Raw genomic sequence first — 72089 nt, 5'->3', positions numbered from 1 at the left:
TCCATTAAAATTTTTATGAAAGCACATTATCCATCAAAATATTTTAATTAAAAGTCCTCAGAAAAACACTTAGAGCAAATTCAGGTTTTTCCTTCTTCTTTTTTCTAGTGGGGTGGTCAGGAAGAAAGTAGGTCAGAAACATTGGGAGATGAAGGCCAACACATCTCACACCAGCCTCAGAAGTGCCAACTGCAATTAACATCTTGCAAACCACATAGCTCACACTGTGTTGGGCAAGTGATTTTTCTACTGCTGAACTTTCATATTACAAATTTGTGGGGAGTTTAGGTGTAAATGTTCCCTAAAATGCTTTATTTTTACTTTTCAAGGAGTTTCTGGGCATCTGTCTAGTGTCTGACCCTGTTCCCAAGGACCGTGAGATAGATGATCTTGGACCTGGAAAGAAGCAGGGGCCACTGGGGCTTCCTGGGAGCCAAGTCATGACATTCAACTTCAAGGAATGTGGCACAAACGTGTCATTTTTGTTGTTTGTGTATGTGTTTGTATGAGTTATTTACCAGTTTGTAAGAAGGGCAAACTTAAAACTCACCATTCAGAAAATTAAGATCGTGACGTCCAGTCCCACCACTTCATGGCAAATAGATGGGAAACAATGGAAACAGTGAGAGACTTTATTTTCTTGGGCTCCAAAATCACTGCAGATGGTGACTGCAGCCATGAAATTAAAAGACGCTTGCTCTTTGGAAGGAAAGTTATGACCAACCTAGACAGCATATTAAAAAGCAGAGACATTACTTTACTTTGCCAACAAAGGTCTGTCTAGTCAAAGCTATGGTTTTTCCAGTAGTCATGTATAGATGTGAGAGTTGGACCATAAAGAAAGCTGAGCACCAAAGAATTGATGCTTTTGAACTGTGGTGTTGGAGAAGACTCTTGAGTAGTCCCTTGGACTGCAAGGAGATCAAACCAGTCAATCCTAAAGGAAATCAGTCCTGAATATTCATTGGAAGGACTGATGCTGAAGCTGAAACTCCAATACTTTGGCCACCTGATGGGAAGAACTGACTCCTGGAAAAGACCCTGATGCTGGGAAAGACTGAAGGCGGGAGGAGAAGGGGACGACAGAGGATGAAATGGTTGGATGGCATCACCGACTTGATGGACATGAGTTTGAGCAAGCTCTGGGAGTTGGTGATGGACAGGGAAGCCTGGCGTGCTGCAGTCCATGGGGTCGCAAAGAGTCGGACATGACTGAGTGACTGAACTGAACTGAAGAATGGCATAATACCTATTTTCTAAACTCTATCTTCACCAGGGCTTCTTAACCTGGAGTTCATTCAGGGGGCTTAAGGACTTATCCTTTTCTTCTCACTATCCTCTAACTGAAATTTAGCATCGATTTCAATTATGAATATAGGCAGTGAACCATGGTGATATGAGGCATTGATCTGTAACTTTATCACCAATGGAACAGATATTTTCCAGCATGTTATCATGTTGCCATATCATTTATGCTCATCACTTGGGAATTATGAGAGTTAACAGAACTACTTCTAGACTTCAGTTTTTAATGTGCTAATAAACAAACACAAATATTATTATACCACAGATTGATTTTAACTACTTTTATACCTGTATTTCAATATAATTGGTTAGATTTATAGTACTATGTATTTTATTTTTTGCACTAAAAACATTCTGAGAAGGGACTCAATGGCTTTACTAGATGCAAAGGGATCCAAGGCACAAATATCAGAATCTTTGGTCTATAGAAGGACTCAGCTTCCTCAAATAAAATACTGTAGATGCAGCTGTGGTAGACACCAGTGTGTTTGAAACTCTGTAAAGTCACTGAGCCCCATCTTCAAACAATAGCTCAAGAAGAAGGCCAATATACACAACAGATCAAAGCATGGCTGCCCTGTTTGAAAAGTCCTTAGCCCAAAGCCCCATCTTTGTGGCCTGTCATTTTGAAGACAAGCCTGGGCAATGTTAGAAACTGGAAGCCCATGATAGACTGTGCCGACAGCCTCAGATGGAGTCAGAAAGAGCAGCAGAGAAGTTGGAGGGAAAAAAAATAACAGAGGTGGAGGCAGGCCACTGTAGAAAGCTGACTAACAAAAGACAGAGGGAAAGACGGAGTCAAATTATCATGCCAGTGGCTAGAAGGGTATCTTTGATATATGGGAGACAGCTAGCCCTCCTTCCAGTTTTGGCGTTAGCTGTAGAAGTCCAATAATTGTATCATGAGAAGCCTGCTTGCTTGCTAGAGTCAAAGGAAAATGCATGAAAGTATGGTCATACTGCATGAGAGCAGACAAAAAAAAAAAAATGGGGCATTCTCTCAGACCCACAGCAGAGGTTCGGGGGAGGATTCTTGGGGGAAATGACCACTGAAAAGACGCTCGTTGTAGGACAACCTCTCCAAGCCTAGTGGGTGCTGTTGGTGTCCCTTGCAGATCTCCTTTACTGGTCGGTGCCCGAGTCTTCCAGCTGCAGTGAGTGTTGGGGACCCTGTCTGCAAAGAGTTGCTCTTGGCCCAACAGTAGCTTCTCCCGCCCCCAACCTCCTAGGAAAAAAAGTAGGGGTGACAATGCTGACGCCTTATTGGTACGGTGCCATTTGTACTCCAGAGCTTTCCACTGCATCAGGCTAAAGCTGGTCTCCAGTTGAGACCACATTGACCCCTTCCTATCATGTCCCTTCTCCCCAGAGCACTCTCGCCAAAACCACATGAACAAGAATCCCTGCCTCAGGTTTTGCATCCGGGGAACCCACACTAGGATTCATCACCTCCCTCCCTCCCTCCCTCCATCTCTCTCTCAACTCCTAAGGTTGGTTTTATTGAAGATAGGAGCACAAAACAAGAGGCATCATGACACAGACCCTGGGTTTCACTGGCTTCACAATATTGCCCTGGATTTTGGGACAGGGGTTCATTTCTTTTTGTACAATCAGTACTTTTGCCTAAAAGCTTGTCAGTTGCCTTGAAAAGCAAGTCTTTCCTACGCATGTCACAGATTTCCTCAGTATCTGACCTTATTAATGTGAAGTACACACAGAATCTTTCCTTATGAGCTCTCCATCCTTAAAGCAAGTAACTCCTACCTCTCAACTGCTGTAACTATTTTAAAAGATGATGGATCTGTTAGAAAAGATAATCATTAAGTGTTTCTAAGAGCATTAAAAATCAACTTCCTCAACTCTTGAACACTCAGTGTCTTTAAGTGACTATGGGTTTTTTTGATTCCACTTCTAGCATGCAGAAGAAGAACAAAATGTGCCAGGATGTTGAGAGGCTGATTCAGAGAGGGGTTAGTGTGGAGACTGGAGTCAGGCTGCCTAAGCATCACTCTTGCTCCATAAATGACTAGTTCTGTGACCCTGAGCTATTAACTTAATTTCTTGGTGTCTCAGTTGCTACATTTATAAAATGGGGAAAATACTAGTACTACTTATTAGATTGCACAGTGGAATAAGTGATGTCACTAAAACACTTAACACACTCAATACAGAAGACATTAGTTATGTTTTAGTCATATTATGTGTACATTCTTTCCCACTTTACTCATGGCTTATGGATTAAATCATAGTCAAAGTTGCCAAATCCCTTTATCTCACAAAGTTGACTATTTTACTTTCGTTAGGCTTCTTTTATTACCTTCAACTTATGTTTTAAGTAAGAATGTGAATAATTCACATTTGAGATTTTTTTGGTTTAGTGGAACAAACTCAAATACAAAGATGTGATGGGTCCTTGTATATTAAGTGTTCATCAAGAAAAAAACAATGAAACAAATTGAGATCATATATTAGAGGTAATTGTGCATATCCTGATTTAGAAAAACATTCCATAAGTATTATGGTTATTTGTATTTTGAAACTAACATCTTTTTATAGATATTGTGTATTTTAATCCAATGAGGGGTAACGAAAGAACATATGTAGCATTTTATACTTACCAAAGAATTTTAATTTGGAAACCAGAAGTGAAAAATTGATAAAGCTGGGAAATAGCTGCTTTAGTAGAGGAATGAAAATGTGAACTGAATGTTATCATATAGAGGAACAATAGTCTATGTAGGGCTGACTAGTTTTCTTCAGAGTGGTCTACAGAAGGAATGGGCCTAGAGGGATGCCCTGTGACCCACAGTGGTACTGTTACAGGTGTGTAGATGCTGACTGAGAATCTGATACGGATGCTACTGTATTAGTTTGCTAGGGCTGCCATAGCAAAGCACCACAAATTGGATGGCTTAGGCACCAGGAACAAGTTTCATGGGAGACAATTTTTTCACAGACTGTGCTGAGGGGGATGGTTTTGGGATAATTCAAGTGCATTACATTTATTGTGTACTTTATTTCTATTATTATTACATCAGTTTCACCTCAGCTCATCAAGCATCAGATTCCAGAGGCTGGGGACCCCTGGCTTAAACAGAAATTTATTATCTCATAGCTCTAGAGGCTAGAAGTGTCCAGATCATGGTGTGGGCAGAGTTGGTTCTGGGGGAGAATCTGTTCTATGCCTCTCCTCTAGCTTCTGGTGGTTTGCTGGCAAAATGTGGTTTTCCTGGGCTTGTAGATACATTCCCAGGATGCATTTTCACATGACCTTCATATTCACCTGGCGTTTTCCCTGTATGCATGTCTGTGCCCACATCTCCCCTTTGTATAAGAACACCAGTCATATTGGGTTAGAGGCCCACCCAACTCCATTATGACCTCACTTCTTCACTGATTACTTCTACAACGACCCTATTTCCAAATAAGGTCACATTCCGAAGTGCTGGGGGTTAGTACTTCAACATACTTTGGGGGATGTAATTCCCTCAACGAATTTTGGGGGACACACAGTATATCCATAACATCTACTAATGGGAAAACTGCCAATTGTGGGTTTAAAGCCTGGCTATGCTCAGAAGTAGAGGGCTAGTGGGTAAATACTTCTCTTCAGATTAAATGTGGACATAAAATATATTCAGAATCACCAAGAATCTTTTGATCACTTTTCTCTAATCAAACAGGATTCTTCCTTTTTTTGGCCTATTTTCCAGAATCTTCTGTTAATGTATGTTTCACTCTAAGGCCTTTCTTGGCCTAGGCTGCTTCTCCACTTCTATTTTGGGACAATATCAGCCTTCAACAACAGGTGACCTAACACTTTCAAAATGACTCAATGAATGGTGACTAGAAGAAACTATTAGAAGAGAAATTAGGGACTTGGGGGGGGGGAGGTGATGTGTCCAACTGGCAATAACGAAGACTGAATATAAAGTATGACTATCTTTTAGGTTTTCAAAACTAATGCTTGCCTAGTTCTTATTTCTTCAGAGCCTCAGAAGTGATTTCCTAAGGTTTAGTTCAAATAAACCAAAGGCTTTTTTTCTTCTTAAAACCTTATTCAAATGTTAAAAGGTAGCAAACCCAGGGACTCCCCCGGTAGTCCAGTGGTTAGGATACTGCGCTTCCCCTGCAGGGGGCATGGGTTTGATTTCCAGTCAGGGAACTAAGGTTCTGCATGCCACTCATCACGGCCAATACCAAAACCAAACAAAAAAAAAAGATAGTAAATCTGTTGGTTTTCGATGGAGTGATGATTTTGAGAGTATATATGAAATAATACTTGGCAGGATAGAAGCGAGTTCATGCTGCCATCTTGGTCAGGTCCCACGGCTGTGGCTGCAGGTTTTTGATGATCACAAATGCCAATGTGGGATTAATCCAAGCAAATTAAAATCTTAGTTTCTCCAAGGGTTTTTCACTGCTGGATATTTATTATATTCAAAGATTAAATGATAGCTGAAACCAACCTTGGGTCTAATGCAGCTGTCCCAGAGTTATATTTCAGTGTTTGTGTGGGCTACATTCATAATACATTTTGTAAGAGCTTAATATAAATTCTTGGAACTCAGATAATACCTCTATGTCTATTAAAAGAAGTTAGAACTTTGGGATTTAAGATGAGGTTGCTTGGCAATAATAAAACAGAATAAAGCAAGCCACCTTAACACAAAGCAATGATTTCTTATACAAAGCAGACTGTCACAACTGAAGGGAAAAAAGCTTCCCTTTTTAAAAGACTAGAAAGGCACAAGTTACCAAACTGCAGAATACACTTTTTCAGTAATAAAAGCTAAATTATTTTTCTAATAATTCAGTAAAATACAAAATAATAAAAATTATAATTTGTGTTAATCATGTTATATAACATACATTATATTTATATAGTAATATAACAGTTGAGAATACACCATCATGCTTTTCACATGATTTTAAAGTATTTTTTGAATGAGGGTGGCTATACATGAAAATAGTTATTCTCCACAGGGAAAAGGAAGATGACTCAGGAGAACTGAGTGACCCAAGGAACACTTGAATAACACTATATATCAGAAGATGGCATACTTCTGCTGTAAAGGACAGATAGCAAGTTTGAACTGTGTCATTTCTATGAAAACAACTCCACTCTGCCTTTGTAGGGGAAAAGCAGCCATCGACAATATATAATGAACAGGTGTGGCTGCGGTCCAATAAAACTTTATTTATAAACATAGGCAGCAGGGCATAGTTTGCTAATTGCTGCTATGTATCAATCACTAGTGAGATCATTTTCATCAAGTAATAAACAGTGAAAATCATACCATAGAATTCAGTGCTTTATAATCTTTCAAATAATTCTATACATATTTTTTCATTTGGATCACACCAGATTTCAACCCTTCTCCCAGCCCTGACGAGGAAAGCGCTCATTGCATGGGAGTCTCTATCAGCTGTGAGTCCCTTGAGGACATGTTTCATATCTCATTCTCTGGTGCCTGGCAATGTATGTTGAATCAACTTAGTGCATTTTCTGTCACCTCAGTGCACACTCTGTGTTTGTCTGCCTACTTCATTTTCCCTGTCTCAATGATGCCCTTTACCTTTCCAAACAGCTGTTTCTTTGACCCTTGTACACTTTTGTAATCTTCCATATTTAAGCTGGAACATATTTATACATGTTTCTAAGGACGTTTCAGTTAACCTAAAGCATTAGGGTGGAGCCAAAGGCTTTTCCTCCTCGTATCTGCACCTGCTTGTGCAGATGAACCTAACCAAGCATCCATCACTACACACACATAAAAAGGAAATAAGGACTATTCATTTGGGCACAGTAGACAGAGAAGGAAAAGACAGAGTCCCTTATTCTCCTATTTCCTTGACCTTGAAAGCAAGGCAGGATGCTTTTTTGGTCTGACCACACCTCTGAGATGCAAGAGGTGGGCAGGATGAGATGTTAGTGATCATTTTTGGATAAGTTGTGACTGCTGTGAGCTCCCAGTTCAAGTCATTTATTTCTAAGCAGGACATATTTCAGCTTGATAAATTGGATCTCAAAAGCATGATCTAAAAGAGAAGATACGTACTGCAGCAATTTCCCTAGGTACCTCTCTAGGCCTTTCTATTTTTTGCCTTTGTAGTAAATTGAAAAACATGGTCACGCTATATTGCACTGTCTCCAAATAAAAGGTAGTTTTAGGGCTTAGAATTTTCCTCTGAGTGCACACTGTTTTCACTGTGGTTAATTTATAATGGGGTCATAATTGTAATTTTGATTATTTTCTTTGGCCCTTGAGTTATTTAGAAGAGTATTTTATTTTTTTTTTTTGACTGTACCACACAGCTTGCAGGATCTTAGATCCCAAATCAGGGATTGAACCTGCACCCTACACAGTGAAAACACGGAGTCCTAACAGTTGGACTGCCAGGGAATTCCTTAAAAGAGTATTTTACTATTTATCTTCCTAACAGTTCTATTTCTTTCTTTGTATTGTTAATTTATAGCTTTTCAGCATTTAGGTCAGAGATTGTAGAATATGTAATTTCTAAATTTGGAGATTTAAGGTTTTCTTTGTCTCATAGGGCCTTAAGCACTTCTGTAAATATTTTGTGACAGTAAGAAATGGATGCTGAATTAAAAATTTATGTGTGTGTGTGTGTATATATATACACATATGATATATTATACATATACATCATGTGTTATATGTCATACATATATATCATGTATTATATATTATACATGTATAATCACATATGTATGTACATCTATACAATCAAGTTTAAACACTGTAATATTACAACCTTTTATATCCATTTTAAAGTAGGTGGTTTTCCAAATTCCAAAGAGGTGTTTTGTCAAAGCTTTCTTTTTCTTGTATTTATAATACTCTCGGCTCTCTATATTTTGACAAAAAGTTGTCAGTACCTACAGGTTCATGATTGATATATTTTGGTGGCTTGTATTTGTATTAAAACATGCTCTTAATTTCTTAGAAATACTTTTAAAATTCTTATGTATAATAAATGAATGAGAGAGGAAATAAAAACTGAAGAAACATATTAGGAGCTTATTAGCAATAAAACTAATATATATTCAGATGAAAATTTATCCTGGTTTCACCTGAAATTTTTGACCCAAAACCTTAATTTGACCTCAAGAGCTGCCTCCCAGTCCTACTACATTTCCAAGAAATACCCTCTCCCTGTCTGAGAGGGCTATTTTAAACCTTCTCAAAACTCCAAAACTTCTTCCTTACATTTTACTGTCAGCTGCCAATCATGCTTCTTGTTTCACTGAAAAATTATTCTCAATCAGAAGAGCACATCCTTCCCCTCCCCATGGCAAGTGGCCCATCCTGCTCACCTCTGCGCCCACAGGCTTCTCCTGCTCTGGTCGCACCCGTCAGCTGCCCCTGCTCCCACGCTGTCTCCGTAAATCGGATCCCCACCACTCGCGGCTGCTCTGGCTTAGTGCCCTGGTGACAAGTGTCCCCTCTCTTTCCTGCCTCATCAATGTTTCCCCCTCTGTGGGGTCATTCCAGTCTCAGCCCTGAAATATGTTAAATATTCTTAAAATAAGAGTTCTTCCTGTGACCACTTCCAGCCACTAGCCTCATTTTTCTGCCACCTGAAAAGTTAGCTATCCTGTCCATCTTGCCTTCCTCATCCCCTGTGCTGTCTCTGAGTTCAAGCAAGCGTTTGCTGCCACCTGCTCTGCTTTCTCAAGTTTACCACGTTGCCAAAACTATTGGTTAACTCTTGGTTTCTCAGCAGTGTTTTGACCTGGTTGCTCCCTCCTGCCTTCTGGAACACTTCTTTCATTTGGGTTCTTGGACCTGTTTATCTCCCTCTTTTTAAAAGAGTTGTGGTAAAACACACAGAACAAAATTGACCTTCCTGACCATTTATACAGACACAGTTCAGTGGCATTAAGTCCATTCACATTGTTGAGCTACCATCACCACAAAAGAGTCCACAGAACTCTTTTCATCTTGCAACAGGGAAACTCTGTGAAACACTATGAAACACTAGCTGTCCCTGTCCCACTCCATCCTGAGTTTCTCCTTGACTTCTAAATGTTGTGTTCCAGAGCTCAGCCTTTTGACCTCATCTCTGCTCTAGTTACACTCCCTCTCTAGGAGGACTCATCTGAACCCTGGTTTTAAATACTATCTCCACAATGTTGTCTAGTCGCTCAGTCGTGTCCGATTCTTTGTGACCCCATGACTGTAGCCCGCCAGGCTCCTCTGTCCATGGGATTTTCCAGGCAAGAATATTGGAGTGGGTTGCCATTTCCTTCTCCAGGGGATCTTCCCAACCCAGGGATCAAACCCACATCTCCTGCACTGGCAGGCAGATTATTTACCACTGAGCCACCTGCAAAGCCCATCATTTTTACAACAGTGACACCCCAAATTGGGATCACAGCCAGGACTTCTTCAATAAGTGGTGCTGGGAAAACTGGACAGCTGCATGTAAAAGAATGAAATTAGAACATACTCTCTAACACCATACACAAAAATAAATTCAAAATGGATTAAAGACTTAAATGTAAAGCCAGATACTACAAAACTCTTGGAGGGAAACAGGCAGAACATTCTTTGACATAAATTGCAGCAATATCTTTTTTGGATCCATCTCCTAGAACAGTGAAAATAAAAACAAAAATAAACAAATGGGACCTAATCAAACTTATAAGCTTTTGCACAGCAAAGGAAATCATAAACAAAATGAAAAGACAACCTATAGAGTGGGAGAAAATATTTGCAAATAAAGCAACTGACAAAGGATTAATCTCCAAAATAAACAATAGTTCATACAGCTCAATATAAAAAACAAACAACCCAATTGAAAAATGGGCAGAAGACCTAAATAGACATTTCTCCAAAGAAGAAATACAGATGGCCAATAGGCACATGAAAAGATGCTCAACATCACTAATTATTAAAGAAATGCAAATCAAAACTACAATGAGGTACCACCTCACACTAGTCAGAATGGTCATCATTAAAAAGTCTACAAATAACAAATGCTGGAGAGGGTGTGGAGAAAAGGGAACCCTCCTACACTGTTGGTGGGAATGTAAGTTGGTACAGCCATTATGGAAAACAGTATGGAGGTTCCTGCAGAAAACTAAAAATAGAATTACCATATGATTCAGCAATCCCATTCTTGGGCAAATATACAAACAAAACTATAGTTCAAAAATATACACATATAGGGTTATCATTACCATCTTTCTAAATTCCATATATATGCATTAGTATACTGTTATCAGTCTTTATCTTTCTGGCTTACTTCACTCTGTATAATGGGCTCCAGTTTCATCCATCTCATTAGAACTGATTCAAATGAATTCTTTTTAATGGCTGAGTAATATTCGGGCCTGGTGCACTGGGAAGACCCAGAGGAATCGGGTGGAGAGGGAGGTGGGAGGGGGATCGGGATGGGGAATACATGTAAATCCATGGCTGATTCATGTCAATGTATGACAAAAAACCACTACAATATTGTAAAGTAATTAGCCTCCAACTAATAAAAATAAATGGAAAAAAAATAACTGGACCATAAAAAAAAATATACACATACCCCAATGTTCATAGCAGTGCTATTCACAATAGCCAAGACATGGAAACAACCTAAATGTCCATCAACAGATGAATGGATAAAGATGTGGTACATATATACAATGGAATGCTTTTCAGTCATTAAAAAGAACAAAATATAAAGTAATTAAAAATAAAAAATACAAAAAGAATGAAATAATGCCATTTGTAGCAACATGGATGGGCCAGAGATTATCAAACTGCGTGAAGTAAGCCATACAGAAAGACAAATACCATATGATATCACTCATATGTGGAATATAAAATATGACACAAAGGTACCTGTCTATGAAACAGAGACAGAATCATGGCATAGAGAAGAGACTGGTGGTGGCAAGAGGAAGGGGTTTAGTGGAGGGATGGAGTAAGAGATTGGGGTTAGCAGATGTAAGCTTTTATATACAGAATGGATAAACAATAGGTCCTACTGTATAGCACAGAGAACTATACTCAATATCCTATGATAAACCATAATGGAAAAGAATATTTAAAAAAGAATGTATATATATATATAATTGAATCACTTTGCTGTACAGCAGTAATTAACACAACACTGTAACAGCTACATTTGAATTAAGAAAAAGGAATGATTTGGCCTCAAATGTCAGCAGTTCCAGGTTGAGAACCCCTGATATTGATGCATCTCAGAAGTGTGTGTATGTGTGTTAATGTTCTGGGGGCAGCCCAGTGGGTAAACATCAGGGCTCCCTGTCCTCTGGTAAGATAACTCTGAGGTGTGTTCTATATAGTTTCTTGCAGGGTCCCCAGAAGGACTCAACTTCAGTTGCCCACTAAGGCAAATTGCCCACTATGGCATCCTTCATTGGCTTTTACAAAAGTCTTTCCATCTCACTCTCCCCACTCCCTTGTTCCTGTTCCTAAGAATTGCTTCCCAAATTAACTACCTGCCCACAAGTTCTCTGTGGGTCTGCTTTTAATAATTGTACCTAAACCTGATTCCCCACCTAAATTAGGTTTTTCTACCTTGCGTTCATCCATCCCCTTTGTAATAATTTTGTATTTAATATCAGTCTCCTTCACAGACTGTGAACTCTGTGTGGATGGGTTCTATGCATGTTTCATGTATTTTCATGGCTTAGTGCAGTTTGAGGTGCATGGTAGATGCTCAAAAATATTTGCTGTTAGGCTGAATGAATACATGAGTGAATTTAGGCTTTCTTCCTTTGAACTAGGAGCCTCTTTTATATGTTCTTTTCCCCTTACTTTGAATGACTTAATGAGACAGCTGTGAAAACCTCCAAGAAGGATGGGAGGTCAGGCTGTGGGTGACTTGATGGCAATATTTCTAAGGTTAATAAAGAGCTATTTTGTCTGATTCTTCAGACCTGGGATTAGGATCTTAAATAGTATGAGAATATTCTCAATAGTTTTAAAAATCAAAGACTCATGGTCTACAAAGTAATAAAGAGGATTATCTCAAGACTTGCAGAAAATAAACAAGTTGGAAATAATGAGAGTTAATCACAGGAAAAGAAAAAAATACCATTGGTGCATCACCTACTATGTGCCTAGCCTGTGCTCTATTTCCACTAGCTCACTTCATTTTGCAGATGAAGAAATTAGAATTCCGAGGGGGAAATGACAGAGCCCAAATTTGAACCTCAGCTGGCCGCTGTCCAAGGTATTATTTTCTGTTACAGCCCAGGGGGTGGAGGGTGTGGGTCCAGAGACTGCGTAGATACGGAGCAAGTGTGGTGGTGCGGCAGCCATTGGGCATAGTTTGGACATGATGCCCTTTTGGGTTCCTTACAGCATTAGGAATGTCTTACTGCAGTGATTGCTGGCTCTCCATCTGGCCTTCTTTGCTTGCTCATCAGTTTCATCTCAGAGGTAGTAGGCATTTCCCCATAATTTCCTTTCCTCTCATTACTTCTCATTAGCTAAGGCTCCACTGAGTAGATACTGAGTCCTTGACATTTACTATAATTCATCTAATAAGCTACTGGTTGGATGATGCATGGTTATCTTACGTACTCAAGAAAGAAAAAGCCCTGCTAATAAACATCATTATAAGGTGCCATAAATTTTAACAAGTGCCAATTTCAGAGATGTTAAAATGTGAAAGAAGTGCATCTTAGAATCCATGAACTCAAATTCCCATGAACACAGACTCAGTTATCCTCAGCACAGGAGCAATCTTCCTAACTTTCCCCTCAATGATCATCAACACACACTTAGTGAGTATCTGCTAGGGAGAAGGCTTGGAGTCAGGTGGTTTGAAGGAAATACAAGATATCTGGAACCAGAGCCCCAATTATAATCACAGTTTTAAAGTACAACCTGAAATTTTGTGAAATCCTCCCACGCAGAGACAGAGGTCCATGTCTCCTTCCCCTGATCTGTACGGGGTTGTGACTGCTTCAGCCAGCAGTGCAGCAGGAGTGAGGCTACGTGACTTCCAAGGCTAGGTAATAAAAGGCCACGCAGCTTCTGTTCTTTTCCCTGGATTACCTGTTCTTGGAACCCTAAACCTCCAGGTTAAGAAGCCAACTAACCTGACGCTACCATCCTGCGGAGGCTATATGTGGATATTCCGGTTGACAGTCCCAACTAAGCCAGCCTTCCAGCCATCCTTGACAAAGGGCATCCAAGTGGGTCCCCCGGCCCCAGCTGGCCCAACTTCCAGAACGAGGGCAATTATTCCTTTTAAAAATCAAACAATCCTAAGTTATGTGTCACTAACACGTCCATGTTTCTGTAGCTTTACATAGTAAATATTTCTCTCTCACTCATGTCATAATCTGGTGTGCGCCTGGTGATCCTTTCTCATCCTGTAGTGATGACATCTAGGACCAGTAGCTTTTAAGGTTGCTATGGAGGAGGAAGAAACCTTCCTGGATGGCACAAGATGTTTTAAAAGGCGAGGCCTGGAATGGCTCACAGCACTGCTTCTCAAACTATCCGAGGACCAAGTTTTTAAAAAAGTTTAACCCATCATGGACCAATACTTTCACAAAAATGAACAATTAGAAAAAGGAAATGCTGCTTGGATGCGGTGGCAATGTCAAATTGCTGTCAAAGTCCCTGATTGCTTACTTTTAAATTTCTGTATTCACTCACTGCAAAGTGGTAACATACAGTTTGCAAATGGGCACTGCTGCATGGACCACAGTTTGAGGAGCACTGATTTACAGTAATTGGGCCTACATCCTACTGGCCAGAACGTGGCCACATGACCCTGGTGCAACTGTGAGCAAGCCTGGACAATATCATGTGCTATGTGCCAGGAAGAGGAGACACTGGCTGAACTCACAGCATTGCCTCTGTGACCTGCTTTGAGTTAGAGTTTTACTCTCTTTCCCTCTAGGAGGATCCAAATGTTTACAAATGTATTGTCTCATTTGTGTTTATGGTTCTCATTTAAAAGTAAAAGCTTTGCAGGGCAGGAGGGAAAGGGGCTAGGAAATCGTCCTGCATAGTATGTGGTATCACTGTGATTCTCCCCAGTTTTACAGATCCTGACCATGGCTAAAATTCGAGCTGGGTAAAAATTGTGTTCAAGGGCACACAGGCAGCAATGATGTTTCTGTAACATTCCAGATCTCTGGTGCATATGCCAGGTGGCTACTGTTTCTGCTTCAGACTCTACAGGAGGACCATCCCCCCTCTATTATATGTCACCAAAGGGACTAGAGTTACCTCATTTTTTAAAAAAAGCAAGCTTATAGAGGTTTTGTATGACAATGCAGGAAAATGTTAAGTCTAAATACTTTTGTAAACTGCCAAAACCCTGCAAAAATTGTCCATTTCAACACTCATTAGAAAATGACTAACAAGAAACAGAAGTGCTCAACATTGCAATCATATAACTTTATAAGATTGTTCCAAATAAATTAGGCTTTTTAGAGACAAAATGCCAGTGTAGTTCAGAACAACTTTGATGAGGCCTATGTTCCATAATGGACTGCTGGGTTGGGGCACATAATAACCAAGCTCAGCCCAGATGCCCTCCGGTCCTCTTTCCCAATTTGTTACTTGCTCTTGGCTTCAGTGGGCATTTGCTTCCATCATCCTAGCTCTGCTTTGGAGGCCTGCCCTAGGGCTTCTGGAGCAGCTGGTAAGGAGAGCCAGGGGCTTCCCCGATGGCTCAGTGGTAAAGAATCTGCCTGCAATGCAGGAGACACAGGAGACATGGGTTTGATCCCTGGGTCAGGAAGATCCCCTGGAGAAGGAAATGGCAACCCACTCCAGTATCCTTGCCTGGAGAATCCCATGGACAGAGGAGCCTGGCATGCTACAGTCCATGGAGTCGCAAGGAGTCAGACATGACTGAGCACACACACACAAGGAGAGCCAGTTTGTGTGGGAATGTGTGTGTCCGGGCAGCCCTTCCCCAATGATGGACAGGTGCAAGAATATGACAGCCCCACTCCTTCTCCTGGATTAGAGCAAAGCTTTAAGGTGGAACTTATACTCCAGATTTCCCTGAAGGATCAGACAGAAGACACCTTCTGTGGGGCTTGAGATCACTCCTCTGTTCCCCAGTTTTCCTGGGAACACTTTTTCTTTTTAAAGATTTTTTTTTTTTATGTGGACCATTTTTAAAGTCTTTATTGAATTTGTTATAATATTGTTTCTGTTTTATGTTTTGGTTTTTTTTTGGCCACGAGGCATATGGGATCTTAGCTCCCGACCAGGGATGGAACCCTCACCCCTGCATTGGGTGGCCAAGTCTTAACCACCGGACTGCCAGGGAAGTCCTGAAACACCTAGTCAGTAAATAACTTGTACATTAACCCTGATTTCAAGATCTGCTTCTGGGGGAAGCCCAACGGGAGATGTGTGTTCTTTAGTACAGTCACCATGTTGATGGATGGCTGTCTCTGAGGTAGTGAGGTTTCCAAACCCATCTGGACCCTGCACACTGCTAAGCAGTACTTTCAGCTTTTTGTTCATTACACCTGGTATCTATCCTCTGTAAGACCTTTGGAAAGTTGGGGCTGCCATCAGATGGCCTCCTTTCTCCCCATTCCTCCTCCATCCAAGAGCACAGACCCTCTTACAAACTTCTCAGTCTCAGCCTTCCCCTTCAGTGCCTCCTCAGTGGGAAGAACATCTGTTCCCACCTCTAGAGGCAAGATTTCATCTCTTTGCTTGGCAATGACCTCCTTTTGACCTTTGTCAACCTCTGCACCTTGGCTTCTAAACATGTTTAAATATTGCTCAGACTGAAATACGATACAGCTGAAAAAAATTCTCTCCATATTGGAAGTCTCCAAAATCAGCCGCTATCCTTTTTCTCTGTTCTTCATCAAGGGTCCAGAAGAGATGAGTCCACTTGCTGCCTCAACCCTCCATGCTACAACCTGCAGTGATCTGGTTTTTGAAGCAGCCCCCTCAATCCATTGAAGCACTTCTCTCTGAGTCAAGAATGGCTTTCAATTCTTCATGCCCCATCTTAAGAGCTTGCTATGTGCCAGGCCCTGTGTCGAGCTCTTTGGATGTGGATCTCATTATTGAGGCTGCTACCTTCACTCCTCACCCACTGACCACATTCCTTCCCGCCTCATGATCCAAGTCTGAAACTTGGATTCCTCTTCTCCATCCTCGCACATCCAATCCATAAGCAAGGACACATTTGACTGTACTACCAAAATGCACTTTGAACCTCTCTTCTTGTCTTTATCTCCATCACCAACACCTTTTTCCAGGCCACCATCATCTCTAGCCTTTTAAATATTCTCCCCTCTTCCTTGCTTATTCTATTACAGTTTATTCTCCACATAGCAGTCATATGAGCTCATCAAAGCTCAAACCAAACAACTCCACTGTTTAAAACTTTCCAATGGGGCTTCCCTGGTGGTCCAGTGGTTAAGAATCCACCTTCCAATGCAGGGGATGTGGGTTTGATCCCTGGTTGGGGAACTAAGATCCCACATGCCGCAGGGCAACTAAGCCTGCACAGCATAATTTGAGAGCCCGTGCAACGCAGTAAGAAAAACCCACATACTGCAATGAAGACCCAGTACAGCCAAAACAAAAACAAAAACAGAAAAACAGAACTTTCCAAGGATTTCTACTACACTAAGAAACCAGCACCTCTTGCCAAAATGGCCTACAAAGGCCCTGCCGGCCTCTGCCTCTTTCTCACCTCATGTCATGCCACTCTTCTCCATGTTTAGGCGGCATTGTTTTACTGCGAGTTCTGGAAACATCCTTTCCCACCTCAGGGCCTTTGCACATTCAGTTTCCTCTGCCTAAAGTGTTCTTTTCTCACCCTATCAATCTCAGTTCTTATTACAGAGCCGCCACTCACCCTCTGCCCCAGTTTCTCTTCTTCAGTCTTTTGTTGGTTTTCATATTACTTAGCAGGAGTTATCTTGTTTACTTGTTTCCTCAGCTTTGTCCACCAGCCACTCCCTCTTGTAAGCTCTGAAGGCGGGAACATATGCTTATTCACTGTTTTCTGCCCAGGGCTGGTGGGGATAGGACAGTGTTCGTGTTTAGTAGAAGCATAGGACATGCGGCACAAACATTCCTTCTCTGTTATTTCCGAGGCCCACCTGCACCTCGTGCCTTTCCCGCATGCTGTCGTGCAACTAAGCGTGAGCACCAAAGAAGCACTTTGCACTTCCTGTCACAATATGAAGCTTTCCCAGTGAACCCCCTTGTCTTGATTTGGGTTGCCTCAAATCTAGACGTGGAGACAAAGACTTGGACTTGTCTATTTGGTGATCTGTTTGGGTGGTGATCCCAGAGAATGTAAGTGAGGGAGCGGAGAAGTGACAGAGGGAAAGGAAAAAGCCAATAAGAGCATAATAATGAGTGAGTCGGTTGCTGCTGTGGGCAATGGGGGCTCAGTCCTGCTGGGGACCTCTGGAAACTAGACCACATTTCACCATCATTCCACCCGAGGATGGGGAGGTGGGGCATTTATCACCAACTGGCGTCTCCGTTGGCTGAGGTTAGTCCCTAGGGATGTCTGCTCCCCGGCAATTCTGGGTCACGGCTGTAGCACACACAGGCAACCTGCCGTGGAGATGGAGAGCGCTCCAATGCAGAGAAGCAGAGAGATCCCGGCTTTTGAGGTGTGAAGTTGACAGTGTACTGAGGACTGTCTACGGCTGCAGAGCTCAGGTGGGTAGAGCAATACTGAGAAAGACATCAACGGCGTCTGCCACGCCTGCTCATGGCTTACACTAGTTCACTTTGCGTTTCTGTCGCTTACGAGTCAAGAAGCCCCGATTATGCAGCTTACCTCAGTTCTTCCCACAGAGGCAGCCACATCCATGTTGAGTCAGCCTTGTGTACAAGGCACTGCTGCCAGGAGTGCTTTCCATCACATAACATCACAACAGGAGGAGCTACTGAGGGGTCACTGGGGGCAAAATGTATGGGATGACTGCAGGGCAAGGTGTCAAAAACGGCTCATTGTTGTTCATTCATGGAGTGACGCCACCTAGCGTCTGGGGAAGAGCTCTGAACGCAGAGGAACATCCAAACATCTGGGGAAATATTAAGGTGCCTACCCTAATCTCAGGAAGTCCAGGCTTCCCTGAAATCTCAGTTGGTAAAGAATCCGCCTGCAATGTGGGAGACCCCGGTTTGATTCCTGGGTCGGGAAGATCCCCTGGAGAAGGGATAGGCTACCCACTCCAGCATTCTTGGACTTCCCTTGTGGCTCAGCTGGTAAAGAATCAGCCTGCAATGTGGGAGACCTGGGTTCGATCCCTGAGTTGGGAAGATCCCCTAGAGAAGGGAAAGGCTACCCACTCCAGTATCCTGGCCTGGAGAATTCCATGGACTGTATAGTCCATGGGGTCACAAAGAGTTGGACATAACTGAGCGACTTTCACTTTCACCCTAATCTCTTCCCCAGTGTATAAAGAATTCACTTTTGGTGCCACAAAACCTCAAAGTACGATGTCTAAACTGACTTTTGAAGACACAGTTCTTTTAAACAGCACATGAACAGAAGTTAATTGGTGAGCCCCAAACTGAGATGATCCACAATGATCTGCTGACTTCCTTAGCTACTGGAAAGTTGATTTTCTCTTTACTGACCTGAAATCAAGTATTTGGAATACATTCAGCTGCAGGGAACAGGCATACAACTTTAGGGGTTCATACAGACTGGAGCTTCTTCATCTTATGTAATGAGAGGACAGGCAGTAGATGGTTGTGGGTTGATGTGCTATCACGGACTCAGACATCCCTCACTTATAAATGGATGAATGATAAGTGAGTCACTGTTTAATCCTTCTACTGAAGGGAAGTTCTGTATAAAGGTAATTTTATTTTTATTATTATGTTTAAAAATTTTTGGCTGCACCCTGTGGCATGTGGGACCTTAGTTCCCAACCAGGGATTGAACCCACTAACCCCTGCATTGGAAGGTGGAGTCTTAACCACTGGACTGCCAGAGAAGTTCCAAGGTAATTTTAGAGACTAGAGAAGTAAAAACAAAAAAAGAAAAAGAAAGAAAAGAAAAGAAGTGCTAAAAATAATGAGCATATTTTTTTTTAGGATTTTGCAGTGTTCTCTTTAAAAAGTGTCCTGTCTGATGCCCGGTCCTGGCCTTTATCATACGTAAAATAGATATTTTCTCTTTTGTTTTGTTCTGTTGCCTCACATGCTGTAGGGCTATAGTCATTGCCATGGGTAGAGGCAGTTGAGCAGAGCGAGACTCTGGGCCTTGGAAGCACACGAGTTGGTCAGTCTGTGACCATTTTTGACCTACAAAAAGGACAGTGTCTTACAGTTCATTGTAATCAGACTGAGTGCTGATTACGAAGTAACTTTCTCAGCTCCTCGGTGACCAAGCGAGGACTCAAACACTGCTTGGCGCTTGTGCTGCCTCTTTCCAATTTTTTATTCAATACTCCCGGTCTTCTGGCCTCTGGGTAATAAAGCTAAAGATAGAAACTTTTCCTACTTCTCAAACTTGCCTGTGCCCCCTCAGAATTTGTGAGAAAACGCAGCTAGCATCTTCTGGAAGATGAAGAGGGCAGCAAGATTCCAGAGCCACCTTCCGGCTGACATTTGAGCCCTGCTTTCAGCACGGTCAAGCCTTTTGGAGGCAGTGTATGGCTTGTATCAAACTCTATATTTAGGAAGAACAACTGTGAACTATGACAGGAATTCTCTTTAACACTTATCCTTAAACTGAGTTCCCCTCCAGCCCCGAGCCAGGAGCAGCTCTCAGTACCGGGTGAAGCACAGATCGCTTGAGCTATTTCAGCCACATGAAAAGCATCGGAACCGAGATCACAGCTCAGAGGACACCCGGCGTCCCTTCCACTCTCTGAGGAGCCTTGTATCCTTGTACCTGGCTGCCTGGGACTTTCCTCAGGCAGGAAACAAGTACATAAAGCAGGTAAGCAGGAGGACTCATCTTGGGCAACCGGGTTTTCTGAAAGAAATTCCCTGGCTACCTAACTTGAAGTGGCTACTTCTAACTTTGTAGGTTTGTAACTAGAGGGTGTAGCTTCCTTGTAAATTCACTGTCCATTGGTGATGTTGCTGCTTCTGTTTTCTAAATTGTTTGGAGTGTGGGGAGGTTGAAAGAATATTGAACTAAAGTAGTTTTCATTGATAGTGACTTGAAGAAAATTTCCACGGTCCAGCTAAGATGACTCTGACCCTGAATTATGTCATTTTGTCATTCATTATGTCATTATGTCATTTTGATTCTTAGGGCCAGGGTTGCAGTCGATCAGCTGCAGACCCGACTCAAGCTGTAAGCCTAGAAATAATCAGGAGAACTGAGGGCAGAGAAAAACTTCGGTTTACCTGAACACAAATCATTGCCAGAGCTGTTAACACATTACAAGTTTAAAACGCTTTTCTCTTCTCCCTAAGTGCCAGGTTTGACCTTAGTGATAAAGTTGTAGCAACTTACTGAACTGTTAATACTCCAGACCCGTCTTTTTGAAAGCCCCCCTTGGATCACAGTGTTCCCCAGACCCAGCAGAGGAGAGGGCAGCAACCTTGTCTCTCTGTGTGGGCACCAGAGGCTGATAACGTGGCACGCGGACTGCCTCTTCCCTCTCGGCACATCTCATGCAGAGTTGAATAAAGAGTTAGTTTGAACAGCTGAACATCTTTCTGCACCCTTCTTGGGATTTATTTTTAGCTGCAGGACAGAAGATAATTCCCTGTGAGACTGAGCTGTAGCCACTTAATTGACCTTTAAAAAGAACAAACAAAGCCCCCTCTCTCCATATATCGATTTATTTTCCTCTGACTCCCTTCTTCTTAAATTAGTGCTATTAATGTTGACAAATATTTAGAACATGGAAGAGTCTTATTTAGAAGTCAGATATTAGATGCTGTCCAATCAAATAGCAGCAGAGGAATACTGTTCATGACTCAGCGTATAGACCATTAAAGATCCCCACAGACTTGCACAAGCGCCAGGAAAATTCAACCGTGCTAAGCTGGCAAGCATTTCCATTATAATATAGGCTTTGTAAAAGTCCATACACTCTTGGTCAAACTGTCTGTGTTCTCCAACTGAAGCCAGAACTAGGAGACGCAGTAATAGAGGTACTCTAAAGAGTATCTCCTTGGATGCAAAGCTGTGGTCCCGATGTGAGTGGAGCTGTACATCTGAGGCATAGCTTTCTTTTTGGGGGCCCAGGATGAAGCATGCAGAAACAGAAGGAAGGTGCATTCTACACCCTGCATCCCTAATGCAGGTGAATGCAGCGCCGAACACTGTCTATTTTTATTCATCAGTGTGCTTTGCCCTGATTTCTCTGAGAATAATGAGGACAGCAGGATGGGCTGCAGAACTGATTTACACGAACATTTTCTAGCCTGTTTGCAAGGAATGAGAGCTGGGATCTGACCAACTTTCTAGAGATATCTCTCTCCCAGACTGACATATATGTTGAGAAGGAATCTGTATGCAAATAAGGTTATACCAAAGCTATATTGGAGACAAGGCCCGAGGAATATCCATCCATTAGGCTGAGGGGTCCACAACATACAACGAATCCAGTTTAGCAAAAAACAAAATCATTCTAATAAAAAAAAAAAATCCATGCAGTACAAATGCAATCATTCATTGCCTTATTTTTTTCACATTTCAACTTGGTATTGTAATAACATAAAGAAGTTCCTAATCCCCACATTTCAAATTAACATACATTTTTAAAAGTTCTCAAGTCTTAATAGTTAAACTTTAATTGTACACCTATAGAGAATGCTATAGAATGAGATATTTAAATTCCTGTGAGAATTATTGCTTTGCGTGACTTCTAATAGCTTTTGAGGAATAGAAACATTAAATATTAAACTACATAGCTTTTCTTTTTGAAATTGAGCTTTGTGTCCTAGATCCAAAAATTTAAAATCCTTCATTGACTTTTTTTTCCCATTTATTTTTTATTAGTTGGAGGCTAATTACTTTACAATATTGTAGTGGGACTTTTTTATACTGCAGAAAAGAGAGCAATCTATCTGAAACCTATCACAGAGCAAAATGCATTCCTGATTGTTTGACTTGTGATAGCTCTTTAATTTTTTTAACCATATTGAAAATAATTCTACCTAGACCCTTATGCATGGTGGCTATACCTGTATATTACCAAAACATTCAGGTAGAACTTAAAAAAAAAAAACAAAACATTGTTTTCAGGTATGTGATTCCAAAGACCATATAGTTAGATGTACTATTTACGAGAGTTTAAAAAATTATGTAATGATTTAACTTCATATAATAGAGCCTAACACTTTGAAGACTTTTTCAGAGTTCTCAGATCTTTTATTTCTAAAGTATTGTGGGGCATCACTATCGCAATTCTTACTCTGTATTAAAACTGTATAGCAGTAAAGAACTAAAAGTCTCCAGCTAAAAGTAATGGCAATAAAACAATAAATACTTGCATCATGCTTTGTATACTTCACAAGGCATTGTCAGGGTCCTTATGTCATTTTGATTCTTACCACAACCTGTGAAGCAGGTAAAATTTAAAGAAGAGGAAATGGGCCTCAAGATGGTGACTGACATAGTCCAGGTGACGTTGGACTTGTGGCAAATGCAGACACTGCTGTGTTCAATTACTCACCAGTAACCCACACACTTACACCAGTCAACTGAGGAAACGCTAATTAACCCAGTTTACAGTTTTGGGTTTAAAAAGCAGCATGTTTTTAATTCACTGAATTTCAAACTACCACTTCACCCTGTCATATTTAATAGACTAAGCTAAAACAATACAAGCACAGAGCTGGGCTGTTCCCTGCTCCCCGAGCCCCAGTAGCCCACGACCACTAGTCACTGGGCTCAAAGTCAGGTCTTCAACAGAAAGAAAGCAAAGGTCCTTTCAGAAGGAAGCACTGCTACACCTCGGGGATCTGACACCGTCATGTAAGTCCTAAGTGCTTCCGGAGAGTGTTTCATTAAAAGCAAAGAAAACAGAGGTGAAGCTTCTTTGCGAGGTGCCGGGTTTACGGAGTCCAGGCTCGGGACGCACCGAGCAGGGAGATGCGGGACGCACCGAGCAGGGAGATGCGGCCCCCAGGTCTCTGGGTGGAACAGACATGTGCCCAGCGAGCAGAGAGCATCGCAGTAATAGGAACGAAGTATGGGCCGTTCCTCCTCTGGTGTTTGACAGAGGGGAGGCGCTCCCCATGGACTGACTGCGCAGCCCTGGCAACAACTCCGTTCAGATCAAAAGTTCAGTTTCAAGCAGAAAGCTTCTGAGGCCCCAGACAAAGGTGTTTTATTCCCACAACCTCTTTGCTTTGCCGTTCTGGGCAGGAGGGCAGGAGGGCAGGGAAGGAGATGATAGCGCCTTTCAAGTTTCTGATTGCCTATCGGGAGCATCAGGGGCGAGGCATCTCAGCATTTCTCCTCCTGAATGATTTATCCAGTGCTCTAGTGTTCCCTCTCCCTGAGGCCTGAGGAAGGAGAGTCTCTAAGTAACTGGAAACTGAGACTGAAAGAATATATGGCCAGTGAAAGGGGTGATCGCCCAGTTGAATCATGAGTTAAATTCAAATTTATCACTCCCGAGAATCTGAATGCCACCACCTCTAACAGTTTCTTACTTGTTTTTTTAGGGATAAGACCGCGTCAATATGTCGAAACAGCCAGTTTCCAATGTCAGAGCCATCCAGGTGAGTAGACACATTTATGTGTTCGCATCAGCAACTTCCAGGCTGTTTGCTTAATAAATCAGACTTTCTGTGATCGTTCACCCACCTGATGATCACAGTTCATCCAACTTCAAAGAGAGAAGAAAGACTTGTATAAGGTACAATTCAGGAAGAAAAAAAGCTGGTAATATACAGCTGAGAAGGGAGAAGCTGTTTCTGTGTAAATAATTGTAAGGGACTCAGAGTTGATGAATGAGAATTAAATGGCCTTCTACAAAAATGTAGTACACATGTTTTTGATGTTTTTTGATGTGTAACTTTTTGATATGCTCATTGATAGAAATTTTAAAATTCCATTTTCATTTTTAGATCCAATTGAGTTTGTTGATTCATCTGTTTAGAATATATGGTTCTTGAAAAACGTCCTTTTCTTGTCAAGTGTTCTTCCCAAGTCTTGGGTGTTTATCTTTTAAAGTCTGTATTCTATTATGTCTCCTCATGCCCTCCCAGCAAACAAATTCTTCGGTTGTTTCAACAGACTTAAGTGTTACCTACAATAAGGGGAGGGGGAAGCAGGCATTTTGGAGCACAAACACAATTACAGAGAAAGCTTTTAGTATTTGTTTTGATTCAATACTAAATTTGTTATTTCTCTTAAGAGCTCAGTGTTTAACTCTCAAATGGCTCCCACCCTGAGATGCTGGGCACAGTGCTTTATTATAAAATTCCATCTTTTCTTTCCATCAAAATGGAGCTATCTGTACTTTCCCTAATGGAACTTTTAAACTTTTTTTTCCTGGACTTTCATGAATACTGCAGAGCATATGGCAGCTCCTGAATACTTGGGGTCTGATGCACCATCACACATACACCTATTCATAAGCAACTGACTGTATGTTGAAGGGACATGTACGTGATCAGGTTGTGAGGTGAAGGATCCTAATACACACAGGTGGTGGAAGTGGGTGGAGGGATGTATCTTTATCTGTCATGATAATGCATAGCCTTAAGTGGAGGGGGTTCTTAAGTGGCAAGATGTATAATAGCCTAAGAAAATCTGTCATAGGACAAACCACCCAGGAAGGGCCTTTCAGCCAGGACTCAACTTTGCATTGCCATGTTTGCCCTCTGGTGTACACCTAATGAGTCTCTGATGTACCTGACACTGGTAGTGGACTTCATTTTGCCTCCCAGGCCTATAGGCATCCTTGAGCCTTTGAACCGTCTGTGTTACCCAGTGTGTATAGCTCTTAGTGGTACAGGCTGTGAAGCCAGAGATTACTGGAGCTTGAATCCTTGATCCATTTCATACTGTTTCCACATCTGTAAAAAGGGAACAGCACTTACCTCCTAGGCTGCACACAGAAGATGCTTAAAACAGTACAGTAAGCCCTCATGAAGGGTCAAACTGTTATTATAATAATCATTCAGGAATGCTCTATGCTCTATGTTAAAGTGACAAAAAAATTATACCATTAATCACTGCATTCTAAGCTCTTGAAGTGCTAAACATAAAATTTCCTTTTTATTTTGTAGACCATAAAAACATAGTCTCTCAGTCTGCCTTTTCTTCTCTTCCTTTTACAGTTGAAAATGTGTTGATTTTTCTTCCTTAGTGCTTCCTGGCCTCCCTCAACTCTACAATGAAAACTCATCAGTATTCTGTCTATTAATTTTGACCTTGATATATTTTTAGGTCTGTAATATTTAAAAAAAACTCCCATTGACTGTTCATAATAGCTGTTGTTATACTGAATTTTTTAAAAACCCATCTAGGATACATGTATGTGTATGGCTGAGTCCCTTCGCTGTTCACCTGAAACTATCACAACACTGTTAATCAGCTATACTCCAATACAAAATGTTTTTGGTGTTAAAAAAATAAAAATAAAATTAAAAAAATCCATCTACTCTACCAACAAAGTCAATACAGTACTTCCTTATGGATGTGGTAACACCTCTTTCAATGTATTTTATGGCAGACAGAAAGCCTAATTTAATGCCGCTTCAAATGAAATTTTATTTCTTGTGGTTAAATAGGATCTGCACTACCTGATATTTTCCTATCATCTCACATTAACCTAAAGTAGCATCTATTAAATAAAATATGAAAATGGTTACACAGTACAAAATGCTTTATTGTAGGAACATTATCTAGGGTATGGTCTTGTGCAGAACAAATAGAAACCTCAACTGATGAGGGAGTGCCCTCGTTGTATAAATACTAAAGATCCTAAATATTCTATTCAACAGACTCTAGCCACTTCTTTTTATTAGGATCTTATTTCTAATCCAGTTCAGCTGCCATATTCTGGGCTCATGCTTTGTTCCAGTCACCATACTAAGTGTCAGCTATGCAAAGATGAATTGAAACCTGATCCTGGAGTTTGAGGGGCTCATGGTCTCCAGGACTATGTGACTGGGCAACTTATTTCATCCTTTTTGTGCCTCGGTTTCCTCATCTGTCAAGTGGGGAATTCATCACATGTGAGCTCATAGGGTTGTTGTGAGGGTTAAATGAATCCATATGTGTAAATGCCTAGGTCAATCCATGGCTTACTGTAACTGCTCAATAAATATTAGACATTATTATCATTCATCATCATTGTAATCATGTGGTTCCCAATGTATGTCTTTTAGAAGAGTTGTTTTATGGGATGTTGTTAATTAAAGAGTTCCATGAAAAAGTGTTTGGAAACACTGCATTAAGCAAAGTTGAATAGGATCCTTACTGCAGGATTTCTCAGAATCCATAACTTGCTAATGACTTTGTAATTTCCAAGAAGGCGGTGATATATGCAATACTTTTTAAACATACTGGACCTTTAAAATAAGTATCTTGTAGGATAGTATTTTTCAGTGCAAACTTCTAGAAGTAATGGCTAGATCTCTATTTTGTCTGGATTGAGCAAATTGAAGCCACTGTCAACCATACGTCTAGCAGTCAGGCATAGGTAATTGAATTACTGTACCTATGTGCTTTAGACAACATGAAACCAAAAGTTTACAGATCTCTACCTGGCCATTCACTCACTCTGTGTCCTTAGTTCATCCTTAGTTTATCCTTCTGTAAAATAAGGACAATCATACTACTGAACAGGATTGTTATAGTGAATACACAAAATAATGTACAGCAAGTGCCTGGTTTACAGCACACAAAGTCCTTAAGAGATGGCTCTTCTAATTATCCAAGTAATGCATGGAATGCCCTTGCTTTTCTCTTCAGCTGCTTCCATCTCCTCCCCGCCCCAGAGTAAGAGGGAGGCCAGATGAGACCCACCCTTAGAGGACATGGATAGTTGTCTTTCACATTCACACTGAAGAAGAGACTGCCTTTGAATTATAAGAAGATTCTATATAAGTCTACATTTCTTTTCAATTGTATTAATGAAATCTCACTTATGCCAGGGGCATAAAAATATCCTGAAGAAATCAGTTAATCCTTCCATAGCCTGGAGAGGGCCTTAGTCTTCCAAGCAGCTGATAAGGTTCTGGACTGGATGTTGGCCCACCTCTTCTGTAAAGGACCAAATAGTGAATGCTTCAAGATTTACAGATCACTGGGTCTCTGTAGCACTACTCAACTCTACTGGGACAGCACAAAGGCAGCCATAGACAACATACAAGTGAATGGGGGTGGCTGTGTGTCAGTGAAAATTTATTTCCAAAAACAGGTGGCAGGATGGATTTGGCTCATGGGCTGTCGTTTGCTGACCCTGGTTCTGTTACTGTAGTCTGCTTCTTAAACCCCACTGTTGATGGGAGTGGAGGTGCAACCAAGGTAACCTCAGCACACTAGGCACAGTGGGTCTGATACCTTCAGATGAAAGAATCTGACGTGACAGGTGGTGGGGCCAGCTAGAGCTGCCAGGAAACCTAACCCCATCAGCGATCTGTTCACTGAGTCTAATGAGACCAAGTGACAATGACCACTGGCAGCACCTGCCTGTCCTTCCCCTGCCTCCTGAACACACCCCCTTTGGAAGGTATCATGGGGCCTCCCCGGGGCCCCAGCCCACTGAGGGTCAATGTTCTCTGGGTCATCAATGGCCGTTTTTCTCCATTGATGATCAAAGTGAGTGGAGTATTATTGTCCTTTCCCACGAGATCTGAGAGTTTCATGGTTGAACGGAAAAGAGTCTTATGTCCTAGTCATAGCTGTGCTCTGTGACTTCATGCCCCCATGATCCTTATGAGCTGCAAAGGGCATGGGGGCTGGGTGGGAATGATGCTGCATTAAATGACCTGTAAGCCTCTGTCCAGCCTCTAACAGTCTACAAACTTTTTACTTTGGTCGAATTTACTTATATCCCTTTGTTGTATGCCAGTCTGCCTTAAACCAGTTTGGAAGTCACACTTACAGGCTAATCATTACTACATAAAAACATTGAAAAACCTATTAGCTTAAAATAGCAATAACTATTACCTTTCACAATTTGATCTTGACTGTTACAGATACCATAAAGGATAACATTACAGATATTTCAATTATTAAAAGGACAGTATGGAGGTTCCTCAAAAAACTAAAAATAGAACTACCATATGATTTATGAACTTCTTGAGACTAATTTCTAAGGTTTATTATTAGGATGATAATAATAGCCACAGTTTCTTCCGGGTTTACTATGTACTTGGCACAATGCAATGGGATTTCCATGGTTTATAATGAAAGGTTTGGAGAAGCAAAAGAACTCACTCAGGATCACACAGCAGGTGAGTAGAAGAGTCAGGAGCTGAACCCCACTTGCTTGATCCCAAAGCCTGTGTCAGGAACCACCCTGCAAAACTGTCCAGTCTCACTGCTTACCATCTCCACCTCGGCACACGGAATAAGGGTGGAGGAGTGGGAGCAGACCATCTGAAGGGTAATCATACTGACCAAGGCTACTTGAGAGAGAATTACCATTTTATAGATGCTGAATCCTCCCTTTTAAAGCCTTCAACTGACATGCAGAATGGCTGTCAGCATTTCAGCAGAAGCAGCTAGCAGTTTAGACTGATTAAAGTCACCTTACATGTAAGTTGGCTAGGAGTGAAAAGTACAAAGTACGGTGACTCAGTGACAAACGTGGTCTGGAAATACAAATGACCATGGCCACTGAATCCCACCGCTCTGCTTAATTGATTTAATCAAGCTGCTTGTGAAACTAGACCTAACTTCTTTATCATACATTTTAGAGGAATGATTGCATGAGTCTTGCATCATTAGTTAGTGTGTGGCCTCTTACCATGGGAAGTTTCCATTGTCACCCAATCCATGTGTAGAACAGAATATCTTGATGCCCCTAGTTTAAGTACTTCTTTTCTTTCCCCATCCATTACCATTGCTCTTCCACTCTCCATTGCCCAGGGCATAAGGGCTCCATGGAATAAGAAAACAGCCCGACAAATATAATTACAGACAGGTGTTAGGGACTCTAATCCCATTTACAATTTTCAGTTTAGAAAAAGATTTCAGGTATATGACAGTCCTTGGTACAAAGGAAGAGACTATCATCACCCATGGTTTGTCAGTTAATCAAATACATTTAGGAAAGCTAAAAATAATAATGATGATACATATCTTTCTTTACTATTTTATTTAAATTTGTAAAAGAGAAAAATGAATTTTCTTTTACCACATTTTTCTTTTGACCTTGGATCTACTGTTTCTTTCTTAAGTAAACCACTGTAATCCATTGTTTATGATTTCCAATGCTGGTTTCTTTGAAGTGCAGCCAGAACTTGAAATGGAGCAATTTGACTCTAGAGCTACTTCCAGCTGGTGATCTTTGCTGCTCTGCCCAGGGTTCCATATTGGCGACATGAGGCAAGCAGCCATATACTGACTAAAAGATGTCATTTTTTGAGGTTGACATTCACAAGTACATCAGAAACAACCTACCTCCAACAAATTGTACACATTATCTTAATAGCTGTACAGTACATTCTTGAAATCTGCTTTTCCCTGGATGACAAGACTACGGTTGAGTCACTCAGGAAATTATTGAAGAGAACAAAAAGTGTTGAGAACAGAGGGGGGAAAAAAACCTTTCAATATGAAACATCATGGGTGAAGAAGTGGGGCTGAGTGGGAGTTTCTCAAAATGGTGTTGAGTGGGAAAGTTTTGTGTATTCTGAATCCATTTCACATTTTAAGAATCCCTACAGACATAGAAGTTATGTATTCCAGTGATATAGAATTTTATTTTAAAACAGGTTGAATATATTTTAGTTGGTGTGTGTGTGTGTGTGTGTGTGTGTGTGTGTCTGTCTGTCTGTCTGTCTTCCTAATCTGGGCTAATATATTAAATAAGAAATCTTAGTTTTTAGTTAGATATAGGAAAAACACATCTCTTTCTGAAAATCTTCTGTGAAGATGCTAGAAATCTCAAAATGCCATACCCTGCTTCATTCAGAGAAAGACTAGGATGTAAGAATAGGAAAGCGCAGGAAGAAATACTGCAAAATGCAACCCTGTAGGGGTTCTTCTACACGCGGGATGGGAGAAAGGCATGGGGGATGTTATAGATTCTGGAAGGAGCTGCTGGAAACTTCTAAAAATAAAAGATAGAACCCATAGGGAGTCATCTGAAACAAATATGCAATGGGAGGAAACTCCAAAAGCCTGAACACTAAAAAGAGAAATGGAATGGGGACCAAAAGGAGGGGGAGATCAGAGGACAATGGCTCCGGAAAGCAAAGTGGAGTGGGATTGTCAGTACTCAGTGGCTGGCAGCGATCAGAACCCAACCCATTGGGTAAAGATGTCATTGCATTGTAAGTCACACAGGAGTGGCTTTGGAGGGAATATTGTTTCCAGAATTCTCGGGCTCAAAGCCCAGAGCCAAGCAGGAGAACAATACAAATAATTAAGGGACTGGTGGAATTAACTTACAGGGAATTCTTTCTGCTTTTCTTTACCTGGTGAGATCAAGTGTAGTATTCATTTCACATCAGATAGGTCTATTATCAGGGAACTGTATCCTGTTCTGGCAAAAGATGATCTAGTAGATTTTTTCCATTCCCAACTTTGAGGATGTAACAAATTATGTATAGCTTGGGAAAGTGATGCACTGGGTCTGCTGCGTCAGAGGCATATTTAAAAATATCTAAGACGAATGCATCTCAAGGACAGAAAAAATGCTAGAGAATGTGTTACAAAAGAAAAATAAAAGCCCACTTCCTTTACACTTATGAAGAATCTATATAAAGAAGGAAGTCCAACCTTATATATATCAACCCAAGGTCATTGATTTCTATGTTTATTTACTCTTTCATAAAAATGTAGCTCATATTCCAAACTCATTTTGAGTAGTAAATACGATGCTCAATTTGCAGATGGAAAAATCAAGTCATTGAGAAGGTATTTTGTTTGTGTTCAAACAGAGCAGGACACTGAAAGAAACGAGAACATGACACAATTCTCCCACCAATGGAATAAAAACAGAGAGCTAGAGGTCTATACATTTCTATGAAATTAAAATTATAAGGAATTTTCCTATGGCTCTAGTTTAGCCTATAATTTGTCACTCAGATATCACCGCCCTACAATTATATTAATGAATCATCTCTAATCATTTACAAAGCACTCTGCCGACATTCCCTTTGTGTGTATGTTAACAACTGGATACTTGTCATGTTCATAGGCTGCTGTGGATCTCTGTCAATATTTCCTGTTAAAAAACCCATTTAGGTTCCTGTTTTTTTGAGTGACGCCTTAAAGATGAAAAAGCATCAAGCCAGTTAATTAATGGCTCATTTTTCAGTGTTCTTTTGACACCTATTCTAGAATTATCCATTTGTGTGCCCCTTTTCCAAGGTCATTCTCAAGGTGTGATTTTGCAATTTTAGAGCAGGTTTAGAGAAAGTGAGAGTGGTTAGAGTTAACTTTAGTCAAGTGAAAAGAGCTCTTTGGAGAGGAGTTTGATAGAGTGAAAAAGTCTGTCCCTAAGGTCAGGGAATGTGGATCTGGAATCTTGGCTTTTCCTTGAACTGTTTGAGTGACACTGAGTATGTCAACTAACCTCTGTGAGGCTCAGTTTCTTTGTGAATAAAATGAAGATGACAGCCTGAACCTCAGAAGTTTGTGGTAAGGATGAAAGTGTGGCGACAACCTAGGTTGAATCTTGGGGTTTGGGGTGAACATGGCAGTTGGTGGGGGTGGGGGGAGAGGCAGTCACTGTTCCACAATATCACCACCAGGTTAAGGTGAAAGTTAGTCCCAACCCAACTCTGCCACTTTGTTAACACACATTTGTTAGCAAACAAGCAGAAACCATCTACAGAGTCTGTCTGTGAGCTGGATGAAGCCTCACCTCTAGTCCCTTTAAGTGCTCTGGGTGACTGCCAGTTTGCATAAAAGATTCCTGTGGGGATTCTGTTGCCCCAGGCTGGCAGCTGTAAGCTGGAATTCCTCATTATCAATGACTGGAGACAGGCCCGTCTGGGGATCACTCTTCTGAGCTCTGAATCTAAAGATGCAAGCTATAGGCATCAGATTCTTACATTGTGTTCAGCAGTGTGGGAAAGTTCTCGCAAATATTTCAACCACTCTACATATCTTAACCTCCTCCACCTTCATCAAGAGAAGCCATTTCTAACATTCATTTCATTATCTCACCTATTTTTTCTGCAAACATTAAAGTCTCAGGCATTGGTAGAGATGAGGCTAACAGAAAACACTTGAAGCAGCAGCCTGGAGAATGCGGTCTTAGTGATATTTTATCACCTAACCACCCCAGGAAGATGAACTCCCAGTTAGAGCAATGGAGTTCCCTACAACTGCAGTTTAAACCAATCTGTGTATATAAAATATCACACTGTCTATGCTAAAGTGGTTAAAAGTAAATTACAGACATCTTAACCATGGCAGAGTGAACACTTTAAACGTACATCAATACTCATCCACTTAGGGATGATCTCTTTCAATGGTTGTCAGACTGGGCCCCAAGTTCCTTGGAACTGCTTATGGCCCAGGGCTTGGGGGAAGGAGGTGGGATCTGGGCGCCCCATCACCTTGGCCAGAGCAGGTCCATCTCCACTGAGTCTGCATTTTAGATAGTCTCACCATGTTTTTCTTAAAAGAAGGATTCCATGGACAAGAGGTTTGAAAAGTGGCTCAGACAGTAAAGCATCTGCCTACAATGCGAGAGACCCAGGTTCAATCCCTGGGTCAGGGAAGATCTCCTGAGAAAGGAAATGGCAACCCACTCCAGTATTCTTGCCTGGAAAATCCCATGGACAGAGGAGCCTGGTAGGCTACAGTCCACGGGGTCGCAAAGAGTCGGACACAACTGAACGACTTCACTTTCTTTCACTATCAATGAAGCCTAATATTCATATTAAACAAATATGAAAGATATGACTCAGAGCAGTTGTCACTTTTCCAAGCAGAGAGTAGCTGTAGCCACTCCTAGCAGTGAGCTCTTTTTTACTACCATAGGCCACCCATGGACCATGGAGAGGCCACATGCATTGCTAAAATCAATCTTTGAGCAAGAAAAGGTGGCATTTCCTGACCATGAGCTTTACTAAATACATTATCCTGGATGATTTTTACATGTTCCGTTACTGAAAACCACAACCTACCGTAGAGTATACACACTTGATTAAACGGGTTAGCTTACTAATCTTATATTGCAGAAACAATATGCTAACTTGAACTTCCTATTAGGAAGATGCCCTCTGTAGATGCTTAATAAATGGGTAAGGATGGTGGTGATCTAATTAAACTTTTAGCCAGTTAACTTTTTTCCAAATAACCCCTATATCAACTTTTCCCCTCTTTCACCCAAACTGTAGTAATGGAAAGTTATTGATTCAATATATATCATCCTCAGTGAGTCTTGTTTACATTGTTTTGATCTTATTTCAGGACCCTAATGATATTTCAACCAATCTAAGACACTGTCTATTGTAAAACACCAGTATTTTATGTCTTGCTAAGACATAAAACCAATGCACCTATTAAAAATTAAGATACCATTGCCTGTAAGGCACTCTGATTTCAGAGATATTAAAAGAGGTGCATTTTGGAATTCATGAAGTATGCTACCATATTTGCCACCATATAAGACATACTTTCCCCCTTGTCTTATGCTCCCCCTCCTCCCTCTTAAGGCCACCTGATGCTTCCAGTAATCAGAGAAATAGCATAGAAGGCTCAGCCTTAGTATTTGCAAAATGCTTCCCTCTAAAATTGTGTTGTGATTATATTTGGACATATTTGATACATACTGACCCCAAATACTTCTTGGAATATTTTTGCCCTAGGAAAGGTGATGGACCTCCCTGGATACGTACCACAAACACTTTTCATCTGTTTCTTTTCTGTGGGATCAGCCTTATTCTAGTAGGGAAGAAAGTTGTAAAGCCTCTATGTGGAAAAGTCACACAGAACAAGATATAGATCCTCCATGTTGCATGAACATGGACACTGGATACTTTCTGTGTCTTGAGTTAAACATTTCCCTGGCAACAGAACTCATATCAGGCAGTTTCAAATACCACACTTCCTAATGATTCCGTTTGCTGTGGTACCAAAATTGTCTAAATTGAGTCATAAGGTAACAAAATATTTTGCTCCCTTTGCTCAGGCATCATTTTCATTCATAACATCAAAGTGCAACTTCAATTTTTCAAGCCCACATATCCAATTACTCATAAGGCAACACTTTTATCTCAAGTGGAAAAAAATACATTCTGCCTTAAAGAAAAGTCTTAATGCTTGTTTTATATGAGTGATACTCCTGGGTAAAGATGTTTTTGGTCTACATTAAACATTCTTGCCTTTTGATAACAGATGAAATATGCACAAAATTCAAATTTACATAGTCTTTTTCCCAAGTCTGAATTACTGAGTCATTTATTTTCCTTACATAATTTAATGTTTAGCATATTTAGTGTGTTCTAGAAGGTATTTTATTTTTACTAATGGATGGAAATTAGTATGTCATCTTGAAGGAGAAGAATCTATGAATTGTGATACCAATGAACTTGACTTTCCAGCACTTTCCTCATGCACTGATCCACACAGTGGTGTGTCAGGGAGAAGGTAAAAGAATGTCAATTACAGAGACCTAAGGAAGTGTGAGAATAGCCATAGGACATTATGGGAAGGAGGAGGTGGTTTAGGAGGTGTCATTGCCCTCCTCCTGTGGTAAATCTGAAGGCAGCTGAAGGAGGACTAAGGTGTGGGATGGTTTGTGTAAATGCCATTGCCTCCTCTCCTAGAATTATGTGTTCCTTCCTCATCCCAGAGAGCAGAAAATATTAAGTATCACAGGAGGGCAACAGCCAGAACAAACTGTCTTCCAATTCTTTCAGCCAGTAGGGAGCTATGAAATCACTGCACAGACCTAAGGATGAGTACCACAAATGTGGAATAAATGGAAGTCAAATTATCCTTTGCATATTTTTGTACTGTCATTATAGCAATTTTCTGGAGGTGAAAAGCTTTAAAGATATACTTTTCAGATTTGTTTTGCCTGACAATAATTACCATCTCAGAATGTTATTGCCATTTCTTACTTCTCTTAAGCAAAATCTTCCCTGCTTTCTCTTTTAGGCAAATATCAATATTCCAATGGGAGCCTTTCGGCCAGGAGCTGGGCAACCCCCCAGAAGAAAAGAATGTACTCCGGAAATGGAGGAGGTGAGGAAAACTGAGGTGGCAACTCAGTACCATCTTTCTCCTCCAATATCCCGACTAGACAGGGCCCAGGGGCAAGGCGAGGGCCAGCCTTCCAGGAGGAGGAGGGCACAAGTGGATGTGGGTCAAGGAGTCATCACATAGAACACACATTTCTTTGGCTTTCTTGCTCAGTCCGCCACTGAAACACTTCCCTTCAGCTGACTCTAAGTGCCTGGCCCAGGTACTTGAAGATGCTGAGTTTGGCATCTAGTTTATTTATTCATTGTGTATGTCAGCTTGTGTGTCTGCTTGTGTGTGTGTGTGTGTGTGTGTGTGTGTGTGTGTGTGTGTATGTGTATATGTAGGGGGAAGTGGAACCTCTCAGATGCTCTTGGTTCAGTAGTAGTCGCGAGCTTGGTAAGTTTTCACTCCAAAGCTTTTATTGAATTGAGCAGGATACACTTAGTACAGCTTCTGATGAGCGATGAACCCCGGTGGGAATGCAGGTAATAAGCACATTAAATTACTTGTGGATTCAAACAGAAAGCCCCAATCCCTGGATACTTCCTTTGAAAAAAGAAATTTGCAAAGGAGTCTATCAATTTCTGTATTTACCGCCTCCAATTCTTTACCTTTCCTCCAAATTCAAATACCCAGTCTTCTAAAATGGAGGCTAAAATTCATCATGGGTACAAATAATAGAGAATAGTTCCCCATCCAAATGTTTATATCTTTCCTCTATTATGACTTTACTGATGAAACTTGGAAGGTCTGAGTCTGAAAAAACAGTTAAGGTCTTGGAGCAATAAATAAAGTCACAGAGCACTGCAAACTGTATTTTGTTTTTTAAAAAATGAAAAGACTTCTTTAAACTTTTGTAGGTGACCTTTTTAGTATTTGGTCCAAAAGAATCAGCATTTCAAAATTTCCTAATAAAACTTTGGTTATCCTGCATCTAACCTTTTTCTTTCTCATAAATAATTACTGATGTGGTCCTAAATTAGTGGTTCCAGCCCCCTATAAAGAGAAAGATAATTTTTGAAAGGAGATAGAATATTTGAGTGACATCACTAAGTTCTGGAATTTCAGTCACCTTTGATGAGTAACATTTTGAACATAAAAGCTGAAAAAATCCAGCCCTACTCTGATTTAATGGTAGATAATTTTGAGTTCTGCTGCTGCTAATCTGGCCACCAGTTAGCTTATGATCATGAACTCTCCTTTTGAACCTCTGTTTGCAAAATACGATCCCCCACATTTCTCCAAGGGTCTCTGTGAGGAAAGAGTCAGTGATATAATGGACATGGCATAACCTAGCAGGTATTCAGTAAATGACTGTTCACTGACTGACTGAATTATCCAATTTTTATGAAGGACTCCTGGGCCTATTATTTTGCATGTTGTAAGAAAATAGCCCAGGGAGGTGGAAGGGAGGGCAGAAAGGCATTCTTGCCACATCTCCATTCATCTGTTTTTCTTAATTTCTTAATTAATTCGGTTTTCTTCCTGTGCTTCCTCCTAAGCTGTGTCTGTCACTGTGTCCGGCGATCAGCTGCAAGGTAGCTTGACTCTCTTTTCTCACTAAATTGACTGACATGACTGCTGTTTTGGAGGCGTGCCCCTCATCTCCCTCTGTGGTAGACATGGCCCTCACTTCTTTACATCTGGTACTCTCTCCACGAGTGTCCCGGTTAGGAAATCTGCTTTTACCCTTGCCCTGTTTCCAGTCTGATGGTTCCAGCACATTCCGAAATAGCTAAAGCCTGATAATAGCCTGGGTTTGAAACCTATTTTATGACCACATAAACAAATGGCCAACTGACATGCTTTGTGGGATAGAGGGAGCGAGGTATCCACCGAGATCCGGAGACCCCAGGAATGTTTCCTGATTGAGCTACATCTTTTTCGTGGGGCTCATGGATCAGGAGGCTGGCGAAGGGTGGTATCCCTTACTGTAAGAGCTTGTGGGATCTTTGGGAGGGGCGGTATCTGGGCTGAACATTGGAGTAAGGGTCTCATGAAAACAGTATTGCAGGGGAACAGTTAGGTGCTTGGCTTGGCTACAAGGCCCGAGCCACCTTTTGTCACATAGTTTGAATGGGATAATGGAATCTGAATTCAACTAACCTGTACAGCCCTGCTTTTCTACTACTATCCAGTTTAAAACCTTGGAGTTGCTCACTTTCTAAGATTTAGGATTCATTGTCTAGCTTTGCATTAAGATAACTACTGTCTAAAGTCAAGGGCATAATATACTATCCCTGAACAGAACAGGCCACCTCGGTCACAGCCAGGAACTCCCCCATTTCAATTCTGCCACCACCTCAGATGTAAAGAAGAGGAGGGACCCTAGCAGGAAGCCAGGATGGCGCATGTGACAAGGCCTGTGAGCACTGGCTGGGCCTCCCACCCACCTACGGTCTCTGTGAGCCCTTGTTCTGCTTGCAGAGCTGGAGTGTGCTCTCCATCTGCTCGGCCCAGCCAGAGCTTGGCGTGTGCCTGACACAGAAGCTTTACAACCAGATCTTAAAAAGCTGGGCTGGTCTTTTGCCTAAGACAATGCAGCTGCTTGATTAAAGTGATCTGAAGGATACTGACAAGCCCCTACTCTGTCTCCCAAATCTTACTTTTGACTCAAATTCCATCATTATCAAGCCACAAAGTAGCACATTGGGATTTTCTGTTCATTATTTCCCCCTCCACCTGGTCTCTTTACACGATGCAAACACACTATTGAATTCTGGTCTCACTACTTTCTAGCTGTGAGGCCATGGGCAAGTTTCTTACCCCTCCCCCCAGTCTTGTGCCTCAGTTTCCTCAACTGCAGAGCAGGGATAATAATGGTTGTGGATTGAAGACTGACGTGAGGATTCAATGTGTTAGTAGTGCGCTTGCCGTTATTATTCAGTCTTCAGTGGTTGAGCATAATGAGCACATCCGGCTGTAGTGTTGTACAGAAGATAATTTAGGGGAAAATTCAGTGAGGGCACCTGGCAGTAAAGAGGAAGAGGAAGGTGAGATAGCTGGAAGATGGTTCATCATTTTGCTCGATTTTACAAATACTCTGTCACCCCCAAAAGGGACATTTCTGTTTGACAATAGCCATTCCTGAAACTGGGACTGGCATGGAGGTTGATAAGCTGTCTCTCAAGTTTTATCTAAAACCAAAGAATATCTTCCATGTTCTTTATCAATTCAAATATCTACTTACAAAAGAAAAGAGAGCGTACTCAGCCAAATGGCGCCATCTGGACCCTGCCTGTTCATGCCTTAATGTATTATAATTCTTATGATAACAAATTCATAGAAAAAAATGGAATCTGACTTGCATTATTTTTTAAAAGATGAGAGAAGATTCAACTTCCACTACTAACCCCTTCCTGAGTCAGTGTCTTAAAACCTACTTCTTAAATATATCCACTTATAACTTTCCATTATTTGTGACCCTACCAAATCAAGAGCTAAAAGTTTTACCTTGATAAATAAAAATCACAGTGCACTGAGGTTTTAATAAATTTACAGGAAAATGCCTAATGTCCAATATTTTCATCCTTTAACTGTGTATGTTCACAGAATAAATCTTTGCACCCAGACACATAACTGTACACATCGGCTTTAGGTGTTAATTGTGGTAATATAGCACATTTTGAAATTAGAAATTGTGACTCATCCGGGAACTTAACAGAAGGAATTAGAAATATTTTTCTCCTTCATGCTTCTGTATTAAGCTCTATCCACCTAACAACCATGGGAATGTTTATAAGTGAGGAAACAATTTTCATCTCACCACTACACATATATTTTCTAAAAAGAACACCTTACAGCCTTGTTAAAAATTTCTTTTCAAAAGCCTAACGAAGAAGGTTTCAGAATACCTTGTCCTCCAGGTGGAGCTTTAACAGTTTTATCTACTGCTTCTAAATCTGCATTTATAAATGATGGATGTGTGCAAAGGATGCAAGGAAGCTGAGCCTATGGCTCTGTACAAAGACTCGGGGAAACAACATTCTGCAGGTATTTACAAAGGTCGAGTTGACGTTGCATGACTCTATCATTCGTATGGGTGAAACGTTAGCTATTTCATTAGCACTGTGCCAGAATCCAAGAAAATGACCAGAGGAAAAACCACTAGCCTATAGGAGAAGACAAGCACCTCACTATTTTATATTTCTACTCAGCCCTTTAAATAAACAATTTAAAAGCGTTTCTGTACATGCACCACGTAAGTGGCTGAAGTCTGGGAAGCTTTCTTCTCTTTCCCTTTAGGGTTCAGACAATTCGAGAACCAGATGTAGGAGCCCGATGGGGGCTAAAGCGCAGCATGGGCTTTACTACCCGAGTTACAGGACTGGCACACTTGTGGATACGTGGCTGGCACACGTACGGCCCAGGGCTGGAACCTGAGACAAGCGTGCGCTTTCTTACTCTTTTTCCCATAACTGAACCGGTTCACTCAGTTGCTGGCCCAGCAGGTGGAGCTCTGCCAGGCTCACAGAGAGCCTATGTTAGTCTGGTCCTCCAAGAAGCCGACCCAAAGAGGAGATTTGACGGGCAAAATATTTACTGGGGAAAACACTTGTCAGGAAACATGAGACGGTCGTGAGAAACAGGAGACCGTGATGCAGATGAAGGATTGTGGGGCGGAGAGTGGGGCTGAAGTGACCTAGGCAGCAGTGCTGTTCTCAGGAAAATTCTCGAGTCCTTCCCAGAGGAGGCCCAGGTCTCCCAGAAGCAAGCCCGCCTTCGGATCCTATGACGCTCAGCCATTGGCCACGAGCAGCCGTGGGAAGTGTGACCTCAGCATGGTGATGGGCGGGTCCCAGGGCAAAGCAGCTGGGGCTGTCATTCAATTATCCTCCCTGCAGGAAACTGATCCGAGAGGCGTGCTCTCGTGGCTGCCACAGAGATCAAATGTTCCTCCAACACCTCCAGTCCAGGGTCCCGGAGACTAGGCGCCTCACCGCTAGCAAATAGGAGGAAGGAGTTAACCAGCAACCATCTGCACTACTTAGTCGGGGTCCTAGGAGCCACGAACAGCAATGGATCTTACTGTTTTACAGCCCCTGTTAATCTGTATGTTTGGTGTGTGTACATAGAGGCATAGATTTGTCACGATAGGACATTTTCAGGATTAATCAGCTAAACAGCTATCCACAAGTGTGCCTGTGCGCTTCTGTACCAGTAACTGGTGAAAGTGAAAGTCACTCAGTCGTGTCCAACTCTTCGCGACCCCATGGACTATACAGTTCATGGAATTCTCCAGGCCAGAATACTGGAGTGGGTAGTGTTTCCCTTCTCCAGGGGATCTTCCCAACTAGGGATCGAGCCCAGGTCTCCCACATTGCAGGCTGATTCTTTACCAGCTGAGCCACAAGGGAAGCCCAAGAATACTGGAGTGGGTAGCCTATCCCTTCTCCAGTGAATCTTCCCGACCCAGGAATCAAACTGGGGTCTCCTGCATTGCAGGCGGATTCTTTACTCACTGAGCTACCAGGGAAGCCCCTACCAGTAGTTGGAGGAGCCACCAAAACAAGTACAGAATGTGCTCCTGCTCTAAAGCCACAACAGAAAAACAGAAAATGTAAAATACTTTCCAAAGTAGGAGGGGAGAGCCCTCCTCTGCCACTGCATCCTCTCCCATCCAGATTCAAAGAGGTTTTGCTTATGTCAGTTTCAGTTTGTTTCTGTACCCCAGAAACATCATTGGAACAAAGGCTGGCAGTCAATGTGCCCCAAACAAAAAAACAGAAAACTCCTGGACCAAGTCACTGTTAGAGGTGACTGTGTACTAAGTCTACAAACTCTGCCTTTCAAGCATCTTCTGATATTATGGTGTGTGTGTGTGTGTGTGTGTGTGTGCCTGTATGCTCAGTGGCTCAGTTGTGTCTTACTCTTTGTGACCCTATGGATTGTAGCCCACCAGGCTCCTCTATCCATGAGATTCTCCAGGCAAGAATACTGGAGTGGGTTGCCATTTCCTACTCCAAGGGATCTTCTGACCCAGCGATTGAATCTGTTGTTGTTCAGTTGCTCAGTCATGTCTGACTCTTCGCAACCCCATGGACTGCAGCACACCAGGCTTCCCTGTCCCTCACCATCTCCCAGAGTTTGCCCAAGTTCATGTCCATTGAATTGGTGATGCCATCCAACCATCTCATCCTCTGTTGCCCTCTTCTCCTTCTGCCTTCAATCTTTCCCAGCAAGGTGGTTTCTTTCCCACTAGATTAAATTTGGTTTTGTAAGACGCTTCTCTTGGAAACATAAATCCTTTTCACTAGTGGTAATTTTTATGAGTTATCAGACACTGTATCAGACATAGTACTCTTGTATTTTCTAAGTCATGGGGAAGTTACTTGTGTTTTTCTTCCAGCTTTATTCCTCTATAAATTGCACGAGATCTTCTTGAAACTCTGAGGGGATCACAACAGCACAAGAAAAAGTCAGTCTGCTAGAATTACACTGATGTTATTTTTGCTTTAATTTTTTTCGGCTTCATGTCCATGACCCAGAGAGACCATATGTCTTCTTCAGTGAGCTAAATCTTTCTCTTTTTATTTTTTCTTTAGGGTGCTCCTCCCGCTTCGGAAGAGGAGAAGAAGCCAATTCCAGGAGCTAAGAAACTTCCAGGACCTGCGGTCAACCTATCGGAGATCCAGAACATTAAAAGTGAACTGAAGTATGTCCCCAAAGCTGAACAGTAGTTGGAAGAAAAAAGTGAGTGAAAACCTATTTCCTTTGTCTCAAAAAGACCACTATAAAAATGGTTTATGAAACCCTTCCATGGAAGAAGTCTGGAATTCCAGAAGTGTTTACTAAGTATTGGCACTCTCACGTTAGACCAGTGCTTCTGGCACAAAGGTTTTCTGGTATGTAAACCAAACTTTGAGGCCTGTCTTATTCCCAGACCAGTCAGACGGCCACTGAGGATGTTTGCCTGCCTTCCTCTTCCTAGTCACCTTCTTAGTGAGACAGCCTCACACGTGATGATGGCAATGCTACTGTGTCACACTGATGCTGACTTACCAGGGCATTTACAAGTAACTTCTGCTGATAAGGTTCCTTTATAGTGGAGAGAGAGGAGCTGTTTCAAGTCAAAAGAACAGAACAGTATCCAGTGTTTTCAGCATAGTTATATGAAAGAATAAAGGAGTGAGAACAAAACACAACAGATTCTATGACCATAGAGTAAATCCAGGAACCTGGATGAGGAGAAAGTGACATAAGCAGGAACTGATCTGAAGCCATACACACTCGGTATTCATTACGACAGGATGAAATGAACTGATGACAGTGTCATTTGACTCAGTACTGCTCGCATTGCCAAGCTCAGATAAATATTCCAGTGTGTCTGGGATGAAGCAACAGAAGTTTCTTGTGAGAAAGCCCCCGGAAGTGAAACGAACTTTTGGTAATACTTATTATCATCACCCAACTAAGGCTGTTCAGTTAGACACATGAATTTTTAATGCAAACTTTAAAGGGTTTTTTGCTTTTATGAAATTCTTGTTGACCTAAATTTAACCCCAGTTCCAGTTGCAGAAGAATTTGATTTTGAAGATTCAAAGGAATGTGTTTTAAAATTAGTTCAGGGAGGATCCTGTGGTGTTATTCAGCAGTGAGATTGATTCTGTAGCCTTGAATCTGTGGTTACGGTAATGGAGAACAATAGCAACTCAATAAAATATCAAAACGGTACCACAATAGCCAGGATACATTTTTTGTTACTTCATTATCTCAGAGAAGATTTAATGATTCTTCCCTCCTGAACAATTTCTAATAATGCAAAATCACTCAGAGGAGCCCATTTGTCCTTATTCTATAAGAATATAAAAACTGAAACTGTCCAGGTAGTTGATCTGAATTCCTGATGAAGACAGTCACTGTTTTGAGCCAAGTAGTGATCTTTATTTTTGTAGGAGAGGTAGTAGGCTGTTTTGATTTTGAGTCATCAATTCTTCTGCAAATCTGTCAAATTTTGAGACTTCCATGGTCATGGTTTATGGTCACGGAGGGAGAGGATTTCTTAACATTGATTGATTCGCTGGAATCATAAGCAGTAAATACCCTGGACCAGCCATCATCTAGCTCCTCACTGGTTGGATTTGATTTCCTCCTTTTTGGGCTACCCCTTCGTCACCTACCCTCACTGTGTATTATTGTTCAGTGATTTAATCTAACAGGTCATTGTCTGAAAAGTGAGTAAGTCCACAGTACCAAACTATGAGGGCTTCCAGGTGGCTCAGTGGTAAAGAATCTGCCTACCACTGCAGGAGATAAGGGCTTGATCCTTAGGTCTGGAAGATCCCCTGGAGAAGGAAATGGCAACCCACTCCAGTATTCTTGCCTGGGAAACCCCATGGACAGAGGAGCCTGGTGGGCTACAGTCCATGGGGTCGCAAAGGGTTGGACACGACTCAGTGACTAAAACAGCAACAGCCAAGCTATGAAAGCCACAAGGCTCAAAGTCTAGGGTATAACTATTATAATATTCTAGACATAAGACAGAGGAGCACCTCCTTCTAGCTAAGATCAGCATTTCTTTTAAGTGAGATTTCAGAATCTTTCCATGTCCTGTGTCATGGCTAGAATTATTCATGAATATTGATTAAAAAAACACTTTGGATAAGAATCATAAAGGCTAGTGACTAGCCATTTAGAGATCAGTAATCACAACTTATGGCAAAGGACTTAGGGCCTGAACCTCCTCAGAAACCAGAACCAGGCAACAAAGGGACAACACATACTGAGTCAAGGCCAAGAAAGACAGGAGGATCCCAAATGGGGCCCTAACCCGCACTGGAACAGGCTGAGGCAGGGGAAGGCAGATATTCATTCCTGTACATCTCAGGAGTCTCCTGGTTGCTATTCAAGGTGGCCAGAAGGTGATTTAAGCAAGCCTAGGAGTTAGATGAAGAGAAAGCAGCAGCAGCTATGCCTGAAAACCAAGGGCCCTCTCATGCTCACATGCCTGCTTGTTTGTTGCATGATCAGGAATCTCCAACCCCAAGTCCACTGTCAAAAGCCACTGTCAGCCTTCTGTCTGTAGCTGAAGCAGATGCCACTTCAGACTTCACAAATAGGGGTCTGGGAACCTGGAGGATTGCTGAGGGATGTTGTCCAATAGACTCTGTGTCCACTTCTGCTCCCTCCCAACCCTCAGATCAGACCACAGGAGCCCAGTAAAGAACCTCTGTAACTAGCTTCTGTACTGTGGGCACTTCATTCTGCTCTACAAGATCTATAGATGTCAAACTTGGTCAGTACTCTCAGGATACTTTTATTTTAATGGAAATATAAATACAAAATACTTCAAAAGATAGGTAACAATTCAAGAATTAGATAGCCTCTCAGTGATTCAAGATATCCCGTGGCTTTATGACCCCCTATGACTAGTAGTCAGTAGAGCAAAGCAAGGTTATGACTCATGAGAGGGGGAGACTCACAGTGATTTGGCATCAGGGACAACTGAAAGGAGGTGGTGGGAATGGAATGATTTAAACAGAGGCTCAGAGATAATTTCTTGAGTGTAGGGGTTGTCCAGAGCATCATTAGTGGGCCAGCCTGCTGAGACCAAAGAGTTCTTCTAGGGTAATACTTCTTAGACTTTCAGGGCAGAGCAAAACAAGATCCTACAGCCCACCCACATCATCTCTTCTCTTTTTCCAGCAGTTAAAGAACTCAGTGATAACAAAGAATTAGAGAGGAACAAAATAAGTATCAAAGTAGTGGCAATGTAGCAATTAGGAGAAGGAAGATTAACAAAGATAAACCCTAAGAAGAGTTCTACAATTATGTTAATGAACACAAAGATAGCAGCAATTGAAAGCCCTGGGAGCCAGAAGCACTAGAAAGAAATTGTCCTTCTGAAGTGGCAGGAAGTCCTCCTCTCTGTGTTGGACACTGCAGCATGGCCATGTGGTGTGCGACAGCCAGTTCTGATGACAGCAGACAAAACCAGGGTTTTAGAAAAATGCAAAATTTTAGTGATTCCTAATAACCCGCTTAGTTTTTGGCCATGCATATAACTGAAAGTCTATGGAATGAATCTCCATTTTCCTGTAAGAACTGAGAAAAAGAAAGAAAGAAAGTGAAGTCACTCAGTCGTGTCCGGCTCTTTGCGACCCATGGACTGTAGCCTGCCAGGCTCCTCCATCCATGGGATTCTCCAGGCAAGAATACTGCAGTGGGTTGCCATTCCCTTCTCCAGGGCATCTTCCTGACCCAGGGATCAAACCCTGGTCTCCCACACTGCAGGCAGACTCTTTACCGTCTGAGCCACCAGGGAAGTTGGCCTGAACTGAGGGAAGCACTTGCATTTGGGAATCAGGGAGTCTTTCAAAGTCACCCAGCGGGCATCGGACCATACTTTAAGAAACATTGCTGTAGGGCAGTAAGTGAGAGTGAATTGGAATGATCTGTAACTCCTGCACACCCATATGCAGCCCCATGGTGTCAAGTTAGTCTCTATGCTGTACCCAACGTTGACCAACCAGCCTTGATTCTAGAGTTTGTAGTTTTGAAAAGAGCCATTATCATGCCCTGTTGGGGAGGCATGTCTTCTCCATCCAGCACTTTGTCCTAACTCTGGTATCACCTGTTTATGCTGTCACAATCCTTATCAAACTATTCATTTTATTTTTTAAAATCTTCTCATTATGCTAGGATATAGCTTTTCAAAGGCCGGGGCACACTGGATACATCTTGAGCATACATGCCTCATTACTGGTGCCCTGACCACAGCAAGTCTGTAGAAATGTGTTCTTACAGACCTTCCAGGTCTGTGCACTCTCTGGGAGATTACTACTTAAAAGCAAGACTAACTTTTCTGTCAAGGACTGAAGGTAACATTGTTGTCCAAAATCAGTAAAGGTCTCAGAAATTTGACTTTAATTTATTGATTATAATTTTATTTCTCTGGGAAACTGAAAAAAAATTAGGAAAAATGACAAGATTGGCTCATTTTCCTCAAAGGGGGAGAAAAATATGTAAATCCAGGAGAAAATCATTTAATTTTCAAGAGTTCTTTGGATTTATTTTTCAAAGAACATCTATGTCCAGATAAGACATATTCACCAACCAGTCATCCGGAAAGATGCCATCTCTGATTGAGGAGAACATAAGGCGTTCATTACTCCTAAATGTTAAGCATTACATATCACAATTATTCTTGCTGATTCAAAGGCTAATTCTGAGAGTGTTGGCAGAAGGGCAAATTGATGTACTCAGACACTTGATGAAGTGTGTTTAGCACCTAACAACAGACCCACAAAATACATGAAACAAAAACTAACAGAATTGAAGGGAGAAATAGACAACTGAACAATAACAGCAGGCAACTTCAGTACTCTACTTTCAACAATGGATAGAACAACTAAACAGAAGATCAACAAGGAAATTGTGTCAGTTTGTTTGGGCCGGTATATAAGAATACCATAGACTGGGTGCTTTATAAACAATAGAAATTCATTTCTCACAGTTCTAGAGGGTGGGAAGTCAAAGATCAAGGCACCAGCAGATGTGGTATCTGGTGAGAAATTGCTTCCTGTTTCATAGATGGCCATCTCCCTGCGTTCTCACACAGCAGAAGGGGCAAGGAAGCTTTCTGTGGTTTCTTTCATAAGGGCACTAATTCCATTCATGAGGGCTCCACCCTCATGACTTTTTTCACCTCCCAAAGTCCCCACCTCCTAATATCATACAGTGGATTATGCTTCAAAATATGAGTTTGGGGCAAGAGGACACAGACACTCAGTCTATAGCAGAAATAGAAAATGTGAGTAACGCTATAAACTAGTGGAACACCCCCCTCAACAACATCGGAGTACATGTTCTTTTCAGGCACACATATGGCATAATGTCCAGGACTTGTTTCATGTTAGGCCATAAAACAACTCTCAGGAAATTTGAAAGGACTGAGATCATGGCAGATATGTTCTCAGACTACAGTGGAATGAAACTAGAAGTCAATAACAGAAGGAAATTTGGGACATTCACAAGGTGTACAACCTAAACAACACACTCTTAAATAACCAATGAGTCAAAGAAGAAATCACAAGAGAAATTAGAAAATACTTTGAGACAATTGAAAATGAAAATAACAGACACCAAACTGTGGCATGCAGCAAAAGCAGTGTTTAGAGGAAATTAATAGCTGTTCAGTTCAGTTCAGTCGCTCAGTCGTGTCTGACTGTTTGTGACCCCATGAACCGCAGCATGCCAGGCCTCCCTGTCCATCACCAACTCCTGGAGTTTACCCAAACTCATGTCCACTGAGTTGGTAATGCCATCTAACCATCTCATCCTCTGTCGTCCCCTTCTCCTGCCTTCAATCTTTCCCAACATCAGGGTCTTTTCAAATGAGTCAGCTCTTTGCATCAGAGCTATTACATTTAATAGCTGTAAATGCTTACATTAAAAAAAGAGCAAAGATCTCAAATTAATGACCAGCCAATCAAATCAATACTAGCAGCTCCATATTTGGGAACCATGCCCTTTATCATCTTAGAGTAAGCTTACCCCATATCTACATAAATGGCAGATTATTCAACTGATGTCTGAATGGAAATATCAGCCATTTCAAATGATAAAATGTAATACGTTTAAAAAATCTATTTGTATAAACACTGTCACAACATAACAGAAGCTTGGAAATAAAAAGTACTCACCTACAAAATTATCATTCAGCATAGTACTCACATTGATATCTTCCCTTCCAGTTTTCCCCCTGGGTTTACATAGGAGATGCAATATAACTAAAGCTGCTAACAATATGGGATTTGGGGTAATCACCTTCTACCTTTGCGATTTTGAGCTCTGTATCTATTTCCTGGTTTCATAAAAAGCAGAAAATGGCATCCTCCTCATAGGGTTTAGGATTAGGGAGATGTGAAGGATTAGGAAGACATATTTTAAAAAGCATATCCAGGCACAGCAACTGGGATGGGGTAATTATACATAAATGGGAACTAGTTTTCCTTCAATTTTTTTTCTCAAATAGCATCATTCATAGCACATGTATGGTTTTGAATCTTTTCCCACTTCACATTTTCTCATAAGAATGTTTTTCCAGTTTTACTGAGAAAAAAATTGACATACATCACTGGCCAAGTTTAAGGCATACATCTTTATGGTTTGATTTACATATATTGCGAAATGACTATAGAAATAGGCTCAGCTTACATTATCTCATACAGATATGATAAAAATAAAGAAGACAAGAAAAAAAGAAAAACATTTTTTCTCTTTGTGATAAGACCTCACAATTTACTCTCTTAACAACTTTCCTGAATACCATACAACACTGTTAATTATCATCATCATGTTGTACATTATATCTCTAGCATTTATTGGGTTTGCCAAAAAGGTTGTCCAGGTTTTTTCATAAGACATTACAGAAAAATCCAAATGGAAATTTTGGCCGGTCCAATATTTATCTTACAGCCGATAATTTGTACCTTTGGCCACCTTCCTTTAATTATTCCTTCCACCTTCTGCCTCTGGTAACAACATGTCTGACCTCTTTTTCTATGAGAATGTGTGTTTTAGGTTCTACATATAAGTGAGATTGTATAGTATCTGTCTTTTTCTATCATAAAAATGTTTTGTGCTGCTTGTAGCTTTTGGGATTAAGATGATTTATTTTTCATAGTCTGACTTAATCATGGTTTCATAACCTTTTCCCTCTGCCAGAAGACAGAGGACTGATTTATTGTTTTACATAGAATGATACTTAAAACAAAAACAAAAACAAACCTAACAACTTCTCCAAATGTCTTCTATGTGGTTTGCTAGAAATTTTTTGTCCTCAATTTTGAAATGTTCCCTGCTTTGACCCAATTACAGATGCTCTATTCACTTTGTTTGAAGGAAATGGTTTTATGCTGAGATTTTTCACTCTCTAGTGGAGCCACATTTCTTTTGATTTGTGATGCTCTTTTTTTTTCCTGCTCCCCAATTGCTTAGGATAAAGATGAGTTTGCAATGGTTCCAAACTGCAAGGTTTTATTCATTTGTTAAACTGGTTACAGCCTGTGTGGGTGTAAAGTACTCTTGAGGGTGAATGTGAGGAGCCTTTGAGCTGATCGTGACAGTTGCTTTAAGAGCCTCTCTACAGCAAACACACAGAAGCTACCTGGATGGTTTCTATTAAAACAGAGATCTGGAAGGCCTAATGTGTGGATTCTCAGGGATTTGGAACTGGTGAAAACAGATCTGAGCCCTGAGAAGGGCACATCTGCTCTGGCCAGCTCGCTAGAAGGCAGAGGTAACTCAGGACCCAATTTTGTAGACCCTTGTAATCTGGCATGTAGATTTCCTTGGGCTAAAGGACAGTTACCACTGGCACTTGCCTTACTCCCAGTGCAACGGAACTCATTACTCTTATCTCCAGTGGTTCTGAGGATAGAGAGCAGCGTCTAGAGAGAGTCTGATTGGTCACAACTTCAGAGAGGTATGGGCTGCCACTGTCATCTAGTGGGGACATGCCAGGGATGTTGGCCAATGTCCCATGATGCTCAGGACAGCCCCGCTCCCCAACAAAGAATTATCCAATCTTAAACGTTAGTTGTGCTGAGTGTCAGTAACCCTGCCTGATCTACTTCAAAGACTGACGTCAGGACCATCTTGCAAACATTCTTTTCCAAGCAATCAATGCAATGCATTTTACAGAATGAAAACATTAATAAAAAGAGAATAGTAATTAATGGCCCAATATTTATAATCAATTCACATTAATCAGAGACTTAGGCATCAAGCACTCTTAAATATGATTCTTTTGTTAATTGATAAACTAAGTATATTTATGGTATACATGGCATATTCCTGAATTACAGTATTTGGCCTTAAACACGACCATTTTGGATAGGTTACTTTTTCCTCTCAGATGTATCAGAAAGCAGTAGGTTATCTCAGCAGCTCATCAAGTCTTTTAAAATATGAATGTTAAGCATTAAGCATTAGTAATCATCAGCACTAACATGAATGTCATCATTTTTATTGTCATCATTACATTTATTATATACTCGTGATATGCCTGACACTGTGTCCTGTACTTCACATACATTATTTCATTACTCCTTGTGCTGACTATACAGAGTATATGCTGTGATGCCCGTTTCATTTATGTGGGGGGAAGAAGGCTATGATAGTTTGTATAACTTGACCAAAGTCCTACAGCTTTGTAAGTCACAGAGGTCAGATATCACACTCCATAGCCAGTTCTTTTAATCACTAGCACCCACTGCATTCTTTAAAAATGTTCTTTTAGTTGTGGTCTTCTGGGTTTTGCCACTATTTCACTGTGTTAGGTTGCAGGAAGAACAAGCAAAGGCTTAAAAAGGATGCAGAAACTGTCATCTACACAAAGAGGTGACACCACAACTTTGACATGTTGGTGTTGGTTTATTTATTCATTCATTTGTTTGCTTGTTCATCCATCCATTCATGCATGAATTCAGTCAGTCAGTCAACAAGCATTTATTGAGCATAAAGCCTGCACCAGGCGCTGAGGATATCAGCTTTGGGGATTCAAATACGGATCAGGGAGTCTAGCCGGGGTCAGGTGAATGGGCAGAATATTGCCTGGAAGCATGAACTGTTTGCTCTCTTTAAGGGTTGTGGAAAACAGGAAGGGTTCCTTAATGTCTGTAAATATCAGAGCAAGCATGAGAGAAAGGCCAGGAGGCGAACGGAAAGGAAGGAAGGAGGGGAGGAGGAAGTAGAGGGGCGGTAGGGGCTACGCCTGGGAGGCTGTGGCCCTGGCCCGGTGCTGACAAAGCTGCGGCCAGTCCGAGGAAGGCCAGGCCTTTGCAGAGCCCGCCTTTGCTCCTGGGCTGAGCGAGGGCTTGGCAGGCATCTGTGTGTCATCAAGAGGCAGTCTCCTACCCATGAGGCCTTTTCTCTCTCATTCCTTCTCACGCTGTGTGCAGCCCACGCAGAAAACTGGGGAAGTGAATTCCGGGCTGTCTCATCAGGCTTGGCTGCATCGTGACAACGCTGCTCGCTTTAACTCCCCCGACACGTTGTGGCATTTGAGAAGGAGAAGGAGTCACGACGAGCATATCGAGACCCGCACGTTTAACTTGTACTCCGCGCCTCCTCTCCCTGCCCGGGGACTGATCAGTCCACACCCTCCGGTTTAGGGCTTTATGTGTAGGGCGAGGTGGTGGCTGCTTTAATCCCAGGCAGGTCAGTCAATTGGCTTCTCACCGAGGGACATTTCTATTAAGCTGCAGACAGATTGGAGTTGCTTTTGACCAGGCAGGTGGCACAAAGGCAGCTCAGAACAATTTCATCTTGACTGCTGGGAAAACAGCAGAAAGCAAGCCTGTCTTATCACCCAGAAGTCACTGGAAGCCTCTAGAAAGGACAGTGGCACTTCTTTCCACCCCAGAAGACCTGCCCTGAAGTTTCAGAGGCACAACTGAATCCTCAACACATAATATACATTTTTCCGCCTTGCTTTTGCCTGACCCCTGATTTTAGATACAAATGATAGGAATCATGGCTGCCCTTTTGTTCCGGAGGCAATAGATCCTGGAACCTTACCAAACAAGGTTATTCAATTCTGCGTGTTCAAACATCCATTTATTCAGACTGAAGCTAATTTTCATTTCTGAATCATCTGTATATAGGTTACCTGGAATTTACTTTAGCCAAATTAACCTTTTTCTTCATAAAGCACGTTAATACCATGAGCTGGATTTGAATGGGAGGGAAGGATTAAAGGACTGGGATGAATTCACTCCTTTAGTAAGTGAACATTTGAGCATCCACCATATGCCAGGCGCTACGACACTAATGGTAGGTGATAGAAGACAAGGTCCCCTGAGAGACTCCCAGTCCAGTTGGGTACGAATGTGAAAGTGGACTTTAACACATAATGGCTGCAGAAGGAAGAAAGAAACAAGTCGTGGCCTTTGAATACAAGTGACAGAGATTCCAGACAGGATGTTAGAAAACAGATATTCTATTGAAAGAAGGTTGAAGAGCAGATGCTTTAGAGGTGCTGCAGGCACAGGTTCATGCCCTGGCTTTGCTATTCTCTTGATCTGTGATCTGGCTCATCATGGTTTCTTTTTCTGAAAAATGAGAGTGATACCTATCTCATGGGGGCAAGTTTTCTTACCACCCTAAAGGTCACTGAGCAATGTTTGGAGACTTTTTTGGATGTCACAATACAGGGTGGGTACCATTGCCATCTAGTGGGTAGAGACCAGGGATGCCACCAAACGTCCCCCCACAAGAAACTTCAGGAGTGTTGAGGCTGAGAGACACTAAGTTGCATACATAGTGTGCACACAGTAGCAGCTATTATTATGATAGCATGCTACCATGAGAAGGAACTTAATTTAAGACACTGAGCACTGGACGTGCTGGATAGAGTGGGACACATTTGTGCTTCACATTCACACATTCCTGCTGTGTCACGTAGTAAGTCTGTGACCTTGGGCAAGTTCCTGACCATTCGGAGCCACGTCTATAAATAGGAATAATTATCTCGATCATGAGAGGCAAACATAAAGAGAGTGAGTTGACTCAGATTGGGCACCCGGCACAAATCAGCATCCAGAAAATGTCATTCCCTTTTTTGCCCCCACAAATTGCCCATGCCCTCTGCTCCCCCTCCCTTTCTTCCAAGGCCAAGTGTCGGTTGGTTGGTTTTTACATGAAATACTCTCTAAAGAGGAGTTCTGCATATTTCCCCAGGGAATACGAAAAAGCTCACTGAAAAAGAAACCCCATTAATTGTTTGTGACTAATTTGAACTCACCGAGGCCCTTGTAAGCCCCTGGGAGGACTTGTGTCTCAGTGACCTCCTGAGATGATCTCTAATCTGCAAGTACCGTCTTTCTCCTGAAGGAGGCACTGCAGTCCCATTTTTCAAAACCTGCAGCAGCTACTGTTTCCAAAGCCTGTAAAATTACACACATTTCATTTGAGCACTTTCCTTTGATTTTTGGAGACTTCAAGGGATTTTCACACCCTCCTCGGCCACTTTTAACTACCAAATATGTCCAGTTTGCATTTCCAATCTTTCTCTGAAGAAAATCAGTTTAAGAAATATTTAAGTCAAGCTGCCATTCTCTTACTATCAAGGGAAAAGGAAACAATGCATTTCAGGCACCATTTTACTGAGCATTTTGAATTGGCTTGATGGTCAAAAACAGAGGCATCTCATCTTTTTAGTAATCTTTTGTACACAGACTGTATACTATTGAAGTCTGGTCCAGAAACTAAAACAAGATCCATGTTGATCTAAACATCCAGAAGCGGCCCTGTGTCTTCTCTAGGACATCCTCTCCTGGCTTATGCCCCATTCACATCCAATCTCCTCCTCTTAGTATTCTCCAGGGGTGTTTTCTCCCTCTTTCTGATGATACTAAATTTGACAACTGAATCATTTCTGCTTTGCAATAAGAGTGAAACACGTAGGCAGTCAGTACTAAATACAACTGCCACATAACATGGCAGTTTGGAGACTCTATGAAATGGCTACTTTAGGGGGTGTCAAGAACCAGGAAATGAGGAAATAAAGGCCCATTTGGAGTTTTATGGCAAGTTTTAAATCCCATCTTTGAACTGGAAGCTACTTGCAGTAATAATATTAACAAGTTCTTGCACTTGATTTTAAAAATTCCAGCCTACTTCTGTGTTTATTCTCTTCTGAGGCTCACAACAGTTCCATGAGACAGGCAGGGCAGGAATTGAATTTGCAGTTCACTCTGATGTGACTTCCAGCTTCACTCAGGGTAGAAGACTGTGGGATGTATCATCAAGAGAGTTTGTTTTAAGACTAATTTTTGATTAAGTGTAGTTAAGTCCATCTGTATCAATAGATATAAGTGGGTAACTTAATCCTAGCTCTCTTTCTCTGTCAGTGAGAAAAGCTCTGGGTATAGGCAAAACCATCATCTGTCCTGTTCTGGTCCATCTGGGTTGAGATAGTACTTTTCATTTCAAATATATTAAAAAAAAGTAGGACCACCATTCAGGGTGCAGCAGGTGCCGGGGGTGGCTGGGGTTAGTTACAACCCATGCAATGGGCCAGAACAGGACAGATGATGGCTCTGCCTATACCCAGAGGGACTTTTCTCATGGACAGAGAAAGAGAGCTAGGATTAAGTTACCCACTTATATCTATAGATACATTTCAAAGGAAAAGTACTATCTCAATTTCCATTTGTTTATTGTTTTCTTGCTGCCTAATTAAAAAAAAAAACATACTGTATCATTTCCATGTATGTGTGTGTGTGTGTGTGTGTGTGTGTGTATAATGCACACACACATATTTGATTCTGGAATTTGAAAACCAGGTTGGGATGTCTTAATTTAAGAAAGGCCAGGTGGCAAATAAATGGACCTGGGGGAAACTTCTGTTTAAGATACTCCCAGATCATCATCCTGAAGGTCAACTCTTCTGGAAAGCTCTCCACTGTCAGCAACAGCCAAGAAATGGCATCCCAGATTCCCTACAGGATGATATACAATATTCACTGCTGGTTATCTGTCAGGGGACAGAGAGCCTGGGAGTCATTCTGAGCCAAATCCAATCCAATTAAGGGCCAGTTATAGACCTGCTTCCATTGCCAGGACTAGGCTACACCACCAACTGAGCTGGTCTTAGAGCCCCTGGCTGGCAGGGAGTCCCAGTGCATGGGAAGATCACATGGCCTGGATAAGACAAAACAGCTGATAATGCCCAGAAACCAGAACAGATGGCATATGAAGCTGCATCAGAATGACCCCTGAACCACCTCACCATCTCACTGCCATTCCTTCATAACTAACTGCAGATTCTGTTTTCTCCTGGGTGATACCCTTCCTCACTAGGTGATGAAGTCATAAAATGCCAAGAGGTGATGGGCAAGGTTTCAGTCCTGTACTCAGGGGCAACCTGCCGTAATCGTGCAATCATGGCCACGATGCTAACTAGAAATACAGTGCCTGGATACCCACATCACTGCTGACAACCTCACTGAACATGTAGGAGTTCAAATGCCAAGAAACTTGAGTTAGAAATTTGTGTTAGGTAAAAATGTGAAAGTGAAAGTGAAGTCGCTCAGTCGTGTCCGACTCTTTGCAACCCCATGGACTGTAGCCTACCAGGCTCCTCCGTCCATGGGATTTTCCAGGCAAGAGCACTGGAGCGGGGTGCCATTGCCTTCTCCAAGGTAAAAATAAAACTCTAGGTAAAAATAAAACTCTATTAAAAATCAAAACAACAGCGAATTTTGGCTGGCACTTCCAACCGACTGAAACCATTTCAGGTCCACATTTCAGCATCCACTAGTGTAGTTGTTTCTCCAGGCTGACTTTGAGTGTCTGATCTGCCAATCTGAGAAGCAAGCTCATCCTTATATTTAACTGAGATCTTGAGGAGAGTGGGGACAAGGCAGCACCAAGGACAGCATCCTGTGCACTTTGGCAACAGAAACTCTTCAGAATGGCCTAGAGCAGTGGTTTTCAAACTTTCTCAAACATCAGCAGCATCTGGAGGGCTTCCTGAAACTTAGAACGCTGGGCCCCACCTCCAGACTTTCTGATTCTGTAGGTCTGGGGTGGGCCTCAGAATTTGTATTTCTAATATGTTCCCATGGGCTGCTGCTGCTGCTGGTCTGGGGGCCACACTTTGAGAACCACTGACCTAGAGCCATCAATCTAGATTGTTTAGGTCTGGACATTCCAAATTCCCTAACTATTCCATTATCTGGTCCACAGTTTTATAGCTAGTATCCAAAGGTACAGAAAGTAACTTGGCCACATTTCCTTGCTGAAATTCAGATAACATGATGCATTGATGAAGCAATAGTCATTAGTCTTTGCAATAGTGCTTCCAAGGGTCAGGCACTGTCCCAAGTACCCTACCTCGTAATTCTTAAATGAGTTACTATACATAAGAGCTGCATTTTACAGGTGAGAAAACTGAGGCTCAGAGAAGCTACATAACTTGCCCAAGATGGCACAGCTAGAGAGTGGGGCAGCCAGAATTCAAATGCAAGCTCTCTGACTCCTAACCATTGTTCCAGGCTGATTCTCCATGTGGCAGACAGAGTAAGTTCCACTGGGGTGAAATGCACTGTGTAAATTATGAGAGATAATCATAATATAATGCATGAGGAATTCTGCCCGTGGCATTAACTTACCTACCAGTCACTTAATCTCACTGATACAATATTCATTTCTGTAACTCTTAAGTTCTAACCCTGCTATAGTCCAAGGGTTGGCAAACCAGGGTCCAGGGGAAAAATGTAGCCCATTATCTGACTTTCAATTTAAACTTTAAATTTTGAGATAATCTTAGACTCGCATGCAGTTGTAACAAATAATACAGAGATCTCTGGATGCGGTGATTGGCAAGAAGTAAGGGGAGTCACTTTTCCAATCTCTATAGAAATATTTCTAAGGAAGGTCTTGCCAAATTTCAAGTATATGCAGAGACCAAAAAGCCAGGTATGATCATCTTAATTCAAGCATACTGTTATGGATGTCCAGGCAGTGGGAATAAAACACAGAAGATGTTCTAAATTTGAACATATTTCAAGTCCAATACAAAACAGGCCTAGGATCCCAGCTACCCTGGCTGATTGATGGGCAGTTGTATAGTTTTTCTCAAAGATTATGACATAAGAACTGAAGCCAGTTTCTGAACAACTGACTTATTTTTATTGTAGTTACTTTAGTTTTGGGGTCAGGCAGCAGCAAGTTGCTGGGTACAGTTAGACCATCCTCAGTGCTGACTGCACACTAGGATCACCTGGACCTGCCTAAGCCCCACCATAATCAATGAGGGAGGGGTATGCTTCACAAGACCCCCAGGTGATTCTAACATGCAACTTGCATCAGAAGGACTGGGTTAGAGAATGTTTCTCAGATCCTCCATGGACAAACCAAACTGAAATATTTCTTGTTCAGAAAAGTATTTCTTTTGTTGAATGTGAAGATGGTTATAGTGAAAGTCTCTTAAATGTGGAAAATAGCCACACATTCTTGGAAAGCCATGCAGCATCTATATCCATTTATTCAGAGGGTGATCCGTGGTGAGCCACAACTTCTGTTTGGGATAGGGCATGGGGAAGAGATACTGAGGTATCCAGACTACCGCATGAGTTCAGAACAATAGCCATGTTGGGTTTAGAAGGGGCTGAAGATATGGTAGTTCCCACTAGTGAGTGTGCTATATGCCTTGTTAGTGCTGTGTGTCTATTCCAAGATACATGGAGTCATATCATCACAGGTAAGGGTGCCATCAATGTCTCTCAGTCTAACCAAGGTCCAGGCCGATGCAAAGGGCCTGCTTTCCAGATATGTCCCACGCCTTGGAGAGTCACTTATTAGAGTTTAACTATTAACTCAGCAACTTTGAACCCCTCTCCCAATTCATCTCAGACTAAAAACTGCTAGGGGTGCTGTTTTCCTCCAGTTGCACCCTTTGGAATGACTCATTAAGAGCAGAGCCCAAGTAATCCCCATTCCACTGAAGTTTGTTTTAACAAGTTGAGTGTCTAGATGTAAACACAATGTAAGTGGGGTATGTTTTTTGTATGATGTGCTAAGGACTAATTGCTGCTTGCTGAACTATGGAACTGTAAGCTTTGGTTCAAGGCCAGCGGCTGTGTTGGCCTGCTTCCACAAAAGGGAATCCATGAGTTCTTAGGATGGCAAGTCTTTAGAGACTGGCTACTTGCCTTTTTAGAAATGCCCAAAGCAATATGGTCTTATCCTGCAGCTAGGATCTGGTTTTTGAGATAAACAAAATGCCAACTTTGAGATTCTTGTTAATAACCCCTACTCACTGACATATAAAATGTAAGAGCTGGACTTGGCCCAAGGCAACTGTATTAGTTATATATTGCTGTATAACATGGAGAAGAAATGGCAGCCCACTCCAGTGTTCTTGCCTGGAGAATCCTGTGGACGGAGGAGCCTGGTGGGCTGCTGTCCATAGGGTCGCACAGAGTCGGACATGACTGAAGCGACTTAGCATGCATGCATGCATTGGAGAAGGAAATGGCAACCCACTCCAGTGTTCTTGCCTGGAGAATCCCAGGGACAGAGGAGCCTGGTGGGCTGCCGTCTATGGGGTCACACAGACTGAATGACTGAAGCAACTTGGCAGCAGCAGCAGCAGCTGTATAACAAATTACCCCAAACCTAGCAGCTTAAAGCAATAATACTATCTCAGAGTTTCTGTGGGTCAGGAGTTCACAAGTGGCTGAGCTGTGTGGTTCTGGCATCCCTGATGATGTTGCAGTCAAGATATTGGCTGGGACTGTAGTCATCTAAACCCTTGACTAAGATTAGAAGATCCTCTTTTAAGATGGTGTACTCTTACCACTGGCTGATTGATGCTGACGGTTATCAGGAGGTCTTGGTACCACTGGGCTGCTTGAGTGCCCTCACAACATGGCAGCTGGCTTCCCTCAGACCCAATGATCCAAAAGAGAGCAAGATGGAAGCTGCAGTGATTTTTAAGACCCAGTCTTGGAAGTCACACCCTGTCATTTCTGTAATATGCTACTGATTACACAAGTCAGCCCTACTCAGTGCTGGACAAGGGTATATGAATACCAGGTGGCAAGACTCACTGAGGGGGTCACCTGGGAGGATGCCTACCCCAGCAACCTAACCCCTACCCCTCTCTTCTTCTTTTTTACATTTGACAGACCTGAGGTCCGGAGAAGTGACAGACCTGAGGTCCGGAGAAGTGAGGTTTTGCCCAACGTCACTAGCCTTAACATCTCAGTGTTTGCTTTTCTTTCAACCCTACTGATCCCCATCATTCACAATTTCTTATATTTATTTAAAACACCAAATGTTGTTTATCTTTGGGGAGATTAGAAAGATTACTTCCAAATGTGAAGCCAGTTTCCCTGATGTTTTTAACAGCGGACGCTTTCATAAACCAGATAACATACAAGCAAAGCACAAACTCTGAGCACTAGGGAAAGGTCTCTCTTCACTTCCCTGAGTCAGGGAGGAGGCGCTCCAAACGGAGGGAGGAGAAAGCAGAAACTCTTAGGGAGGGCAAATTCACAAGTAAGCGAAAAAGTCAAGGTTGAAGGGACAAATCAGCTTGTGTACTGCCCCCTCTCCTCGGTTTGTTCTCATATTGTCATCGTGTTCCTATTCTCTTTCGATTTGGGAGGGTGAAAACAAAAACAAGAAAAAAGCAGAGAGTAACACCCGAAATCAGACTGATGGAAGGGTGATCCTCCTTAGGAGTTACTGTCTCATTAATCCAAGATGAAAGGCAGTGATCAACCAGAGAAGACTCCCTAGAAGAAGCACAGAATTTTTCTTCTGTAAAAATTTGTTTCTGAACACACACACACACATGTTTTTAAGCACAAAACTCAGAACTGCGATAAATGCTATCAGCTCTTTTGTTTTCAGGATCCTCTTTGAAACAGCCATCTTCTAAAAAGGACAGCAACCAGAAAGAAACTGCTTCTGTAATCTCTCTCCCTTTTCCAACAGTTAAAAAACAACAAGGCCTGTCATGTCAGATCAACATAACTAGTCAGGAGACAGGATGACTTTCTCTCTGCCTGACCTATTTTGTCTAATGGGGTCTACTCTTTCACCCTCTGACAAGCCACCTTTTCTTCTGAGTTCCATTTATAGCAGGGCTGTATTAATGGTTAAATCATTAGGAACAGGTCCGTTTCCCTCCTAAGGCTTATTTCCTGTTCAATAAATTAAGCCATGAGATCGGAAGACTGTCCATTTCTGCTTTATTTAAGCTCAGATTCTTCCTAGCCCACAAACTACTGGGTCATTGACAGGTGGGAGCCTGTCCAGCAGTCTGTGGTCATTTGTGATTTGCCTCATATGTTTGTTCTCTGAGTAAAGTGGGAGGCCCTTGGGAACCTTCCTAAGCCCCTGCTGGAGTCTGAGACTGGAGCGGAGATGCTTCAGTGAGGAGCCCCTGGGCTTTCACTGGGCCGCCTTTCTAAATCCTCAGGCAAGACTCCTTGGACAAGCGCCGTGAGTTTCTTAGATGTCTGACCCTTGCTGTCACCTTGAAAGAACGTTTGCAAACTCCATTCACCCACCATGCTTGTTGCTGCCACGCACGTGACCTCCCCGAGCAATCAGAGCATTAGTGGCCCATAGCTCTCAGAGTGACCTGTGCCTTTCATTCCCTAAAGCCTTTCTTCCTGGTTTTTCATCACCAGAGCCCTGCAGCAAACAGGATTATTTTAAAAAGTAAAAACACAAAAGCGATAAACAGGTCATCCTGACAAACAGACCTTAGTGACCCACCGCTCGCAGGGCCTACACTAACTGACTCAGGCTCACCAAGTTCTCCCAATAGGCATTTCTGCCCACCCAGAGCATCCCTTGCTCCAAGCCAGCTCATGGAGGTACCATGCTGAGTCTAGGCTTTTATACATGCTCAGTGTATTATTTTCCAATTTCTCTCTTTCCCTTCCTATGGACAGGCTAACTCTTACCCATCATTCAGGTCTCAGTTTAAATACGATTTGGGAAAAGCCCTTCCATAACCCCTTAAACTGATAAAGCATCTACAGTTTTCTGTGTTGGTCCCCTCATGGCTGCGCCCGTCACCATGGAGGAATGGACTGCCATCACTCATTTTATTATGATTTTCCTTCTTAGATGATCAGTGCCATGAAGGGGTATAAGCTACCCATTGGTGTGTCCACGGTGCCTACCTAATACATTTTCTGGCATATAATGTAACCAAGATAAAGTCAGGCATCTGGTTTCCACCCTTAATACCGTTTAAGTACAGTCTCCTCCAAGAGAAACATAAATTGATCACCGGAAGTGGTCTCAAAAAGGAATGCAAACCTTCACCTAAGATTAACATTGTAAAGTGACCTAAAAATTCTTGACCCATTATTAGTCTATGATTCCTTCTCTAGGAGACTTTTTTTCATAGAATCTCTCTTCATTCTTTCCCCAGAGTCCAGTTATCCACTAATTGCCCCGGTCCTTCTTTTTTCTGTAATTTCAACTCAGTTCACTGCTTCCAATACTCTTCTCCACCCATTTAGACCTCCACCAACCATCAGCACCACAAAGAGCTTGATGCCAAGATGACAAAGACTTCATCTTGCTTAGTGAAGGAGCAAGGCAGGGGATGTGTTGATTTATAAGCTTTTTGGGGTCTTAAGCTCAGAATAATAGTAACAGTACACATTTATTGAGCATTTACTATGTGGGAAGCACTCTGCTGAATGCTTTAATATGTTATCCTCGCAACCACTCTATGATTATAAAACTGTTACTTTCCTGTACTTTAGAAGAACACTTGCCCAAGGTGACACAGCTAGAAAGCAGGATGGCTGGGACCTGAAAGCAAAGTCTGCACTACAATGTCTCCACAGTAGGCATTTAGTAAACAGTTGAATTTAGAGACAAGGTTCACCCAGCAAGTAGCCTGGAGGCTGCCAAGGTGAAGGGTTTTGAAGCAATTTCTCTGATGAATTCATTGCCAGCTCATGTCAAAGCTTTATTTCAAAGTTGCTTAAAGAGGCTTCAAAGAGCCAGTTCAAAAACTTGGAATAGAAACAAGCGTGGTTAGATAACATTGTTACACTGGGTACAAGTGGTCTTTAAGCTCTGTCACAAGGCTAATTTAGAGAGGCGGGTAAATCTCATCTCCCAGAGGGGGCTCTTAATCTCATTAAAGTTGATCAGAAGAAAATCACTCATAGGTTTTATCAGAAATGCTTCCTAGAAGGGACCACTCACTCCACCAGAGCATACAGTCTTCCAGCTCAGGTTTGGGATCATTTTCTGTTACAGAAACAACTCTCTCTAGAGTATGGTTTCTCACATTCAACACTATTGACATTTGGGCCAGATAACTCTTTGGAATGGGGATTGTCCTGGGCCCTGCAGGCTGTTTAGCACATCCCTCTACCCACTAGATGTCAGCGACACTCCCTCCTCCTGGTTGTAATAGCCAAAAATGTCTCCAAATAGTGCCAAAAGTCCCCCAGGGGCAAAATGCCATCCCTTTCACTGAGAATTACTGCTTAAAACCCTTGATTCTCAAAGTGTGCTCCATGGACCAACAGCAACAGCATCCCCCTGTGAGGATGCTAGAAATAGACAGCCCCTGGCCCCCACCCCAGGTTTCCTGAGTCAGAATCTGCAACTTAACAGGATCCTCAAGTGCTTCCTCTGGACATTAACGTCTGAGAAGTGCTTCTAGGCCAGCGGTTCTCAACCTTGGCTGCACATCAGACCCCCAGAGATGCTTATGTCATTGCTGTGGGACAGCCTGGACATCAGAGTTTTTAATAACTCCCCAGGTGATTCCAATGTACAGCCAAATTTGAGCTCCTCTTCTAGGGGATTTAAAGAAACTCATCCCTCCCCAACTTTGGGAGTGATTTACCAAAGCTTCTAAATAAGACCCCGTATCTCCAAAGCAATGCTTTTCTTTTCATGAACATCCTTTTTTGACCTCTTGTCACTTTTAAGGTGATAAATTAAGGACCTTTGATGATGACTTCGAAAGGTAGGATTTGACTATAACTTTAAAAATAATGGTTGGAATGATTCGGGGTGGGGGGAGGGAATGAAGGCATTAATTTAAGCTTGCTCGGAGAGCTTTTTAAAGAAGAGTCACCAAAACATCCCTCAAAATCTTGCTAACTAAAAAACAATTCTGTACTTGAAAAAGAAAACCCAAACATTAAACGGCAAACACTATCAAGAAAACTGTTTCCCATGAAATGTACAATTGTATAAAGAGCCCATGCAAATTGGGAAGCAAAATATTACTACCTTAATAGAAAAAGGAACTGAACTCACAATTCACAAAAGCAGATCCAGAATTAATAGAGAATCCATGAGAAAATGAGAGCCTCATTAGTAATTAAAGGGATATTCAATGAAAAAAGTTACTTGTAATATTCACAAAAATTAATGGGAAAATGATCATGAAACAGGGGCTTGTTCATTCCCTCAACAGATAGTCTTCTGTAGAACAAGTGCTAGGCCAGCCTAGATGATGAGGGTGTGGGCCTTAGTAAATGAAGAAAGTTCCAGCCATTGTGGATTATTACGTCCTCCAACCCAATTAGACCTTGATGGAAACCATCCTAAAGAGAATATGTGGCAAAAGTTTTGTTTACTTATGATAGCAAAATTCATTAAGAACCTAAGTGTCCAATATGGTTAAGTCAGCTCTTGTATACCCACCTGATGGAACAGTACACATACTATCTGCGATGTGAAAGTGAAAGTGTCAGTTGCTCAGTCGTGTCTGACTCTGCAACCCCATGGACTGTAGCCTGCCAGGCTCCTCTGTCCATGGGATTCTCCAGGCAAGAATATTGGAGTAGGTTGCCGATTCCCTTCTCCAGGGGATCTTCCCAACCCAGGGATCAAACCTGGGTCTCCTGCATTTCAGGCAGATTTTTAAAGTGTCTGAGCTACAGGGAAGCCACCATTTATGATATAATGAATGATAAATAATAAAAAAAAAACAGTAGAAAACTGGACAGATGATTCAGTAATCAAATTCTGAAATGCTACATGATATCATCTTCACACCCAATATACACAATATATATTTGTACATTTAAAGCTCCAAGGCACCCTAATGCTAAGAAAATGGTTTATCTGTGCTTGATCCAGTAATCTCAATTTTTCTGACCATGGAAATTTTTTTTCCCTTCCTTCCCTTTCTTTCAAAGGTGAAACTTGCTTTATTGTCTCTTGGAACTTGTATTTATCAAACGAAGAAAACCTTAATGATATACTAGCATATATGGTAGTATTAAGAGCTATGCAAAAATTAAAAGCCATACATGGGTATATACATATGAAAAAAATTCATTAAGTTGTTCACTTAAGATTTGTGCATTTTGCTCTATGAAAATATTAACACTACTACATTCAGAGAAGGCAAAAATATTTCTTAAAATGAAAATTATGTATTCATTAGGACAAGTATTAGAATGTTAAGTCAAATTATTTTTACACTACAAGTACACTTATACATATCAGCTATTCATTTGAGGTGCCTCTAATACCATCAACATGTACAGACTGATTGTAGGGGCTAGGAGCTCCAGACAAGCATTTAATCTTGGACCAGCCATTAACTAGCTGTGTAACCTTGGACAAGTGATTCAAGCCCTCTGGATTTTAATTTCCTAATTTCTAAAATGAGGAGGAATAAGAAAACTCAAGTTTCATTCATCTTTGAAAATAGGTTTACTATTTTGGAAGATTGCAAAGCTTTTTAGCTATACCTTTGCTTGATGGTGTACCAATATCCAGGTTTTTATTTAATACTGAGACTATGGACCACTTGCTACCATCGTTACTGTAAAAACAAACAAAACAAAGTTTCAGTGAGCTCTAAGGGGATCTCCATGACAGTGTGCTTCCCAGGATGCTTTACTGGAGACAGTGAGGGAGGCCTACATTTGTTTCACATGTTCTGTTCACTTTATGTCAAGAAATTGCTTTTCCATTTGGATGTCCCAGGACCTCTGCCTGCCAGAGACCATGCCAGACAGTTCAAAGAGGGTACTGGGTATTTCTGATGAAAGTGCCATTGTCCCTAGGTCTCAAATGCTCAGGCCTAAACAACATAGAAGGTTTTGCCATCTTTGGAAACTTGAGAACCTCTTAAGACAGCAGCCTACTCGACTTTTTCATCAAAGTGTCTTCCTTTGTGCATTACTGATCCCTGCTTACTAGGAAGTCTTGGGCCAGTGTTTTTCCAGTAAAATCTGTGGCCCCTTTAGAAACAGGGAGGTCTGTGCTCTGACAGATGGAGACACTGACGGCAAAGCCAGGAGCCACCAGTGGTAACTAGTCTTGGATTATGCCCCTGATTTCACAAAGATCTCTACAAATAAGTTCAATATCATCTCAGCTGCCGGTTCCTGAGTTGATATCGAAGCCAACAAACTCTCAATACAACAGGATTTTAAAAAAAAAAACCTTTTTGAACTTATTTTTTTAATGAATTGAGCTGGACATGCAATTTGCCTTCTTAGCATTACTCAAATTCTTCACACCCAGCATGTAACACTGCTTGACTTTGGATTTTAGGTGTAGAATTGTACCCCCCAAATCCTCAAATGTCCTGCTCTTTGTGTCTTTCTCATCTCCCTTTTTTAAAACTAGTAATTAGTAGGAACATTTCATTTTTTGCCTTAGCCACCAAAGGCTTCATGATGTACCAAAGCCAATTGGCGTGGCTATTTTGCAGCTTAAGGAAAAAGTTTTAAAAGTTTCTACCTAGAGTTTTGTTTCTTTTACTTTATGAGTGGCTGGTGGATATAAAATAAAGTTCTGGGTTTGGAGTGACCCTGGCGCAGTTTCACACAGTGTACTTCCTTTGTCCCTGACCTTGGTGTGGAGGTGCGTTAAGAGTCGTGTCTGTTTGTAGCTGGCACTGCCTTCATCTCTGTGTGGTCATGATGGTCATGTGGGGCAACACACGTGAACGTGCTTTGCAAACTCTAGAGGACTCCACCAATGCCCTCTAACAAACTCCAAAGCTTCAACCAGTGTGCTCTGGGAGCCTGGTCGGCCACTCCATATGGAACTGGATGGAACATGAGGCATGGCCTTTCTCTTGACGACATTTGAGTGTCACTGTGTTTATGGCTCTATGATTTAGCACCACGCAGGAGGAAGTTATCATTGCACCGCCCCCAGGTGTCTGGGTAAAGGACCAAATGCAGAGTAGTGTTGAGTGGACTCCATTTCCTAAATGATGTATGTGGGACCGTGGCAAGTCTGAGTCACACAGCTATAAATGGGTCATGGCAAGGCGTAAACATCACATGCCCTCAGCCTGGACTTAAGAGTGACACATGGGAGCTGTCTGGGGTATCACCCCTGCCACAGCCAAGGTGTGCCTTTCTCAGTGTGAACGTTTCTTGCTTAGGGTAGAAAAGGGATGCCGGATAACTGGAGAGTGACATTTCCCACAGGGGGCCTTGCATTCCCCATCGTTCTCACCCATGTCCCTGACAGGAGAACAGGACACAGGAGAATAGCTGACAGCTGTTGTCTAGGTGGCAAAGCAGTGTGGCCCGGGATATCGCCCAACACCCTTGCATTCCAGCACCCCGACAAACAAGTGTGCTTTACAGAAGGGGCAATTTTAGCTCTGGATCCCTTCCCATTGTTCTCAATTTTAAATGTGAGCCCTGACCCAGGTCTCTGAATTCTTGGATTATGGTCACATAAAGGCATTCTGAGAACACTCGGCATCCCACCAGGCCAAGGATGGAGACACCGGTCCTCTGGGGGCCCTGCACTCTTGGAAGGACCATTGTGACCTTGGCCATCAACAGTGTCCTATGTCCAGGGCCGCTGTGCCGTCTCAGATTCTACTGGGGCTGGGGAAGAAGAGCAGAATCTGAAGGAGGGCAGGGTGGTCTGTAGAATGGCAACTCCGGTGACCCTTCTGCTCCATTTGCTGCCTCCTGCCAGCTCCTTCTACAAGGAAGACCCGGGCTCACTTTGCAGATGAGATGAAGTGACTGTGTCAAGTCAGTGATTCCTGCATCCCCTTATGAAGTACAGTTTGCTTTTCTTAAATCTCAGTGGCCACAGTGGTCTGGGCAAACTGCGTCAAGGTTTCCTTATGTTTCCAAAACTGTCTTAAAGTCAGAGATGTCCACAAGCTGAACCCAGTCATGAGGGGCATCTTAGGGCTTTTAAGGAAACAGTTGCTGAAGGGTCGCTGCAAATGGCTCATCCTGTTTCTCGGGATAGCTATAATTCTAGCCCCGTGAGACAGATGTGTGGGGGTCAAAGTCCATCTTAAGCCTGTCACAGAAACGACTGCAGATGAGGTTTTATAGTCTGGACACTTGTTGGAGAGAAATGTCACCTCATAGAACAAGCTTCGGTGACAATTTGTTATGAATCATCACCTTTTCCATGCTGCTCAGAGAAGCTCAAGGAATGAATATCTTGGTTTCAAGGGCAGCTTGTGACAGGCCCCTCCCTTGGCCAGAGAGACCGGCCATACGTCGCTGAGCACAGTGACCACAGCAGTGATATGGCTCGGGCACACACTGGCCACGATGCAGCTCTGACTGGGGCCCAGGGCAGGTGTGAGCCCCGTGGGGACGCAGCGCAGCCCGCCAGCACTGCTGGTGTCCCGCCTCTGTGGCCCCTCGCTCGCCCCGGCTGCCTCGCAGGCATTCCAATGCCACTTCTTCTCCTGCTCTCAGCCCTCCAGTGCTCCAACTTGCCGGTCCCCAGGCTTCCGCTTCGTGTCAGGTGCCAGGATGGGGAAGGGTACGGAAAGACATGTCCTTCAGAAGGTCACAGCCTACAGGACGGCCATGGCGGGAATGAGATGGGGGAGAGAGAGGATGTATAGGCAACTCACTGCAATGCAACCTATGACGTGGAGAGCCAGGCGGGGGTGGGAGGACTTCAGTTAAGTTATTAGCCACTTAACTTCAGTTAAGAGGGAGAGGCCGGAAGGCTTGAGTCGTGTTATGTGAGCAGTAAGTGGCAACAAACTCAGTTCAGGGTGTGCAAGGGAGACCCAGACTGGCATGGGGGACCCCGGGTGAAACTGGGAAGCTGCTGGTCAACAAAGTACATTTCAGCCAGGAAATCATGGACTGGGAAAGAGGAAGCATTTTGTTTTTTCCTGGTGAGTGACCTACACTGAAAACTGAATTTCTATGAAAAGGAAATAAATGCTATAATGAAAAATACAGGAGCCAGTGGGAGTACCGTTTTCAGTTCTGTAGTCAATGACATGTTCCTACCTTCCCCTCCAGTTCAAGAACCGTCCAAAACTTCCCTTTAAGGGAGTGGAAGGGGCCCAGAGCCAGGGCACTGGAATTCAAATCCCAGCTTTTCTCTTTAACAGCTGTGAGACTTTGAGCTACTCACTTGGCTCTTTGAACTTCTAGGTGTTTCATCCCAACAATGAGTATAATACAACCTGCATCACAGCCACACTACATAAATGTTAAAATGATGCCACAGGCTCTGTCATCTCTATAGAAATACACAGGAAAGCAAAGCTTTCTAAAAGACCTCCGCTGCAGAATTCTCCTCGGGGTTCACTGGCCACAGCTGGGTCCCACAGCTGCCCCAAGCTGTAAGAGAGACGGGGAAAGGGAGTATTTGGCCACCAGTCTTTGTAGCAGAGAAAAGCAAAGGAGAAGGGGATTGTGAATGGGCACGGAGAGAACCAAGCCATAGTGACTGCCACAGCAGGTGTAGTAGGGGTGGGTGACCCTCCTACAGCCACTGGCAAAAAAAAAAAAAAAAAACAAACTATAAAGATTCTATTTCTTAGAAAAGATTCAGCCTATCCACATAAGTGAAACATGCAAGAAATGGCAGCAAAGAATAATGGAAAACAAAGGGGTGAATAATGTTCAACCATCCTGGCACTGCAAGGGCCTTTAAGAGAAACGGCATTGTATCAGTTAGCTATGGCTGCATCGCCAGCCATCTCCAAATCTAATGGCTTAAACCAGAGGTCCCCCACCTTTCTGGCACCACAGAGCAGTTTCACGGAAGAGAATTTTCCCACAGATCAGGGGTACAGGGGAAGGTTTGGGGATGATTCAAGTGCATTACATTGATTATGCACTTTATTTCAACTATTATTACATCAGCTCCACCTCAGGCTCATCAGGCATTAAATCCTGGGGGTTGGAGACCCCTGGCCTAAAACAAAAGCATTTATTACTCTGGCTCATGTGTCTGTGGCTCAACTGACCTAGGCTGGGTATCGGTGTGAGCTGGGGGCTGTGCTCCACATGCTGCCCATCCTTCACTGGGGACCAGCAGGAGGGCCTGGGCACACCCTCCTGGTGGCAATGGCAGATGTGCAAGAGAGCAAATCAAAACATGTGATCCCTCTCAAGGCGCAGGCTCAGAACCAGCGCACTTCTGTGTCATTCTCTTGACTGAAGCAAGTCACGTGGCCAAGCTCAGGCATGAGGAATCCCATCCTCCTCACTATGATAGGAAACTAAAAAGTTACAGGGCAATGAGGATGGATCTAATGTCGACTTTATACTCTAGGGCTTCAGAAGGAAGTCATCTTCATTTAGTTTGGAATCACTCAGATCCCTAGAGCCAGAACTGATGGTCACAGCTTCTATTCATAGTTCACTTTACCTTCACTGACTCAAGAGGTAAAGCTTTCAAGTGAAAATGACGTTCTCAATTTTGACCTGTCCCTATCATATTGATTCACAAGCTGTCCCTAAAAATATCTCACGGGCACTAACAGTTCATTTTCTTTTTCCTTTGCAGACTTGATGTGAAGAATTGAAGAGTAAGAGAATGGATTCAAACAAAAATGGCTCACTAAAAAGTTTTATATATTTGTATGAAGATTATGTACCTGCTGAATGCCTAAGACTCTAGCAGAAATGTCCTGTTTGTACATTTATATCTCTTCCTTCTAACTGGCTGCACTACTTACTTTATCTTCACATTTGGCAACTTGCAGAGCAAATCAGCTCCAGAATTTACCACTTGGAGGGTGTGGTTTTGAGAAGGGATATGATTTTATGGAGAAGGATACAACGATATGCATAACAGTGATTTTGATGGAAAGTTCTCTAAGCTACTTCCCACACTATTTTAGTCAATATTTGGAATGTATTTGAGTTCTTCACCTTCTAAATTATATCAATAAACTTTTTATGAGTTCAAATAAATATTTGAGTAAATGTAAAATGTGACTCTAGACTACATTAATTTTCCTATGTTCAGATAGCGACATATCCCCCACATGGAGAGGAACCAGACGTGAGCATAAACCAAATCCCATACTGTCAAAATGGGAGCTTCTTATTCTGAATTACTGGTTACCCAGGCAAAGCTATGGCTGACTGATCATTGCAAAAGAAGTTAAATATTGCCCAAGGAACTGGGCATTGCTGACATTCCTCCTTCAAGGACAAATTTTATGGTGAGTGCATTTTACCTCCATAGAAGCTAAGAAATTCTCTTTGCCCAGATGGAGTAGAGTCCATTATAAGGCACAATAAAGTAAAGCTGAGAGATGAGAATGAAAGCAAGAGACTGCTCATACCTTAGCTGTCCAAAGAAGACAAAGTGAGTCTCCTACTGCTAAGATGGAGTCTCTACCAAACAATCACAAACCAAGAAGGATCGGTCATGCCCTGCTAGTGTCTGCCGAGTTTCTCAGCTGTCCCTGTAACTTCACAGTACAAATGAGGACCACAGGGACCACATCCTCGAGCTCACACTGTTTCAGACATGTGTGTCTCCTACTTGGTAGGCAGACACCCCAACACCATGATTTTTTTCCTTGCTTCACTTCCTGCTGTTTAAAAAACGTTGGATGTCCTTTTAAACATCCCAGGTGTAAATTGGTCCTTAGCTTTTCTGTCTCATCGAGATGGGTTTCCAAAAGCAGGACTACCACTGCACCCATGTGACTGGCTGCAGATTAAGGTGGTGCCTGATGAGTTTAGGTTTTCCTGAAGGGGTGCCCATCTATCTGGTCGTGGGTCCCAGATATCTCGCTGGCCTGTGGCTTAGGATGATGATCCAAATCTACTGGAGTCATACGGGGCAGGGAATATCAAGCAGAACAAAATACACCAGCTCATCACCTGCAGAACATTCCATCTCTTCCTAATCAGGATAGTTGGGTAGAGTTACAAACTGTATCTCAGTTTTCCCTTTGTTTATCAGTTAGTTCAGCCGCTCAGTCATGTCTGACTCTTTGCGACCCCATGGACTGCAGCACACTAGGCTTCCCTGTCCATCACCAACTCCAGGAGCTTGCTCAAATTCATGTCCATGAGTCAGTGATGCCATCCAACCATCTCATCCTCTGTTGTCCCCTCCTCCTCCTGCCTTCAATCTTTCCCAGCATCAGGGTCTTTTCCAATGAGTCAGTTCTTTGCATCAGGTGGCCAAAGTATTGGAGTTTCAGCTTCAGCATCAGTCCTTCCAATGAATATTCAGGACTGATTTCCTTTAGGATGGACTGGTTGGATCTCCTTGCAGTCCAAAGGACTCTCAAGAGTCTTCTTCAACACCACAGTTCAAAAGCATCAATTCTTCAGTGCTCAGCTTTCTTTATAGTCCAACTCTCACATCCATACATGACTACTGGAAAACCATAGCTTTGACTAGACAGACCTTTGTTGGCAAAGTAATGTCTCTGCTTTTTAATATGCTGTCTAGGTTGGTCATAACTTTTCTTCCAAGGAGCAAGCATCTTTTAATTTCATGGCTGCAATCACCATCTGCAGTGACTTTGGAGCCCAAGAAAATAAAGTCTGTCACTGTTTCCACTGTAATCCCATCTATTTGTTATGAAGTGATGAGACCAGATGCCATGATCTTAATTTTTTGAATGTTGAGCTTTAAGCCAACTTTTTCACTCTCCTCTTTCACTTTCATCAAAAGGCTCTTTAGTTCTTCTTTGCTTTCTGCCATAAGGGTGGTGTCATCTGCATATCTGAGGTTATTGATATTTCTCCTGGCAATCTTGATTCCAGTTTGTGCTTCATCCAGCCCAGCATTTC

General features: G+C 42.1%; 1 protein-coding gene across 1 annotated transcript; it reads left to right on the top strand.

Annotated features, from left to right (window-relative positions):
- Positions 1 to 19764: 19764 nt before the first annotated feature.
- SMPX (small muscle protein X-linked) lies at positions 19765 to 70260 on the top strand. The gene is made up of 5 exons (XM_020883022.2): positions 19765 to 20226; positions 23922 to 23978; positions 35506 to 35592; positions 42138 to 42285; positions 69832 to 70260. The coding sequence occupies exons 2-4, from the start codon at positions 23940 to 23942 to the stop codon at positions 42270 to 42272; spliced, it is 261 nt and encodes an 86-aa protein (XP_020738681.1). The 5' UTR covers positions 19765 to 20226; positions 23922 to 23939; the 3' UTR covers positions 42273 to 42285; positions 69832 to 70260.
- Positions 70261 to 72089: the final 1829 nt, after the last annotated feature.

This window comes from Odocoileus virginianus, unplaced genomic scaffold (genome assembly GCF_023699985.2).
Source record: "Odocoileus virginianus isolate 20LAN1187 ecotype Illinois unplaced genomic scaffold, Ovbor_1.2 Unplaced_Scaffold_4, whole genome shotgun sequence".
Taxonomy (NCBI): domain Eukaryota; kingdom Metazoa; phylum Chordata; class Mammalia; order Artiodactyla; family Cervidae; genus Odocoileus; species Odocoileus virginianus.
This window is presented reverse-complemented; position numbering and strand designations above follow the sequence as displayed.

Excerpts from the sequence above, each read along its gene's own strand:
- SMPX (XM_020883022.2), top strand. The coding sequence starts at position 23,940 with ATGTCGAAACAGCCAGTTTCCAATGTCAGAGCCATCCAG. Across the intron at positions 23,979-35,505 it reads CCAATGTCAGAGCCATCCAG|GCAAATATCAATATTCCAAT; the intron begins GTGAGTAGACAC and ends TTTCTCTTTTAG. Across the intron at positions 35,593-42,137 it reads GTACTCCGGAAATGGAGGAG|GGTGCTCCTCCCGCTTCGGA; the intron begins GTGAGGAAAACT and ends TTTTTTCTTTAG.